The 57,125-nt window shown below is 44.5% G+C and overlaps 2 protein-coding genes and 1 long non-coding RNA gene across 4 annotated transcripts; 2 read left to right on the forward strand and 1 right to left on the reverse strand.

Moving 5' to 3' along the window:
- The first annotated feature begins 5,167 nt into the window (after window positions 1-5,167).
- Window positions 5,168-19,874, forward strand: LOC132387532 (NACHT, LRR and PYD domains-containing protein 3-like). The gene is made up of 9 exons (XM_059959903.1): window positions 5,168-5,302; window positions 6,883-7,037; window positions 8,342-8,503; window positions 8,602-8,667; window positions 14,386-16,123; window positions 17,962-18,048; window positions 18,208-18,378; window positions 18,532-18,699; window positions 18,864-19,874. Exons 3-9 carry the CDS (start codon window positions 8,398-8,400, stop codon window positions 18,949-18,951), a joined length of 2,424 nt encoding a protein of 807 aa, XP_059815886.1. The 5' UTR covers window positions 5,168-5,302; window positions 6,883-7,037; window positions 8,342-8,397; the 3' UTR covers window positions 18,952-19,874.
- Window positions 19,875-28,794: 8,920 nt separating this feature from the next.
- Window positions 28,795-35,130, forward strand: LOC132387530 (uncharacterized). Its single transcript, XR_009509922.1, has 3 exons — window positions 28,795-29,190; window positions 31,125-31,287; window positions 34,497-35,130. It is a non-coding gene; the product is annotated as an uncharacterized LOC132387530 (long non-coding RNA).
- A 7,603-nt stretch (window positions 35,131-42,733) lies between these two features.
- LOC132387531 (zinc finger protein 850-like) lies at window positions 42,734-52,904 on the reverse strand. Of its 2 annotated transcripts, none has more exons than XM_059959901.1 (3): window positions 52,750-52,904; window positions 51,206-51,357; window positions 42,734-45,366 (listed from the first exon to the last, which is right to left on the reverse strand). In XM_059959901.1, exon 3 carries the CDS (start codon window positions 44,965-44,967, stop codon window positions 43,090-43,092), a length of 1,878 nt encoding a protein of 625 aa, XP_059815884.1. In that variant the 5' UTR covers window positions 44,968-45,366; window positions 51,206-51,357; window positions 52,750-52,904; the 3' UTR covers window positions 42,734-43,089. The 2 variants fall into 2 exon arrangements, with proteins under 2 accessions (XP_059815884.1, XP_059815885.1); XM_059959902.1 differs by lacking the exon at window positions 52,750-52,904 and adding an exon at window positions 52,376-52,486.
- Between the last annotated feature and the right edge of the window lie 4,221 nt (window positions 52,905-57,125).

Consider the following 57,125-nt stretch of genomic DNA (forward strand, 5'->3'; position numbering starts at 1 on the left):
TTTACCGGCTGAGGTAACAATTAAATGACTCACCCACCCCACCCCACAGTCAATAGAGGAGTTACACTCTTCCCATTTGTGAAAAACAATGACAATCACTGGTTACACAAATAGCTGAGATGGGCCATACGAGGGGGCATTACCCCTGCTGATCACTTCTGACGCTCCCGTCTTGAACTCCAAATCAAAGCAGAACAAACCTCAAAGAAATTGTCCCACCTTTTGAATTATTTCCATTTCTCTCCGAGGAAAGTTGGAAGTGTTTCTGAAGCATCTTCTCCTCCCGTCAGTTGATGCTGATTCCCTGGAGAAGGAGGGATCCCGGCCAAAGGAGGAGTGAGAGGGAATTAACAGGGAGGATAAATATGGTGTGACGGGTTGGATAGAATGGAGTCTGAGTGGTTGTTTATCCTGGTAGTGGATCAAGGAGCAGGATGGGGAAAGGAGCCCATTGACATTGGGGAAGGGACATGAGGGACACGTGTGGTGGAGAGCACAGATATTCACCTTATTGGTAGACAAACATTGGTAGACTGTATTTTCATATTGCTTGTGACACAGGATTGCATAATATATGTTCCATCTGTTATCTGAATGTACTTGCCTGTGATGCTGCTGAACGTCAGTGTTTCTCTGTACCTGTACCTTCCCGTACTTGTGCACTTGCAATAAATTCAACAGGACCTGAGAAATCTCAGTGAGATTTGATTAGTGATGATCACCTTGGCAGCTCGGTAGAACAAGTGTAAAGAACATAAAACATAGAAATATAAAGCACGTAACAGGCCCTTCAGCCCACAATGTTGTGCTGGCCATATAACCTGATCTAGAAATTTACTAGAATTTACTTGCTGCGCGGCCCTTTATTTTTATAAGCACCATGTAGCTATTTAATGAGTCTCTTAAAATGCTCTATTGTATCTGCCTCTACCACCATCACTGCCAGAGCATTCCACGCACCCACCGCTCACTGTGTGAGGATCTTACCCCTGACGTCCCACTTGTACCTGCTTCCAAACACCTTAATTCTAGGCTCCTTCTTGTTCGTCATTTCAAGCCTGGGGAAAAGCCTCTGGCTATCGATACAACCAATGCCACCCATCTTTTACACCTCTGTCAGGTCACCTCTCATCGTCCATCGCTTCAAGGAGAAAAAGCCAAGTTCACTCAACCTATTCTCATCAGCAATGCTCCCCAATCCAGACAACATCTTTGTAAATCTCCTCTGCACACTCTCTATAGCATCCATATTGTTTCCTGTAGTGAGGTGACCAGAACTGAACACAGTACTCCCAGGTGGAGTCTAATCATGGTCTTATATACAGTCGGCCCTCCTCTAAAAAGACCCCATTGGATGCACCTCTACCACCGTTGGTGCCAGTGCATTCCACGCACCCACCGCTCACTGTGTGGAAAACTTACCCCAGACGTCCCCCTTGTACCTACTTCCAAGCACCTTAATACTATGCTCCCTCTTGTTAGCCATTTCAAACCTCGGAAAAAGCCTCGGCTATAGATGCAACAAATCCCTTTCATCTTTTACACCTCTGTCAGGTCACCTCTCATCGTCCATCGCTTCAAAGAGAAAAGGCCAAGGTCACTCAACCTATTCTCATCAGGCAAGCTCCCCAATCCAGATGACATCCTTGTAAATCTCCTCTGCGCTCTCTCTATAACATCTATATATTCTCCTGTAGTGGGGTAACCAGAACTGAACACTGTACTCCCAAGCGGAGTCTAATCGAGTTCTTGTATAGCTGTAACATTACCTCACGCTATTGAACTCAATTCCATAGTTGATGAATGTCAACACACCATATACTTTCTTACCAACACTGTCAACGTGTGCAGCACCTTTGAGTATTCTATCGACACGGACCCCAAGATCTCACTGATCCTCCACATTGCCAAGAGTCTTACCATTGATGTTATATTCTGTCTTTGAATTTCATTTACCAAAAAGAACCACTTCACGCTTATTAGTATTGAACTCCATCTGCCACTTCTCCACCCAGTTCTGTATCCTAGCGATGTTGCACTGTAACATCTGACAATCCTGCAGATGATCCGCAACACTCCCAACTTTTGTGTCATCAGCAAACCTACTAACCCATCCTTCACCTTCCTCATCCAGGTCATTTGTAAAAATCACAAAGATAAGAAATCCCAGAACAGATCCCAACGGAACACTATTAGTCACTATCATCAATGCAGAATACGAACCATCTATAATCTGCCTTCTCTGGGAATGCCAGTTCTGGATCCACAAAGCAAGGTCTCCTTGGATCCAATACCTCATTATGTTCTGTATGAGCTTTCCATGCGGAACCTTAGCTAACCCTGAAATCCATATACAGTACTTCCACTGCTCTACCTTCATCAATGTGTTTTGTTACATCTTCAAAGAATTCGATCAGGTTCTTAAGGCATGACCTGCCCTTGGCAAAGCCATGCTGACTATCCCTAATCAGACCCTACCTCTCAGGAACTTCTCCAAAACTTGCCCACAACTGAAGTAAGGCTCACTGGTCTATAATTTCCTGGGATATCTCTACTCCCTTTTTTGAACAAAGGAACAATATTTGCAACCTTCCAATCCTCTGGTACTTCTCCCGTCCCTATTGATGATGCAAAGATCATCGACAGAGGCTCAGCAATCTCCTCCCTCGTTTTTCCGAGTAGCCTGGGGTATATCTCATCCAGTCCAGGCAACTTATCGAACTTAATGACGTTAAAAAGCTCCAGCACATCCTCTTTCTTAAAGTCTATTTACTCAAGCGTTTTAGACCGCTGTAAGTCATCCCCACAACTTCCAAGCTCCTTTTCACTTATGAATACTGAAGCAAAGTCATCATTAAGTACCTCAGAATATTTTAACTGATCAGCAGATTGAGAAACGTCTATTGAGAATGTAGTGGTGAAATTTAACCAAACCAAGTTGCAGTTGCTGGCGACCCCACGGATTTGTTATATTGGCATGGCGTCCCCTCAGCTCCAATGATGGTTGTTACAAATGTCGGTGGTATGTATTCGATCCGTTATTAGCAATCAGCAAACATACAATCTTGAAGGGATAAAACTGAAGTGTACCCAAGTGTAAGTTTAGCGTATTTAAGAGGATAATAACAAAATATATGACATCGGTCAGTCCCCAGCTGTGTACTGCACGGAACAAATCAAAACTATGTAACTGATTCCCTTTGCGTTTACCACACCACAACGGATCCATATACGTTCTGGACATTGGGGTGAAAGAGAAGGTTTTCACGGTGGACCGGCTCAAACCAGCCCATGTGGTCTTGGCGCAGCCGGTCAATGTTCAGGCACCGCGGCGTAGAGGCAGACCGCCCAAACCGAGACTGGTCCTGACTGTAGAATTTGGGGGATGTATCGCCGGATCTGGGGTGGGGAGTTATGTAGCGACCCACTATCTGCACAGGCGAACCAGCTCACAAATAGCCCACGCGCGGGAAGAGTCTTTTGTAATGCATCTCTGACGTCATATCCGCCCGGAGAGGGCGGGAACAGTACTGAGTAAAAGCCATCGCCGCGAAGTTTGAATAAACTAGTTCTGAGTGCAGCTTACTGATTGAGTGTCATTATTCCCAGCTCTGTGAGTAGCACATCGCTACAATGCAAAGCTCATCTTCAGAGGCTCAGCAATCTCCTTACTCGATTTCTACAGTAGCATGGAGTATATCTGGTTCAGTCCCGGCGACTTATCTCACTTAATACCTCTCAAAAGATCCAGCGCATGCTCTTTCTTATAGTCCATACACTAGTGCGTTTCAGTCTGCGGTTAGTCATCCCCACACTTCCCAAGATCCTTTTCACTGTGAATACTGATGCAAAATACTCGGTATCTCAGAATATTTCAATGATCGGCACGTTGCGAAACATCTGTTGAGAATGTAGCGGTGAGATTTACCCAAGCTAATTTGCCATTGCCGGCGACTCCCCCCCCCCCCCCCCGCAGATCTGTTATACTTGCATGACATACCCTCAGCTCTCATGCTGATTGTTACAAAAGTCGGTGATATGTATTGGGTCCTTTATTAGCAATCAGCAAACATACAAACGTGTGGCCATGAAACTGAACTGTACCCAAGTGTAAGTTTATCGTATTTGAGTAGATAATAACAAGATATATTGCATCCGTCTGTCCCCAGCTGTGTACTGCAGTGAACAAAGCACAAATGTGTAACTGATTCCCTTTGCATTTACCACACCGTCACTGATGCGACTCGTTACCACAAAAAAGCATCATAAATACATAACACAGAATACAGTGCTGATAGAGAACAGATACATGGCTCCTACACTCAGGCTCAGCTCCGATACAGGGTCTTCCACCTGAAATATTAACATACTCTCTGTCTTGTTGAATAATTCCAGCATTTGGTTTTACTTATTTTGACCATTTTTCTCAACTGGCTGTTTTGGATGTATGGCATGTCGACATTGGGTTTAACAAGGTGTCATATAACTAACTATCTGATAATAGTCAAGTGATATGCTCAAAGAAATCTTAACCGAAATCTAGTGCTAATAATGTTCTTAATGTCCTGCCGGAAAAAAAAAAAAAAACAACAACCAACTATAATGCTGTAGGACAATGCTATGGGTGAGATTTCATTGTTTAAGATGTCAGAGTGTTTCTCTATAGACTCAAATCATATATTGCCATAGGTGTCAATGGCAGGCGACGTTCACTTGAAAGGAAACGATGAGAATCAGGTGTGACTGAGAAATCTGTATAATCCAGTGACGAAAGGAATAGAAGTGTCATCGTCAGCAGAAATGTTTCAACCCACACTGGCGTAACAGTTGTCCATTACTCAACGCAGCGCCACCAGTGGTAGGAGGACCAAAACAATGGGCACTGTCTGCTCAACCTGTCTTCCCATTCCATTGACACATCACTCCCGGTCCAGGGCACAAGATTGGCTCCTAAAAGGGAATTGCCTGCAATATCGGAAGTAGATACCCTGGAGAATCCCGACCCAGTGTACAATCCATGGAGAGTGTGGAAATGGACATTGTGTGACTGTGGGTGGATGGGCACATGTGGACTAGGCCATGTCAAGGTTTCAGTGGACAGGCCCAAGATGTTTGGAAGTGTTTGCCTCCGTTTAGAAACAAAACAGTCTTTTCCTTTAAACCTCAATTAATGTTTGACCCTCCTGTTATTTTTCTTTTTTTGTGACAGAGCAGTAAAAATTGATCACACCTGTCCACAAAATGGATCAATGTGCGAGCAGGAGAGGAGTTCCAGTAACGTCAACATCGGGAAAGGACACGGGTATGTTGGCGAATTATTTTAATTTATAAATACTCTGCTGATTCTGCATCTGGCTTTAATTCAACATCGGCAATTCACAAAGTGTTTGTGAGAACTGAGCAGAGAGATGAGAGACAGAGATAACATCTCTGGGAAAAACACAGTCACCCGTGGAAGGAGTACAGTTACCGTCTGCTCCATCTCCTCGAGCAGATTGTGATGCACAGTAAAATAGCGAGTTACTCCAGAAGACAAGACATTCTACAGATGCTGAAAGTTTTGGGCAACACAAAGACACAAAATATTGGTGGAACTCAGCAGGTCAGGCAGCATCCATGGAGAGGAATAAACATTTGACGTTTTGGGTCAGGATCATAAGGAATAGAAAGTAATGTGTTACGCAGAGAGGTTAGAGAGACAGGGATTGGACACGCTGGAATTAAGGAGATTGAGAGGGGATCTGATTGAAACATATAAGATTATTAAGGGATTGGACAAGATAGAGGCAGGAAATATGTTCCAGATGCTGGGAGAGTCCCGTACCAGAGGGCATGGTTTGAGAATAATGGGTAGGTCATTTAGTACAGAGTTAAGGAAAACCTTCTTCTCCCAGAGAGTTGTGGGGGTCTGGAATGCACTGCCTCGGAAGGTAGGGGAGGCCAATGCTCTGGATGCTTTCAAGAAGGAGCTAGATAGGTATCTTATGGATAGGGGAATCAAGGGATATGGGGACAAGGCAGGAACCGGGTATTGATAGGAATTGATCTCAAAATTGATCTCATAGCCATGATCTCAAAATGGTGGTGCAGGCTCGAAGGGCCGAATGGTCTACTTCTGCACCTATTGTCTATTGTCTATAATATCTAAAATTTCTGTCCCCTCATTTCCAGTCTGATGAAGGGCCTTGGCCCGAAACGATTACTGTTCATTCTCCTCCACAGATGCTGCCTGACATGCTGAGTATCTCCAGTATTTTGTGAGATATTCCAGAGATTTGCTGAGGAAGGGGTTGACTAGGCAGGCAGACAGTAACCCAGAGCAAAGCGGTGTTGATAGGCAGTACCAGGAGAGTATTCTTTATTCTCAGGAATTAGCAGAGTTCTTTCCAAGGACAGGTCCCAGATAAAGACGGTATATTCCTGGGGACAGGAAAGAGCAGCCTTCAGCCGCAGGAGCTATACCCTCGCTCCACACTGCACCCTCCATCCCCATCCCACATCCCCTTCCAACCCCTCCCACCCATTCCTGCTATCCCTCCTGCCCCTTTTCCCTCGACCCCCCTTCTCTTAAACACTTTCCTCCCTACCACTCCCCTTCCCTGTCCCCGTTACCCTACCACACACCTCCACTTTCCCCTACTCCTTGTTGTTTCCCCCACGCGCTCTCTGATTCCTTCTCCCCACCCCTCCCTCTCTCACCTGCCCCTCACTCTCCTCCTCCATCTCCCCCTCCAGTACCTTCCTTCTATCCCCGCCTCCCCCCCCCCTTATATATTTCGTACTGTGCTTGGTGACCTGGAACCCCATCTTTAGGTTCCAGATAAATTTGCTGACCCATAGGAGGTCGGTAATGCCTTTCATGTTCCTAATTTTCCTTCACAGTGATCACCGAGCTCCTGGCAAGCTGGGATGATTCCCAGCTGCTGCAGTTGACGGACTCCTACCGGGACAGGGTGGAGCAGGCGATGGAAGGAGGGGTGCACGGAGTGAGCCTGGCATTAACGGCCGAGAATCAGTTCAGCGGAGAGGAACATCGGGTGAGTGGGAGGGAGAATGGGTTTGAATTTTCACACATCACAGGACTGATGCAGGTTGGAGCTCTGATTAATCGAATAATAAAGCATCAAGACAAATCAGAAATATGTGTGTGTGTGTGTGTGTGTGTGTGTGTGTGTGTGTGTGTGTGAGTGAGTGTGTGTGTGTGTGTGTGTGTGTGTGTGTGTGTGTGTGTGTGTGTGTGTGTGTGTGTGTGTGTATATTTTTTTCTTAAAACTGTGAATCTGAAGCAATGATTGAAAGAAGTGTAAGAAGTGTAAATACACCGGCGGCGGCTGAATGTTCAGAGCGAGGGGAGCAGGGAACAATTGTATGAGGTTGCAATAAAGGAGTTTAAATGGAAATACGGCTGAGAATCAGTCCAGTGGAGAGGAAAGTCGGATGAGTGGGAAGTAGAATGGGTTTGAATATTCGCACATCAAAGCACCGATGGGTGTCGGAATTCTGACTTATTGGATTTTAAATTAGGTGAAGGAATAACTGGGAAATAAATACTGTACATACAATTTCCAGTGATAGAAAGGGGTGAAAAGACCCCGCGGACTGGTGGGTAGCTGCTCAGTATTCAGATTGAGTTGAGCACGTAACAGTTGTGTGGTTGAGGTTGCAATATTGAATAGGAATATGATGGGAAGTTTTGGTTTGTGAAGACTGCACAGCGTGACTGCAGAATGACAGTGAGAACCGGGACATCATCAGTGGATGCCACAGGAGGTCGAGCGTGTTCTGTTCTGGGTGGAGATGATGGTGTAATAATCTGTAACTGAAAACAGTGTGAATCGGGGAATACTGCCATGTTGTAATGTGTAATCACTGAATAAACCTCCACTGGAAAAAGCAAAGGGAAGGCATCAGGTGTCAGCCGGTAATCCGCTGTCATGTTGGACACTGGCGGACTGAGGAGATGAATCACATCATCTTTTCTGCAAATTCCCTGTGAATGCTTACTGTATTATAAAATCCCGCCTGACTTCTTTCTTCATCTGTGATCGTTATTTTATTATTTCTGTTTTACACCGTCAAATCCGGTGAGGAATTATTTATGGATTTGAAGCAACAATGAAGGGGTCACAGACCAACAGGGATCTCATTGACTGGTGGACCAGGTTCCCGGTGAATGTCCGTCCGCGTGCTCTGCACATAGAATGTACAGTCCATGTCCCGACAGGATCAGCACCCGTCCGGGTGATTGCTCAGTGTGATCACGTTAAAGAGCAAATCATTTACTTCTCATTCTCTGTGTGAATCTGTCAGTCCCCAATATGTTCACCGTTACTCTTCACAGAAAATCTCTGATCTCGCTGATAAGGGAGAGCGGGCGGACTCCTCCTGAGCCTGGTGATGGAGAAAGGCTCCCGCGCCCGGAGGGTGATGTGGGAAACCTTTGTGAAAATGCGGATTGGTGTCCCAAAGTTGGAGAAAATACTGAAAGAAATACAGGAACATGGTGAGATAGTATCAGCGATTAATTCAAATTTCGATTGAATACGGTACATGTAACAATTTGACAAAAATGATTTCCTCAATTTGTTTAAATTCAAACAGGTTGTGATTCTTCCCATCGACCAATTCCCGCTCAACATTTACTAAAGATTCTCAGTGAGCTGAAAGGTAAGTGACTGTGCATTGAACATTGAAGAGTATAACACAGGAACAGGCCATTAGGCAAATAATATTGTGCCAAAACAGCCAAGAAGTAAATCAAACAAACCCAAACTATAATCTCTCCTTCCTACACCATGTCCATATCCCTCCATTCTCCTTACAACCATGTAAGTATCCAAAAGTATAGGCAGCATGGAGTAAATGAGCTGCTCGAGGAATATAAAGAATGTGAAATGAATCTTAAGAAAGAAATTAGAAAAGCTAAAAGAAGATATGAGGTTGCTGTGGCAAATAAGGTGAAAATAAATCCAAATAGTTTCTACATTTATATTAACAGCAAAAAGATAGTGAGGGATAAAATTGGTCCCTTAGAGAATCAGAGTGGACAACTATGTGTGGAGCCAAAAGAGATGAGGGAGATTTTGAACAAGTTATTTTCTTCAGTATTCACTAAGGAGAAGGCTATTGAAGAGTGTAAGGTAAGGAATACAATTAAGGTATTTATGGAAGCTATGATGATTGAAGAAGTACTGGCACTTTTAAAGAATATATAAGTGGATAAGTCTCTGGATCCTGACAGGGTATTCCCTAGGACCTTGAGTAAAGTTAGTGTAGAAATAGTAGGGGCTCTGACAGAAATATTTCAAATGTCATTAGAATTGGGGATGGTGCCCGAGGATTGGCATCTTGCTCATGTGATTCCATTTTTAAAAAGTTTTCTAAGAGTAAACCTAGCAATTATTGGCCTGTAAGTTTGAAGTCAGTGGTGGGTAAATTAATGGAAAGTATTCTTAGAGGTGGTATATATAATAATCTGGATAGACAGGGTCTGATTCGGAACAGTCAACATGGATCTGTGCGTGGAAGGTCATGTTAGACAAATATTATTAAATGTTTCGAAGAGGTTACCAGGAAAGTTGACGAGGGTAAAGCAGTGGATGTTGTCTATTTCTACTTCAGTAAGACCTTTTTGACAAGGTTCCACGTGGAAGGTTAGGATGTTTCAGTCGTTTGGTATTAATGTTGAAGTAGTAAAATTGATTATACAGAGGCTGGATGGGAGATGCCGAAGAGTATTGGTGGATAACTGTTTGTCAGGTTGGAGGCCTGTGACTCGTCGAGTGCCTCAGGGATCTGTACTGGGTTCAATGTTGTTTGTCATTTACATTAATGATCTTGATGATGGGGTGGTAAATTGGATTAGAAAGTATGCAGATGATACTAAGTTAGGTGGCGTTGTGGATAATGAAGTAGGTTTTCAAAGCTTGCGACAAAATTTAGGCCAGTTAGACGAGTGGGCTGAGCGATGGCAGTTGGAGTTTAATGCTGATAAGTGCGAGGCGCTACATTTTGGTAGGAATAATCAAAATAGGGCATACATGGTAAATAGAAGGGCGTTGAGGAATGCAGGAGAACAGACTGATCTTGGTATAATTGTGCATAGTTCCCTGAAAGAGGAATATAATGTGGATAGGGTGGTGAAGAAAATTTTTGGTATGCTGGCCTTTATAAATCAGAGCATTGAGTATTGGAGTTGGGATGTAATGTTAAAATTGTATAAGGCATTGGTAAGGCCAAATTTGGAGTATTGTGTACAGTTCTGGTCACAGAATTATAGGAAAGATGTCAACAAAATAGAGAGTGTATAGAGGAGATTTACTAGAATGTTACCTGAGTTTCAGAACCTAAGTTACAGAGTTAGGTGTTTATTCTTTGGAGCATATAAAGTTGAGGGGTACTTGACAGCGGTATTTAAAATTATGAGGGGGATGGATAGAGTTGACGTGGATAGGCTTTTTCCATTGAGAGTTGGGGAGATTCAAACAAGAGGACATGAGTTGAGAGTTAGGAGGCAAAAGTTTAGGGGTAACATGAGGGGGAACTTCTTTACTCAGAGAGTAGTAACTGTGTGAAATGAGCATCCAGTAAAAGTGGTAGAGGCAGGATCGATATTATCATTTAAAAATAAGAAAATTGGATAGGTATATGAACAGGAAAGTAATGGAGGGTTTTGGACTGAATGCAGTTCTGTGGGACTAGATGACAGGAAGCATTCGGCACAGACCAGAAGGGCCGAGACGACTTGCGTCCGTACTATAATTGTTATATGGCTATGTGGTTACTATTCCTCATGTTGCTTTCCGAGGGAACAGGCATGACAGTGAAATTCCCACACCCATTTCTGATTATGACACAGATACACTTCCTGATTTTTGAAGAATATCATTTCTACCATTGTCACATTCTCTAAAGTAAATATGTCCACAATCAATGTTTTCCTACGCTCCCTATCACAGCCGAATACATTGATTGGAGACGCCCCACACGCCTGACAGAGTCATAGATACATAGAAAACTTACAGCAGTGTACAGGCCCTTCGGCCCACAATGCTGATCCGAACTGTCCTTACTTTAGAAATTATTTATGGTTACCCATAGCCCTCTATTTCTCTAAGCCCCATGTAACCATAATACAGAACATTATGAACTCATAACTTGGCTGGAGAAGTCTGAACACAGAATCTAAGGTACTAAGTTACATTTGTTTTCCAAATCAGTCACGATTGATTTTCATAGATACAACTATATCTGACTCAATACTATCAAAATGTGATACTGAAGTTATCAATACTTTTCTCATGTGGAAGGCAATTCAACTATGCACCATTATACCTAGATCACTCTGTTCTACTGCATTCCTCAACGCCCTACTATTTACCATGTATGTCCTATTTTGATTAGTCCTACCAAAATGTAGCACCTCAGACTTATCGACATTAAACTCCATCTGCCATCGCTCAGCCCACTCTTCTAACTGGCCTAAATCTCTCTGCAAGCTTTGAGAACCTTCTTCATTCTCCACAACGCTACCTATCTTAGTATCATCTGCATACTTTCTAATCCAATTTACCACCCCATCATCCAGATCATTAATGTATATGACAAACAACATTGGACCCAGTACAGATCCCTGAGGCACACCACGAGTCACCGGCCTCCAACCTGACAAACAGTTATCCACCAATACTCTCTGGCATCTCCCATCCAGGCGATATGAGAAACTTACAGGGGGAGTGGTGAGCAGAGCTAGGAAGTTGGTTAGTGAAAGAAGGCCATGGAAGAAAGGAGAAAGGGGCTGGAGAGAGCACCAGAGGGAAGCGTAGATGATCTTAGTGTGGCCATTTGTATTTCGGTTAGACCCGACGTAGATTGAGAGACCGTTTCACTGAGCATTTACGCTCTGTCCGCCAGAACAAGCGGGATCTCCCTGTGGCCACCCATTTTATTTCCACTTTCCATTCCCATTCCGGTACATCAGTCCAAGGCTTCCTCCAATGTCGGGATAAGGGCACACTCAGGTTGTGGAACAACACCTTATGTTCCGTTTGAGTAGCCTCCAACCTGATGGCATCAATATTGATTTCTCAAACTTCCAGTAAAGGTCCCTCTCCCCCTTCACCGTTCCCCATGCCCTCGTACGTCTCACGTTATCTCCTTGCCGGTCATCGCCTGCCTCTGGTGCACACCCCCCCCCCCCCACCCTTTTTCTTTCTTCCAGGGCCGTCTGTCTGTCAAGAATCAACTTCCTAGCTCTTTGTTTCATCCCTTCCCCTCCAAGCTTCACCTATCGCCTGGTATTTGTCTCTCTCCTCCACCCTCCCCCACCTTTCAAATCTACTCCTCAGCTTTTCTTCTCTGGTCTTGCTGAAGGGTCTCGGCTCGAAACGTCAACTGTTCCAAAGATGCTGCCTGGCCTGCTGAATTCCTCCGGCATTTTGTGTGCGTTGCTTGGATTTCCAGCATCTGCAGATTTCCTCTTGTTTGTGAAATTGTAGGCCAGTTAGCCTAACCTAAGTGATTGGTAAACAGTGCATTATTTTAAATTACTATGATTGCACATTGCACATTCAGATGGAGACGTAATGTAAAGGTTTTTACTCCTCATGTATGTGAAGGATGTAAGAAATAAAGTCAATTCAATTCAATTATTAATGTTCAGGTTTCGAGGTATTTGGAGGTACTTTTCATATTGTTTGTCAATGATTTAGATAATGGAATTGATGGCTTTGTGGCAAAATTTGTTGATGATACTAAGATAGGTGAAGGGGTAGTTAGTGCTGAGGAAGCAATGCGATTGCAGCAAGACTTAAAGAAATTGGAAGAATGGGCAAAATGTGGCCCATGGAAAGCTGTGTTGGAAAATGTATGACAATACATTTTGGAAAAAAGAATAATAGTGCAGACTATTAACTAAATCAGGAGAATGTTTAAACATCACGGTTTAATGTGGCATCATGCTGGCACCAACGTTGTGGGCCGAAGGGCTTATTCCTGTGCTGTTCTGTGATCTATGCAGGTCCTGTGACAGCTGAAATCCTGAACCGCCTGCTACCGAAATTCCTCGCTCTCTGCTCTCTTCTTCAGCACCCGGCCTGTAATCGGCATAAGTTTCAAACTTGTATTAAAATCACAGACCAGTAGCATCTCCCCTTTCTCCCCTTTCCACAGACGTTGTCTGACCTGCACTCACATCCACACTCCCGTCCTTGTACAGCTGTGCTGCAGAGGTCAGGTCGACATGCTGCATAACAGTGGCGGACTGGAAGGGTCTACAACGGGTAGTCAAAATTGCCCAACGCATCACCGGCATCCCCAGCCTACCTTCCATCAGGGCGTATATACAGAAAGGCTCCGGAAAAGGGACAGGAACTTCAGGAAGGATCCCACCTATCCTGCCTGTGGGCTGTTTGCCCCTCTCTCATGAGGGAGGAAGCTACGTAGCATCCACAGCAGGACCACCAGACTTAAAATCGGTTATTTTCCTCAAGCAGTAAGACTGATCAACACCTCCAATGACTAAGCTAAACCTCCACAACCAACAACACCCACCCCACCACCAGCACGGTTTGAAAATTGTCTGTAGAAACCACCTGATTTCAGAGTGACTCCTGTATCGAGCGCTTTTATATTTATTGTGTTTTTCATTGCGTTCTTTATCTGAGTTTTTGTTCTGCATCAGATTCGGAATAACAATTATTTCCTTCTCCTTTACAATTGCGTATCTTGAAACTTGAATCTGTTGAGTATTTGCAACACATACTCTTTCAGAGACACGAGACTGAAGATCTGCCGTCTCAAACCATTTTCTGAAAGAACAGTGAGCTGAGCAGCGTCTGTAATGATGGAAGGGGTGAATTGTTTGTGTTTTGTGTCAAAATGTTGACTGTCTCAATCTTGACATTTTCTCCCCCAATCACCCACCCACAGTGCACGTGCTGATCAACAAATACACTTTGTACGCTGGATAAAGTAATGGTGGGAGGGGGAGCTGTGATTCTCCTTTGACAGAATGCCCATTACCCTTATCTCCATCTCCTCACGCACCATATCAGCACTGGGGATTAAAAGTTTCTTCCAGAGGAACAGTGATATCTCTGGCTGTAGTGAGAGGTTGTCCAGTACGGGACAGTCGGGGTAAGTAAACTACGAGGGAAATAATCAACTTCACAACACAATTAATGTGGAAATGTGATGATCTGGTGTTTATTTAGACCAGGCCTCTCTGTCCAGTCAGGGGTCTGTTAATTAAATTTACTGTACTGTATGAACATCCATTGGTGAATCCAATTAATGCAACAGCTTTGGGCTAACTCCTGTCTGCTTAAATACTGAGTTCTGAGTTGAGGCATCTAATAGTTTGTCCACTGTCTGTTCACATGGAAGATGTTCAACAGAAACACAAGGAGACTCTGCGGGCACAAACTGAAACACTGAGAGTGAACACGATCCTGATGACGGAGAAGGTGAAGGTTTTCCAGCTGGTTGATCAATACACTGAGCTCACGGTCATTTCTACTGTTCGAGATCGGAGACTGGTGGAACATGAGCTGCTGGAAAGAGGCAGAGACCACGAGGAGTGGAGAGAAAAACATCTCCGTGGTAAGCTGGAAAAAATCCGGACTGATCAGCTGTTCCAGAGCAGCTTTTCCCGGAGTAACTCTGAATCTGGGAATTCGGCAGCAGTTGCTGGAGACCCAGGGATCGGGAAAACCACAATGGTACAAAAGATTGTTTATGACTGGGTCACGGGGAAAATATATCAACAATTCCAGTTTGTCTTCAGTTTCAAATTCCGGGGTTTAAACTTCATTAACCACAGAATAAACCTGACAGAACTCATTCTGGATCAGTATCCTTACTTTGCAAATATCCTGAGAGAGGTCTGGAAGAACCCAGAGGGATTGCTGTTTATATTCGATGGTTTGGATGAATTCAATGACGCAATTGATTTTGCTGACAGTCGGAGAGATACAGAAACTTGGTCCACATGCACAGATCCTGAATTCAAGTGCAAGGTGTCTGATATTGTGTACAGTTTAATCCAGGGCAAGCTGCTCCCAGGGTGTTCAGTGCTGGTGACCACCCGCCCCACTGCGTTACATTTATTGAAAAAGACTGAGATCAGTGTCAGGGCTGAAATCCTGGGATTTTCTGGTGAGGAACGGAAGAAATATTTCTTCAGGTATTTTGAAGATCAGACGGTGGCAGCAGCTGTTTTCAGACATGTGAAGGAGAACGAGATCCTGTACAGCATGAGCTACAACCCCTCCTACTGCTCGATCCTTGCTCTGGCACTGGGCCCCTTCTTCACACCAAATGTCAGGGACCCGCAGCGAGTGCCCAAGACCATCACCCAACTGTACTCCTACTATATTTACAACATCCTGAAAAACCACAGCCGTGAGATTGAGAACCCCCGTGATATGTTACTCAGGGTTGGTCAGATGGCCTTCAGAGGAGTGTCCGAGAAGAAGATTGTGTTTACAGATGGGGATTTGATCAACTACAATCTGCAGCCTTCCCAGTTCCTGTCCGGGTTCCTGATGGAGCTTTTGGAGAGAGAGGATTCTGCCCGGAATGTGGTGTACACATTCCCACACCTCACCATCCAAGAGTTTGTAGCTGCAGTCGCACAATTCCTGAATCCACATCCCGGGGATATCTTGAAATTCCTCACTGGAGCCCACAATACCACAGATGGGCGATTTGAAGTATTTCTCCGTTTTGTTGCTGGACTCTCCAACCCAAAGACAGCTCGGGGCCTGGAGGAGTTTCTGGGTCCATTTCCTCATCAAACAACCTGCCGGGTGATTGACTGGGTGAAGGAGGAGGTTATACGCCAGATAAATATCTCTGCTGGTGAAGATGATACAAGGAACCTCCTGAACACATTGCACTACCTGTTTGAGTCTCAGAATACTGGACTGGCTCGAGGCACACTGGGATCTGTGGAAAAACTTTCATTCAGTGAAATGCCACTGTCCCCGATTGACTGCGGGATCCTGTCTCATGTCATTGGACTCTGTGATACAATAAAACACCTCTGTTTTTGGAACTGCCGTATTCAGTTTGAAGGAATACAGCGGCTGGGATCCGGGCTACACAAGTGCCAGGAGTTGAGGTAACCAGATTTCTCTCTCACTCTGAAATGTGAAACTGTTCCATTGTGTTGTTTCAATGCGAAGGAAATTGGGTAAAATCGGAGTAAATCAGATTGCGAAAAATTGTGACAAATGACCAGGGGACCGGTCAGTAATTCCACAGGGACGAGGGTTCTGTGGTTCTTTCTGATGGGATTTGGAGACTCCATCAGATCATGAACAACAGCCATTCGTTTAGTTGTAGTAAATCACAGGATTGGCCATGTTTCTCGCTCCCTGTGACACGTCCATTGACATTATTCCTTCTCAATGTTAATGACAACTAGACCAACACAAACTGTAAGCGGGTGTGTAGGAACTTCCCACCATTTTCCCATTGACATGAGAGTGTAAGCTGTCTTTCCCAGTGAGAGCTTTAGAAATGCGGCTGTGAGATTGGCCTCCTCTGCCCTTCCCTGTGACAGACTATCTCCATCTCTCCACCTGTGTGACTTTTCTCAATCGCCAGTACCCAGGCACTATGTGGGCATCTTTTCTCCCGATTGTGGACCTCAGTTTAGACCAACCTCTCCCATGGATCTATGTCTGCATCAGCTCCTCTTGTAGGAGCATCTTTTCTCAACACTATACTCCTGTGGGATCTCTGTGCACACTTCCATTCCCACTGTTGGACCTCTCTGCGGAAGTCTCATTCCTACTGTGTGTTCATTTCTCCCCATCCTTCTGTCGGGTCTCTCTTCCCCACTCCATTTCCCCCATGGGGGCTTCTCTTCCCACAGCCTGTGGAATCTCTCTTCCACATCCCCATTCCTGCTGTGGGTTCTCTCTTCCCAGTCCTCCTTCCCCCTATGAGATCTCTCTTCCCCACCCCTTTCCTGTTGTCAGCTCTCTTCCCCGTCCTCCTCCCCTTGTGATATCTCTAATCTCCACCCCCATTACCCTTGTGGGAACTCTTCTCGAATCCCCTTCCTCCGGTGGGATCTCAATTCCCTCTCGCCATTCGTTCTTTTGGATCTGTCTTCCCCATCTCGTTCCTCCAGTGGGATCTTTATTCCCTAACTCCTTCTTCCTGTCGGGATCACTTCCCCACCCCCTTTCCTCTGTCGGCTTCTCCCTTGCTCATTCCATTCATCCTGTGGGGATCACTTCCCCATCCCCCTTCCTCTGTCGGGTTCTCCCTTGCTCATTCCATTTCTCCTGTCGGGATCACTTCCCCATCCCCTGTCGGGTTCTCCCTTGCTCATTCCCTTCCTCCTGTGAGGTTCTCTCTTGCCCATCCCCATCTCTCCAAAAGGAATCTCTCTTCCGCATTCCGCTTTCTCCTCTGGAGTCCTTCTACCCCATTTCCATTCCTGCTATGTGGAATCACTCTTCCCCACACCCTTCATCCTGTGGGATCTCTCTTCCCCATCTCCCTTCTTCCTCTCAGAATCACTTTTCCTCATTCCCCATCGCCCTGTGGGGATCCCTGTTCCTTGTTCCCCTTCCTCCTGTGGGGATCATTTTTCCCATCACTTTTCCTGTGTTGCGGGTCTCTGCGCGCATCTCCCATGGAGATTTTCCCACCCACAATTCTTCCTTTCAGTGGGACGATCTCTCACCCTTCAACCCTGCCCCTTCCGACATTCTCACATCAGGAACACTATTCTAACTGTTGGGGAACGAGACAGAATATGGGAAATTACAGTCACATTGACAGTAAATTACTGACATTCAGTAGTGAAATTTGACAGTGGTGGGAATCCCAATCAGTGATATACTGAAGCATTTCATTTTTCCAGAAATATCCGAATGACAGATATTCCCTCATACCCATGGTTTCAATCTATTTGTTCATTAGTTTTCTCTTTGTGTTTAGACTTGGGAGTAATGACCTGGGAGATTCAGGAGTGAAACTGGTGTCTGCGGCTCTGAGGAACCCAGAGTGTAAAATACAGAAACTGCGGTAAGTACCAGACTGTTGGAGATTGTGTTTACAGTTACTGGGTGTCAGAAATTGAACATCAAGCTGATAAGTAATTGTGTTACTGATAAACACTTGGAATTTCTGATGTCTCCTGTCTGTGTGTCCTTCACTCTCACTCTCTCTCTCTCTCAACCCCAGGCTGAACGATGTTGGCCTCACAGGTTCTGGTGCCGAGGATCTCGCCTCCACTCTCAGTGCAAACCGTACACTTACAGAGCTGAACCTGAGTGTTAATAAACTGGAAGATTCAGGAGTGAAACTGGTGTCTGCGGCTCTGAGGAACCCGGAGTGTAAAATACAGAAACTGTGGTAAGTACCAGACTGTGAGAGTTTGTTTACAGTCACTGCGTGTCTGACCTTTTACATTGATATGATCAATAATTTTGTTACAGATAAACACTAGGGATTTGTATTGTCTCCTGTCTCTCTGTGTCCTTCACCCTCACTCTCTCTCATCTCCAGGCTGTGGAAAGTTGGTCTCACGGATTCTGGTGCCGAGGATCTTGTCTCGGCTCTCAGTACAAACCAATCACTGACGGAGCTGGACCTGAGATTAAACTCGCTAACGGACCGATCTGTCCCTGCTCTCCGTCGCCTGATACTGTCCGTCCAAAGTCTGGCCTATATTGAGTGAGTATTCTTGTCAATGCTCAGTGTGATAAAATATCAGTGGATCCGCGGGTTCACCGGTGATATTTGTTCGTCAGCGTTGTTGAAATATTAACCCCAATCCCCTGTTACACTCACTGTTGTATCATTTGTTTATTTCCTCTGTATTCTTCCCTCTGTTTCAGGCTGTGGAGAAATCACTTCAGTGAGACTGGGGAGATGGAACTGAGATCTCTGCAGGAAGTCAGACCCGGACTGACAGTGAACCTGTGAACATCTGAATGAGTGAACATCCCCGCTCAAGGGATGGGGACATTTTGGTCGATTCCTCACCATCCCCTTTAATGACAACACTCCGGGTTTAATTCCCAATGGTTCTAACGGGTCACGTTTCCAACCAAGCACTCTGTGATGTCGGAGGTGTTTCCGCAGGCATGTAATTTCCCTTTGTGACCAGCGGCGCTATTTCTGCTGGATGTCCCGGTCTGAGAGTTCATTTAAGTGAGACCTTGGGGAAATACACAGATAGAAGAGGCGGGGCTCAGTCTGGGACACCGGTGTCTGGGGTGGGATTATCCTGAGAGAGAACACTATTGCTCACTATGCTGAGGAAAATACATTTAGGAGTCTGTCCGAAATTACGATGTTAAATGAGTAAGTACCTTGGTAGCGACCCTGGAACTGCAGCGATCTCGGACACTGTCCTGAAATGTGATTTTATAACCATCGGTTTCCTGAAGCAGAGTGATAGTGAGAAACGGGACTGATGATTCAATCTGTTTACTCGTTGTTACTGGTGTGTGACTCTGAGTGAATCAGGAATAGCTTATTTATTTCCGCAAGTTAGCAGGTTACACGTTGTTTAATTTACATTTACATTTGTCATGTGTGTTGGCGCGTGGCCTAGTGGACAAGGCATCGGACTAGCAACCTGAAGGTCACTGTTTCGAGCCTGAGCTGAGGCAGCGAGTTGGTGTCCTTGAGCAACGCACTAAACACATTGCTCTGTGGCACCGGGGCCTAGTGCTCGTCCCTTGGACAACATCGGTGGCGTGGAGAGGGGACAGCTTGCAGCCTGGGCAACTGCTGGTCTCCCATCAAAAAACCCTGGAAATGAAACCTTCCAAGGCGCAAATCCATGGTCTCATGAGACTAATGGATGACTATTATTATGATGAAATCAATAAACTGCTGTAACTTGATTTGTGTTGGACTTGATTTGAGTTTGTTCGGGAACCCTATCACACACAGCGAACCAGAGCTTCTCGCAGAGGCACAGCTGAGGGAGAGGAAAGTTTGTTACCCTGGATCCCGTAACCCCCACAGCACCCACGCTGATCCCGCGCTTTTCTCGCTCCTGCCCCCCACACTTTCATTGTTCCCGCCCCCACTCTTTCCTCGCTCTCGCTACCGACCTTTCTTCCCGTCCGCCCCGCGCTCCCAAACTCTGTCCACGTCTGAACCAAAACACAGCCTAAAACCCTGTTTTTTTCTGCCATCCCTTTGCCTATCTGATAGTCCCTTAAATGTCTTGAATGTATCTGCCTCAATCACCACGCTCCGCAGTGCTTCCAGACATATGCCTCTTTTTGTATAAATAAAATAAACCCCGAAACCTTTTCCAACACCGTAACCTTGCCTATCTTAACATTTCTTAAAGGTTTCCAATGAATCTGCCTCTATCACCACCCCACGCAATATAGCCCACACACCAGCAGTCTGTAAAAAAAGTAAACCCTGCACCTCATATATCCTTTGGAATTACCCCCATCTCACCTTTAAAATGAGTCCTCTGTGATTTGACATTTCAACCTCAGGGAAAATACTGTCTGTCTGGTATATCTATGTCTCTCATAAATTGTATAAAATTCAGCAGATCTACTCTTAGCCTCTCCCGCTCCTGAAACGACAACCCCAGTTTGTCAAAACTCTCAGTATAGTGCATGCTTTCTAATCCAGGAGGCATCCTGGTTAGCGCCGGCTGTATCCTCCGCAAAGCCTCAATGTCTTTCCGCTGATGGGGCCACCAGAGTTCATTACAGACTATCCAGAGTTTTGTAAACTCTCCATGGTAGCATCTTCCTTGAAAATCAACTAGCCCTTATCTCATTAAGTAGCCTCATGTGCAGCACCTTGTCAAACACCCTCTGGAAAAACAAGTAAACCATATCCACTGACTCTCCTTTGTTGATGCTGATTGTTATATTCTCAAAAATTTGCAACAGGTTTCCCATTAAGGAACCTATGCAGACTTTGCCCTAATTTTTCATGTATCCGGACATCTCATCCTCCAACAGTTTCCTAACCATGAAGTAAGACTAATTGGCCTACAATTTCCTATTGTTGCCTCCCTCCTTTCTCAAGAAGTGGCGTGACATGTGCAATTTCCAATCCACAGGAACCATTTCAGATTCAAGCAGTTCACCAAGGACACCAATAATGCCTCTGCGATCTCTTTAGCTACTTTTTCAGAAATCTGGTGTGTAGTAGAGACTGTGTTGACTGGCTGCGTCACGGCTTGCTACGGAAACAGCAAAGGAATTGAAACGAAAATCCTACAAGAAGTAATGGATTCGGCACAGTGGTTCATGGGTAAAATACGCCAAACTATTGAGTACCCCTGAGAGATTGGGGCTGAGAGAAACAGGCCAGTTTATAGATATAGCTCTGAGAGAGTGAAAGTGAGAGACACAGGCCAGTGTGTGAATATGAACCTGAGAGAGTAGACAGAGAGCCCTCCTTCTCCCTTCCCCATCCCACTTTCACTCTGCCTCCTCTTCTAGCTGCCTATCACCTCTCTCATGATTCTGCCTTCTTCTACTACCCATAGTGCTTTCCCCTTACATTCCTTCTTCACCTCTTCTGCCTATCACCTTCCTGCTTCCCCTCCCCCACCTCTTGATCTTTCCTCTGATTGGCTTTTCACCTGGCACCTTCCACCCTCCCCGGCATTCTTTATAGGGCCCCTGCCCCCTTGTTCTTCAGTCTTGATGAATGGTCTCGGCCCGAAACGTTGACTGTTCATTTCAACGGATGCTGCCCAACCTGCTGAGTTCATCCAGCTTGTTTGTACGTGTTGAGTGTAAAATATGTCCCTGGGAGAGCAGGACTGAGAGACACTGGCCAGTTTATTTATATACTCCTCAGAGAGTGAGTCGGAGAGATACTGGTCGCTGGATGTATATACAGCGATAGTGAATAATAGTGAATGATCAGCCATGATCTCAGAATGGCGGTGCAGACTCGAGGGGCCGAATGGTCTACTTCTGCACCTATTGTCTATTGTCTATTGTATATATCACTGTGACAGAGGGAATGACTGAACAGAGACTGAGGACGAGCTTGCTCCCAGTGAGGTAAGGCTGGGTAAAGTCCTTTAATTAATCTAATTAGCTTAGAAGAAGGTAATGGAGGCAGCAGTTAGGGCAGTCGAGAGCTCCGTTTGCAGTATTTAGGAAGTCAGGGCGAGCTCAATTGTCCCTGATGACTACACATGTAAAAGGTGCATCCAGCTGCAGCTCCTGACAAACCACGTTAGGGAACTGGAGCTGGACCTGGATGAACTTCTGATCATTTGCCAGGCAGAGACAGTAATAGACAAGAGTTTCAGAGAGCTAGTCACCTCTAAAAGTCAGGAGGCAGGTAGCTGGATGACTCAGGACAGGGAAGGGGAATAGACAGGAAGAGCAGATCTCACCTGTGGCCGTTCCCATCAACAATAAGTGTACCGTTTTAGGATACTGTTGGTGGTGCCGACCTACCAGGGACAAGTTGTAGTGGCCGCGTTTCTGGCACCGAGACTAGACACTCAGCTCAGAAAGGAAGGAGGGAAAAGAGGAGAGCAGTAGTGATAGGGGATACGATAGTTAGGGGGACAGATAAGAGGTTCTGTGGGAGAGATCGAGAATCTCGGATGGTCTGTTGCCTCCCTGGTGTCAGGGTCCACGGTATCTCGGATCGAATTCTCAGTATTTTCAAGAGGGAGGGTGAGCAGCCGGATATTGTCCATGTAGGGACCAATGACGTGGATAGGAAGAAGGAGGAGGTCCTACAAAGAGAGTTTAGGGAGTTAGGTACAAATTTGAAGGACAGGACCTCCAGGGTTGCAATCTCAGGATTGCTCCCCGTGCCACGTGCTAGTGAGGCTAGAAATAGGAAGATAATGCAGCTAAATACGTGGCTAAGGAGATGGAGCAGGAGGGAGGGCTTAATGATTCTGGCCAATTGGGCTTCCTTCCAGGGAAGGTGGGACCTGTTCCGACGGGACGGTTTACACCTGAACTGGAAGGGGAATAACCTACCTGAACGGGTAGGTTAGCTAGTGCTGCTCTGGCGGTTTTTAAACTAGATTTGCAGGGGGAGGGGAACCAGAGTGTTAGAACAGATGGTGAGGTGGAGGAGGATAAAGTTTCTTGCGATAACTGCTTGTGTAGACAGAAATCAAAGGTTTGTATGTGATAAAAATGTTCTCAGGTGCCCAACTGGGGAAGAGGCGTCTGGCTTTCAAATAGAGAAAGATAGGAGACAGAGTGTGAGGGAGGATAGGTAGGTGATAGAGAAGGGACCGAAGGTTTGAGATGTATATTTTAACGCAAGGAGCGTTATGTACAAAGCGGATGAGCTCACAGCGTGGATCAGTACTTGGAGATATGATGTGGTGGCCATTACAGAGACTTGGATGGCTCAGGGACAGGAATAGTTATTTCAAGTTTTTACATGCTTCAGGAAGGACAGGGAGGGAGGCAAAAGAGGTGGGGGTGTGGTACTGTTCATCAGAGATAGTGTCACGGCTGCAGGAAAGGTAGAAGTCATGAAGGGATTGTCTACGGAGTCTCTGTGGGTGGCGATTAGGAACAGGATGGGGTCAATAACTTTACTGGGTGTCCTGACAGGCCGCTCAATAGTAACAGGTATATAGAGGAGTAGATAGGGAAACACATCCTGGAAAGGTGTAATAATAACAGAGTTGTCGTGTTGGGAGATTTTAATTTCACAAATATTAATTGGTATCTCCCTGCAGCAAAGGATATAGATGGGGTAGAGTTTATTAGGTGTGCTCAGGAAGGTTTCTTGACACAATATGTAGATAAGCCGACAAGAGGGGAGGCTGTACTTGATCTGCTATTGGGAAATAAACCTGGTCAACTGTCAGATCTCTCAGTGGGAGAGAATTTTGGAGATAGTGACCACAATTCTATCTCTTTTACCATCGCATTCGAGACGGATAGGAACAGGCAATTTAGGGAAACCTTTAATTGGAGTAAGGGGAACTATGAGGCTATCAGGCTGGAACTTGGAAGCATAAATTGGAAACAGATGTCCTCAGGGAAACATACCGAAGAAATGTAGAAAATGTTCAGGGGATATTTGCGTGGGGTTCTGAGTAGGTACGTTCCAATGAGACATGGAAAGGATGGGAGGGTACAAGATCCGTGGTGCACAAAGGCTGCTGTAAATCTAGTCAAGAAGAAAAGAAGAGCTTACGAAAGATTCAAAAAACGAGGTAATGATATGAATCTGGAAGATTATAAGACTGGCAGGAAGGAGCTTAAGAATGAAATCAGGAGAGCTAGAAGGGGCCATGAGAAGGCCTTGGCGGACAGGATTAAGGAAAACTCGAAAGCATTCTGCAAGTATGTGAAGAGCAAGAGGATAAGACGTGAGAGAATAGGACCAAACAAGTGTGACAATCGAAAAGTGCGTATGGAACCGGAGGAAATAGAGGAAGTATTTAATGAATCATTCACTTCAGTATTCGTGGCGGAAAAAGATCTTGGCGATTGTAGGGATGACTTGTAGTGGACTGAAAAGCTTGAGAATGTAGATATTAATAAAGAGCATGCGCTGGATCTTTTGGAAAGCATCAAGTTGGATAAGTCTCCGGAACATGATGGGATGTACCCCAGGCTACTGTTGGAAGCGAGGGAGGAGATTGCAGAGCCTCTGGCAATGATCTTTGCATCATCAATGAGGATGTGAGAGGTTTCGGAGGATTGGAGGGTTGCGAATGTTATTCAATTATTCAAGAAAGGGAGTAGTGATAGCCCAGGAAATTATAGGACGTCATGGGGTGGGTTGTCTACGGCGTCACTGTGGGTGGAAGTTAGGAACAGGAAGGGGATCAATAACTACTGGGTGTTTTTATATAGACCACCCAACGTTAACAGGGACATCAAGGAGCAGATAGGAAGACAGATTCTGGAAAGGAGTTTTGATAACAGGGTTGTTGAGGTGTCGGATTTTAATTTCCCAAATATTGATTGGCATCTCCCTAGAGTGAGGGGTTTAATGGGGTGGAATTTGTTAAGTGTGTTCAGGAAGGTTTCTTGACAAAATACGTAGATAAGCCTACAAGAGGAGAGGCTGTACTTGATTTGGTCTTGGGAAATAAACCTGGTCAACTGTCAGATCTCTCAGTGGGAGAGAATTTTGAAGATAGTGATCATAATTCTATCTCTTTTACCATAGCTTTGGAGAGAGATTGGAACAGACAAGTCAGAAAAGCGTTCAATTGGACTAAGGGGAATTATGAGGCTATCAGGCAGGAAAATTGGAAACAGATGTTCTCAAGGAAAAGTACGGAAGAAATGTGGCAAATGTTCAGGGAATATTTGTGGGAAGTTCTGCATAGGAACGTTACAATGAGACAGGGAAGTTATGGAACCGTGGAGCACAAAGAATGTAATAAACCTTGTCAAGATGAAAAGAAGAGCTCATGAAAGGTTCAGAGAGTTAGATAATGTTAGAGCTCTAGAAGATTATAAGGCTAACAGTACGCAGCTTAAGAAGGAAATTAGGAGAGCCAGAAGGGGTCATGAGAAGGCCTTGGCGGGCAGGATTAAGGAAAACCCCAAGGCATTCTACAAGTATGTGAAGAGCACGAGGATAAGACGTGAAAGAATAGGACCTATCAAATGTGACAGTGGGGAAGTGCTTATGGAACCGGAGGAGATAGCAGAGGTTCTAAATGAATACTTTACTTCAGTATTCAATATGGAAAAGGCTCTTCGTGATCATTCTGACGAGCTGCAGCAGACTGAACAGCTCGAGCATGTAGATATTAAGAAAGAGGATTTGCTGGAGCTTTTGGAAAACATCAACTTGGATAAGTCGCCGGGCCCGGATGGAAAGTACCCCAGGATGCTGTAAGAGGCGAGAGAGGAGATTGCTGAGCCTCTGGAGATGATCTTTGTATCATCAATGGGGACGGGAGAGGTTCCTGAGGATTGGAGAGTTGCGAATGTTGTTCCTTTATTAAAGACAGGGAGTAAAGATAGACCTGGAAATTATAGACCAGTGAGTCTTACCTCCGTGGTTGGTAAATTGATGGAGATGATCTTGAGAGACAGGATTTTTGAGCATTTGGAGAGGTATAATATGATCGGGAATAGTCAGCACGGCTTTGTCAAAAGCAGGTCGTGCCTTAGAAGCCTGATTGAATTTTTATGAGGATATGACTAAACATATTGATGAAAGAAGAGCAGTAGAAGTAGTGTATATGGATTTCAGCAAAGCATTTTATAAGGTACCCCATGCAAGACTTATCTAGAAAGTAAGGAGACATGGGATCCAGGGGGATATTGCTTTGTGGATCAAGAACTGGCTTGCCCATAAAAGGCAAAGTGTGGTTGTAGACGGGTCATATTTTGCATGGAAGTCGTTCATCAGTGGTGTGCCTCAGGGATCTGTTCTGGGACCCTTACTCATCGTGGTTTTTATAAATGACCTGGATGAGGAAGTGGAGGGATGGGTTAGTAAGTTTACTGATATCACTAAGGTTGTTGTTGTGGACAGTGTGGAGGGATGCCAGAGGTTATAGCAGGACATTGATAAGATGCAAAACTGGGCTGAGAAGTGGCAGATGGAATTAAATCCAGATAAATGTGAAGTGGTTCACTTTGGTCGGTCAAATATGATGGCAGAATATAGTATTAATGGTAAGACTTCTGGCAGTGTGGAAGATCACAGGGATCTTGGGGTCCGAGTCCGAGTCCATAGGACGCTCAAAGCTGCACAGTTTGACTCAGTGGTTAAGAAGGTGTAAGATGTATTAGCCTTAATCAGTCGTGGTATTGAATTTAGCAGCCGACAGGTAACATTGCAGCCATATAGGACCCTGTTCAGACCCCACTTGGAGTTCTGTAAACACGAGGAAATCTGCCGATGCTGCAAATTCAAGCAACACACACAATAAGCAGGTAGAACGCAGCAGGCCGCGCAGCATCGACAGGAAGAAGCACAGTCGACGTTTCAGGCCGAGACCCTTCGTAAGGGCAATCTGAAAGAAGCAATAGTAAGATTTGAAAGTAGGAGGGGCAGGGGGAAATCCGAAATGCTAGAAGACAGGGGGGGAGGGGTGAAGCTAAGAACTGGAAAGGTGAGTGGGAAAAGGGATGCCGAGCTGGAGAAGGGAAAGGATCATGAGTCGAGGCCTAGGGAGAAAGAAAGGGGCAGCGGAGCACCAGAGGGAGATGGAGAACAAGCAGGGAGTGATTGTGAGAGGGGCAGAGAGCGAGAAGAAAAAGGGGCTGGAATAAATAAATAAATTTGGGATGGGGTAAGAAGGGGAGAAGGTGCATTAACGGAAGTTAGAGAAATCAATGTTAATGCCATCAGGTTGGAGGGTACCCAGACGGAATATAAGACTGTTTTTCCTCCAATCTGAGTGTGGCTTCATTTTAACAGTAGAGAAGGCCATGGACAGGCATATCAGAATGGGAATGGGACGTGGAATTAAAATGTGTGGTCACTGGGAAATCCTGCCTTCTCTGGCGGACAGACCGTAGGTGTTCCACGAAACGGTCTTCGAGTCTGCGTCAGGTCTCACCAATATATAAAAGGCCACACCGGGAGCACCGGACGCAGTAGACCACACCAGCCGACTCACAGGTGAAGGGCCGCCTCACCTGGAAGGACTGTCTGGGGCCCTAAATGGAGGCGAGGGAGGATGAGTAAGGGGAGGTGTAGCAGTTGTTCCGTTTACAAGGATAAGTGCCAGGAGGGAGATTGGTGGGAAGGGATGGAGGGGGGGGGGGTCGACGAGTGGACCAGGGAGTCACGCAGGGAGCGATCCCTGCGAAAAGCGGAAATGGTGGGGGAGGAGGGAAGAATGTGCTTGGTAGTGGCTTCCCGTTGGAGGTGGCGGAAGTCACGGAGAACTATATGTTGGAACTGGAGGCTTGTGGGGTGGTAGGTAAGGACCGGGGGAACCCAATCCCGAGTGGGATGGCGGGTGGATGGCGTGAGGGCAGATGTGCCGGAAATGGGAGAGATGCGTTTGAGAGCAGAGTTGATGTTGGACGAAGGGAAGCCCCTTTATTTAAAAAAGGAAGACATCGTCCTGGAATGAAAAGCCTCATCCTGAGAGCAGATGCGGCGGAGACAGAGGAATTGTGAGAAGGGATAGCATTTTTGCAAGAGACAGGGTGGGAAGAGGAATAGTCCAGATAGCTGTGAGAGTCTGTAGGCTTATAGTAGATATCAGTAGATAGGCCGTCTCCAGAGATGGAGACAGAAAGATCATGAAAGGGACGGGAGGTGTCGGAAATGGACCAGGTAAATTTGAGGGCTGGGTGAAAGTTGGAGGCAATGTTAATGAAGTCAACGAGCTCAGCATGCGTGCAGTTTGTCAACAGGGGGTTCTCCCTCACACAACATTTATTAGCTAAGTTTGTCTTACATTTCAGAAATTCTGCTGACAATTTTTCAATCCATTTCATGTCATTCACATATTCTGTGCGCTCCTGTATATCAGCTCCCCGCTTTCATTATGAATGGAAGGGAGAGGCAGGCAGAACAGAAGAAAACTGCAAAAGCAGTGTGTCAAAATGCGTCACACGCCTACGTTGGCAATCTTTTTAGTATTGACTGATCTTTGTCGGCATGCATAGTCTTTCGATCCCAGTTCCGAAAACCTCGCTATATCTCTAACGTCAGGTTTTGTTTTCAATGTGTACGGGCTGTTTCTAACGATCTGCCTCTCAGAGAACGCGGTGTCAATGCAATTCAATTAAAAGCAGGTTTTAGTCAAAATGTCCCTTGTTCACGAGTGGCAGACAATTGAAAACATTCAACATATTTTCTGCTCAATTCAAAGCTACGTTTTGAAAACTATCGCCCTGACTCTTCAAAGCCCAATAAAATACGAATATAAAGGGATTATCCTTGAACAGGAAGAACTTATAGACTGCGGTATCAATTAAATTGAGAGAAGTGCAGTGAATACTGAACTGGAGGCTGACCAACCTTTAATTGCTGCTTTTCAGGTCGGGGTGGAAGAAGCTGTTGGAATAACTGCGTTCCAGATTGAGATGGTCGGGATGCGTGAGTCAGAACTGCTGAGCCTGTGGAGAGAGTTGCAGGGGCCAGAGAAGAAACTGATATCTCGATTGCAGGAGGCTGAAGAGGCTGCAGGAGCAGTGCAGGCCACGTGTTTCCGTTTGGAGAAGATCAAACAGCAGCTACCGATCGCAGAAATGAGGAAGAATAAGGATTCTATGTGCTGGATGTGTGGTACATGCTGCCTTTTGCTGACTTTCCTTCGATTCAGTAAGAGACCTTTGGTCCCTCTCCCACTGAGTCAGGTGTAGCGGGGAGGGTTAGCAGTGTGCAGTGGGGGGCATGAGTGAGAGGTTGAGAGAGGAGTTGGTAGCGGGCCCGAGATATCCCCAGTTGTGACCGAGCCTGAAGGGTTTAGATAAGTGGACACGGAGGTCTTAGAGGGTTAGGAAACTCCCAGAGAAGTTGGCCTATGTAGCGCCTGAGGAACAGCGCGTGAGGTTTACTGTTTGGGAAGCAATGTCACTGTTTGTGCCTGGGCTAGGGTTTGTGTTGGCAGGAAGAGTGGGCGAGTTATTTAATAGTTATGAGTACATGACTTTTATTTGCTGGGGGGAGAGTGTAAAGGTTTTTTTTTCTTTTTCTTTGTTACTGCGTATGTTAATCAAAATGGTTTCTTTGTTTTGTTAAAAGTAGGAATGCTTCTTTATTGCGAGAGATTGCTGGAAGCTTGTTTGGGTTAAAATTTACTGATAACGAGAATTGTATTCCTTTGTAAACTAATTGGGATTAATGCTGCTCTTTCTTCTGAGTCTGTAAGCTATTGTTGACGGGCTTTTAGGTAGTCGGCGCGAGGGGGCGAGATAGAGAGGACGCGATGCTGTAAACGGGGCGAGGAACGGACCCCAAGCAGGGGTCCAAGGCCAGGGGGTACCCCGAGGAGAGGAGATGAAGCTAGATGTGCTTGGTTGACCACTTCGGATGGTCCTGAGCTGCGAGTCGAGGAGTTCGGAGGGGAGCGAATGGTGGCAAGACGACTTCAGTAATTGAGCTCCAAAGGTTGTGCACAAAGTGGTTTGGACTTTGTTAATTTTGGCGCCTTTTCGTTATTTTCTTTTCCTTCATATATACTGCATGGTTATTAATCAGTTATAGTAATCTTTATAAATTGTAATCATTTAATCGCATATGGTGTCCTGTTTGTTCTTTCGTGAAGCGGGGACATCAAACAGCATTCACACAAGCTGATTACCCAGTTTGGTGGGGCCGAAGGCTGCTACCCCTAGACGAGAACGAGCAGAGCGAGCCTAAGTCGACCCAGGGGGTTACAATTACATTTCCTGGCCTATATTTCCTGAAATGTAACTGATTTAACCTGGAAATGAAAATTAGTCGTCTGTGATAGTAGAACAGTAAATAAAGCACAACTATTCCCTGGTCATTATCCAGTTATCAATTTGTCTGTTATTCCTGGAAATGTGTTCAGTACAGTTGTTGCTAATGAAGTTCACAAGAATAATCTCCGGAATGATCAGCTTTATGTTTGAGGAGCATTTGGTGTTTCTGGACCTGTGCTCAATGGAATTCAGAGGGATGGTGGGGTGGTGGAGGGATGTATGCTTAAGTAAACCTACCGAATGCTGAAAAGCCTGGATACAGTGGACATGGAGAGGATGTTTCCATTAGACAGTGAGTCTATCATCTGACAGAACAGTCTCAGGATAAAGATGTTTCCCTATAAAACTGGTATGAGAAAGATTTTTTGGCCAAACTTTGTCTGATCTGTGGATTGTTTTGCCGCAGAGGTTGGTTGAGGATGCCATTTGGGTATATTTATGACAGAAATTAATATATTCATGATTGGCGAGTAGCTCAGGATTACAGGAGGAAGGCAGGAATATGGTGTTGGAATGTAAATCAGCCATGGTTAAATGGTGGGGCAGACCAGATGGATCAAATCACCTAATTCTGTTCCTGTCTGAATGATGGCTCCTCCTTATCCCATATCGTTTTCTGATGTGTGAGGGACAATAAAAGATTGTTTACTGCGATCATTATATCGACTTCAACTTTTAATTTTCAGTGAGTTTCGTTCTTAGTAACATTAAGCAGAAATGTTTGGTTCTCGTTTTTATTGTTAATGTGCTTTATTGTCTCTCTGGTTAAAGTTAGACCTGTGGTGAGAGGTTAATTGGAAGAAAAAAACCTAACTGGAAGCCAACCACGCCTGAAGACGAGGGAACAGCAACAAGTGAACCAGCCCGAGGACTGAAAGCATAAACTGGAGAGAACAACTCTGAATCAACTGACTCGGAGTTCTCATTGATTCAGGTAGGAGAAAGTTTGGTGAGTCTCATTTACTCAAACACTGGTCCTTTAGACATTACACACTTGTACAAGGGAAGGTAGGATTTAGTTGGAGTGGGACTGAATGTGCGGAGAAGAACCAGCTATGCCTCTGTCAGACCCAGTTGCAATCACTCCAGGTCTGGTAATGAGATTCCAGCAGTACAGCCCTTTAAAACCACTCCTATTCTGCGGAAGTCGAATCAGGATAAAGTCTCTCAGAGACCGTACGGTACAAACTCCTTATTCCAAGTACCCGGGGATACTTTATTCCAAGTACAGTCGATGACTGTTCCCGCCCAATCCACTAACTGACTAACAATTCAATAATTCCCCTTACACCACAGATATATCCGTTGAGATACTCCCCACACAAGACAGGCTGGAGCCAAAGATATTTACTACATGACAGCCCCTGAAGACAAATTACAAAATAGTCATAATGGCTTACACACACAGAACAGACTGACACTATCCTATCTCTGTGCATAAACACACAAGGAGATAATCATCCTGAAACCCTAGCCAGCCACCCTCAAGAAGAAATATGGCGCAGCATGGCTTAGTTTATCTGTTGATCATCAGCAGTTTCTTTCAGAAAAACAGGCTGTTATAGTTTAACGAAGTGTTAACCTTTTACATACTTTATCATTCCCTCCTTTAGATCATTACATGATCAACAAAGCAGTAATGTTTTACAGAGAAAGCAACCAAGTGCAGCATTGACTTCTCAGTGGGCAAAAACAGTGTACAACAGTAATTATAACAATGATATGTACAACTATTAGGCCATAATGCAATATCATGCCCCACATATTACCAAACAGGCCTTCGAAGTTCACCATTTCGGCCCTTCGGTGAAACCGTGAAAATCCTGCCCTACTTTCTTGATGCTGTCAATCTCCTCGGCATTGTGCATGGGGAGGGATGTAACGTTAGTAGACTCATCAGGGATACAGGTGCAGCATTCTGTGTCAATAATAGCACAGGTTCCCTCTTTCTCAGCTGGGATAGACTCTACAGCCGTACGATTCTGTACAACTGTTTGCCGGATTGCAATCATTTCAGTGGATATTTCTGTTACTTGGGCCTATGATTCTGTCAGGGCCCCTGCAATATTGTGGCCAGCTCCTCAAGTGCTTGTAGCCAAATTGATTCTCTCTCATGAATTCCTGGCTACTCCATAGGAGAGAAAAGCGATCATCCAAAATCGCTCAGTCTCAGTTATTCCTCTCAGCTTCTGGGCAACTGTGGTTCTGGCCAGGATGCATGTTTCCCAGTACAGGAAGCTCAGTTTGGTGGGGGCCTGAGATACCATACCTCAAAACACCGACAGCCACAGTCATCTCTGACTGGACCACAGTTTCTCACTCTCTTCCCCAGCTGTTATTTAAGGAAGCCCAGGCTGAGAGTTCCTCACTCTGGTTGAGCAGGATTACTGACATTGGAATCATAGTTTTACCATGCTGTGGAATTTCGACACAAACCCAGCAGGCACCTGGTTCTACCTGTTTGGCATAGGTGTGACAGAGAGACAGAAAGGTGTTAACATGGGGCCCCCCAGAAAGACATAAACACGAAGACATCTGTTACATTTTCGTAACGGTTTAAATGAACCAGCAACAATAGACCACACCTGGAGTGTGGTTTTGATGTTAAAACCACTGTCTTTATTCGTATCTACTTATAATATAAAAAAATAAGCAAAATAATCAAAAGCTAGAAGTGTAATGAGTACACATATGTGTAAATATAATTCCCAAACCACTGAGCTCAGGGAATACCAAGCTTAAAGTCTTGAGATGGTAAAGTATGAAAGTTCAGTTCATCCACGGAATCAATGACGAGGGAGAGATATTTTTAATCCAAGGTGAATGTCAAGAGAAGGCAATTACGTTGAATTCCACAAATTCCACAGTGGCAAAACAGGATAACAGTCGCTGTAGGTCTTTCCGTCGTTGTTCTAAATCCACATACGAATTATCTCCAAAAGAAGCTTATCACAGGAGTACTGTCTTCAGAAGGAACTACCACCCAAGCAAGGGTTAACACACAGGTAGATTCCGCAAGGTACTCCCAATCCAGATCCAACACACAAAGTATTACCGACAGTGATTACCACAGAATATCCCTTCTCACAAGTGTTTACCACATAACACACTCGAATCCAGCTAAGGGTTAACAAAAGTGGTAGCCACGGGATACTCCAACAAAATCCCCAGATGGATTATACGAATTAACACCAACAGTGATTTGTCACAGGGGTACCTCTTCAAGTGAATTACCACACCAAGGCAAGGGTTAGCACAAGTGGTCCTCACAGGATACTCCCAAACCAACAGATCCACTCCATTGGATCAAACCAAATGACAATCACGCATTCGGTATACGCTGGATCAATAATCAACCCACCTTGTGGGCACAGGAGAGTGCAATCAATGACCCTTGGCCACTAGGCCATTTGTTTCAAAGCTTCCATCTTCTTTCTTTCTCTCTGGCTGACTGTGACTGTCCTTGCTTAAATAAAACAAACTGTGAGCTATGTAAACACAAGCTGCGAGCAAGTGTAAACACGCTGCACAGTCAAATAGTTCCGCCCCTCTCTCTCTCTCTCTCTCTCTCTCTCTCTCAGTAAGAATCAAACAGGAGCCGGGAAAGCCAGGCATGTATACAAAGGAATTTAGAAGGAGAATTTAGAATTTAGTATTTTCTCCCCTTCTTGCCATTTTAGTTATCTTCTGTTGCACTTTAAAAGTATCCCAATCCTCTCACCTCTCCTATCTTTGCTATGTTATACATCTTCTCTTTCATTTTTATACTGTCCTTGACATTTCTTGTCATCCACGGTCGGCCCCTACTCCCCTTAGCTGGCTTTTACCACTGAGATGGGTGGGACTAAAACCAGAGGCCATGGGTTAAGGGTGAAAGGTGAAATGTTAAGGGAAACATGAGGGGAAACTTCTTCACACCGACAGTCATCCGGGTGTGGGATGAGCAGCCAGCACAAGTGGTGCATGCGAGCATGTTTTCAACATTTAAGCGGTTCGTGTAGGTACCTGGATGGTAGGGGTGTGGGAAAGGGCAGTTTAATTAGTTCAGCACAAACCAGATGGCCCAAATGGCCTGTCTCTGTATTGTAATTTTCCACAAGAACCTGAAGTAACACTAATATTCACTGTAAGTCCTTTTAACAGCTGTGCAGTCCAACCATTCACCTCAGAAGGATTTTTTTATATGGCGTTAAAATTGTGGAACGTTAAGTTAATAATACGTAAAAGAAAATCCCAGATGCACGTCAAGAAAGACTATTTGTGTGAGACTGTTTCAGTTACTGTGGGGCCAGTCACCCATGCAGCTCAGCAGGAACAGGGAATCATACCAATGGAGAGAGTCAAACTGAGCCAAGGCACAGATTGGAGACGGCAGAAATGCCCCAGTCTTATTTAAGACAGGAAGATCATCAGGGAATTAATGGTCATTCCAGACACCAGCACTCTGCCCAGTCAGGAGATGATTTCTCTGTCCAACTCGGGTTCAACCTCATTGTAACAGTGAGGAACAGCCAGATCAAAAATTGGCGACTCAAGTAATCTCATCTGAAATGTTGTCCTACAGCCATTGATGGACGTTGTAAATCATTTTACAGGTTAAAAACGAGAAGGAATTTGTCTCCAGGAATCTCAAACACAGCCCGCCAGTTTTGCTGTCTCTGTCCAGATATTTAAGAAGTGGAGCGAGGGATTCAATCGACCATCCTTCCTGCTCAGACTGTGGGGAGGGATTTATTCGGTCATCCTTCCTGCTCAGAATGAGGGAAGAGATTCACTCGGTGATCCGACCTACAGAAACACCATCGAGTTCACACTGGGGAGAAGCCGTTCACCTGCTCAGTCTGTCGGAAGAGATACACTGATTCATCCAGTCTACAGAGACATCAGCGAGTTCACACTGGGGAGAAGCCATTCACTTGTTCAGAATGTGGGAAGCGATTCACTCAATCTTTCACCCTACGGATACATCAGCGTGTTCACAACGGGGAGAAGCCATTCACTTGCTCAGTCTGTGGGAAGGGATTCACTCAGTCATCCCACTTACAGAGTCACTTGCGAGTTCACACTGGGGAGAAGCCATTCACTTGCTCAGTCTGTGGGAAGAGATTCACTCAGTCATCCCACTCACAGAGTCACTTGCGAGTTCACACTGGGGAGAAGCCGTTCACCTGCTCAGAACGTGTTAAGCGGTTCACTCAATCATCACACCTACAGAGACAACAGCGAGTTCACAGTGGGGAGAAGCCGTTCACCTGCTCAGAATGTGGGAAGGGATTCACTCAGTCATCCCACCTCTTGGCACACCAGTCAGTTCACAGTAGGGAGAGGCCATTGTAATGATTCCTTCGGTTTTGTTTGCTGTAGACTGTCATTTTAAGAGAGAGAGAGAGATTAAGAAGGAGAATCAGTCTGACTTGCAGCTTGTTTACATCGCGTGCAGCTTGTTTAGTTTTAACCGAGGACACAGACACTCAGAGTCAGACAGAGACGAAGGAGAAAAAATGGAAGGATCAAAACTAGGGAACTACTGACCAAGGGTCACTGATTGCAACTTTCCTATGCCCACAAGGATGGGTTAATTATCGATTCATCGTACATCGAATGTGAGGTTGTTACCTCTTTTGATCCGTAGGAGTAGATCTGATTTGGGGTATCATGTGAAGACCACTGATGTGTTAACCCTTGCTTGGGTGTGGTGTGGTTATTCACTTGAAGACGATACCCCTTGTGACAAGACACTTTCGGTGATAATTCGTATGTGGTTTTGGAACGACGACGGATAAAACCTACAGCAAATGTTGTCTTGTTTTACCAGCATGGAACCTGTGGAATTCGACATAATTGCCTTCCCTTGACATTTATCCTGGATTTCAAATATCTCTCTCATCACCTATTCCGTGGATGAACTGAACTTTCATACTTTACCATCGCAAGACTCCAATGCTTGTTTCCCCCGAGCTCAATAGATTGGGAGTTTTATTTACACACATATATACACATAACACTGTTAGCTTTTGCTTGTCTTGTTTAAATTACTATTTTACGAGTAGATTCTAATAAAGATAGTTTTAACATCAAAATAGACTCCAGGTGTAGCCTATTGCTGCTGGTTCGTTTCTAAAGCATTACGATTCATAACAAAATTTGGGCCTGCGTCCGGGATATGAACAGATTTGGGGGTGTAGTCATTAATTATCGATTTCATCGGGGAAATTCCTTTTGATTTATTTGTGTGTGGAAAATCAGTAGCAATGGATGTTGATAGATGTCTGGAAGCGCTAGCCTCTGAGGCATGGGAGGACGCCAAAAGGATTGAGTTGTTGAGTACTGCTAAAAGGTTAAAACTTGCTAAGGTGAAATCAACAATGAGGAGGGCACAGAAGCAGAGGATAATAGCTGAAGATTATGTATCTGAGGGTTTGTTTAAAGTGGAGGAGTTGGAGGCGTTTCCTGGAAGTAAACCTCGTGAGCTTGTGCTCCAGTACAAGTGAGAAAAATTAAATGCGGAGGCTGCGGAAAGGCAGAGGCAGTTTGAGGCTAGAGAGGCAGAAAAACAGGGAGGAAGCAGAAAGGCAGAGGCTGTTCCAGCTGGAAAATATAGAGAGATTGCAGCAAAGGGGTCTTGCGTTAGGCTCTAGTGATAAGTTTAAGGCCAGTGGGGAAGTTAAATTGGTATCTGCATTTGACAAAGCAGAGGTTGATAAATACTTTCAGCATTTTGAGAAGGTTGTTCAAAGTTTAAAGTGGCCAAAAGAGGGTTGGCCTATTCTCTTACATAGTGTAATTAAGGGGAAGGCTCAGCAAGCCTATTGTGCTTTGACAGTTGAAGAAACAGCTGATTATGACATCGTGAAACAGGCTGTGCTCAAAGCTTATGTAACGTTCTCCTTCGGGTGTAACGAAACGCCGAATTTAACGTCCGGATAAACCACAGTTAATAAGAACCAGATCGCAGTAAGATTAACCATTTACTGTTCACTCTTCACATTAACATATGGTGAAAACTGTTGATAAAACAATACAAGATTGATACAGTATTTGTTCCTTCCTTAATATCACATTTCAAGTGTAAATACTTGCAAAGGTGACTATAACTACATTACACTAAGGTGCAGTATACAGGGAGAGTTTACCTGCTCCATTGACTACTTTAAATACACTTCCATGCAAACTATCCGCGACTCTTTAACTAACGAAAGCATAAACATTATCTACCGACGTTACCTCTAACAGGATCGGCATTAACATCTTAGTTCAATATATCGATTATCTATTAACTTACAGCGTTGCTCTCACTGTGATTTCTCATGCCTGCAAAACTGCTTGTGCTCAGGTGAGCCTCGTGGAAAGCCCCCACCCTCGCGCTAATTTCAAACCGGTGTTTTCCCACAAGACGCGGCGAAACCGGATGTGACGTCATCGCATGCCGATATATTTTACATGCAATGAATATACTTTAAACACTTCTAATTCTAACTAGAAAATACTATTGAATGAATTACTAAGCGAAAATATTATAAACTAAATAACTGTCGTAAAGACAGCACAGCTTACAAGTTGGTCTCAGAATCATACAGGCAAATGTTTAGAAATTTAAGGAAGTCTGTGAATCAGACTTGTACGGAATGTGCTTATGGGAAGTATTTGTGTTATCATCGTTCATATTTTTATATGCGGTCAACGCTGGTGCACATATAAAAATATGAATGGTGATTTTGACAGCTTGAAAGAGTTGGTTTTAATTGAAGAATTTAGAGGGTGCGTGCCTGATGACATAAAGAGATATTTAGATGAATGGGATGCTGCCACTTTGCAGGAGTCTGCTAGATTAGCAGATCAGTTTGCTTTAACTCATAAGGTTAAGTTTAACTTGAATAAGAGTTTCCAAAAGAGTAGCAGGGATCTCCAGGGTAAACCCGAAATTAAAGCTGGGACTAGTAACAAGAGTAATGATGAAGGGATGCAGTTGAAGGAGAAATATTCCTGTCTTACTTGTTACTATTGTAAGAAAGCTGGTCATATGATGGCGAATTGTTGCCTCCTGGGGAAGAAAAAGGAAAAGGAGGCAGTCCCGAATGCCTGTGTTCAGTATGTTGAAGCACCAGTGAACCCACAGAGTTCTGAACATTCTATTGAGTCTTAGTTAAGGATTTGAGAGGTCTGAGCCAGTTAAGAAGAGATTTGATTATTTTATGTCAGATGGAATTGTATTATTAAAGGAAGGGTCAACCCCGGTACCACTGAAAATTGTTTAAGATACAGGGGCTTCTCAGTCACTTATATTTGACAGCATTCTAAAGTTTGGTGATGAGACAGAAAATGGTGAGGTAAATCTTATTAAAGGCATTGGGGGCGGTGTGGTTTCTGTACCATTGTACAAGGTAACTTTACAGTCAGGGTCGGTTTTGGGACCTGTTAAAATTGGATTGTGCTGCAGTTTACTGGTGGGAGATGTTACTTTGCTGTTAGGGAATGCCCTGGCAGATGGTAAAATTGTTCCTGCAGTGCTGTTGACAACTAAGCCAACCACTGACGACCCACAGATGGATTTTAACATTTATCCCTCCTGCGCAGTAACTCGAAGTATGGCTTAAAAGTCTGCCGACGCAGACGGTTCTGTGCTGCATGATTCTGATACCCATGATAGCCAAAATCGGCATTCAGTTTATGATGACTTGTCAGGGACTTTTCTGCCTTCATTGTTACAATAGGATTCAGGTAGTAAGTCTGATGAGAAAGATTTATCCCTGTCTAGGAAGGAGATTATAGCAGAAGAGAACCGAGACCTTGAGAATGAAGCTTTAAAAGAAACAGTTCTCTCAGATGATGAGATTAAGAAAGTGCCAGTAGGGTATTATCTCAAGGATGGAGTGTTAATGAGGAAGTGAGGGCCTCCTGCTATACCAGCGAGTGAGGAATGGACAATTGTTCACCGTTGTAGTTCCTAAAGTTTATAGTACTGAATTTTTAACTTTGGACCAAAGTATGCCCTTAGGTGGCCATTTTGGAGTGAAAATAACTGTAAACAGGTTTATGAAATAATTTTACTGGCCTAATTTGAGGAAAGATGTGACCTTTTGCAAACCTGTCACACTTGTCCAGTTGTGGGTAAACCCTACCAGGTCACCACAGTGGACCCACTGCATACCTGCATTCTGTGAACCCTTCTCTAAAGTTATAGTGGATTGTGTTGGCCCATTGCCAAAGCCTAAAGCTGGCCATCAGGATCTGCTAACTATTATGTGTATTTCATCCAGATTCCCAGAGGCAATACCTCTCAGAAATATTGAAGCTAAAACTGTAGCGAAAGTTCTTACCAAGTTGTTTTTTCACTTTTTCTGGATTGCCTAAAGAAATCCAGTCTGATCAAGAAAGTAATTTTACACCTGGATTATTTCAGTAGGTAGTTTATGAATGGGAACTGAACAAATAACATCATCTGCGTACCATCTGGAATCACAAGGGCTGTAGAAAGTTTTCATTCTACACTCAAAACAATGATTAAGACATACTGTGTTGAAAATGGAAAGACTGGGATGAAGGAATATATTTGCTTTTGTTCTCAGGAAGACCGTCAGCACAGGATCACTGGGCTTTAGTTCACTTGAACTTGTATTTGGTTGTAGACTGAGGGGACCTTTGACCTTGTTAAAGGAAGAGTGGATTGATGAGGATGTACATGTTAACTTGTTAGACTATGTTTCGAAGTTCAAAAAAAAACTACACCAAGCGTGTAGTCTAGTGAGACCAAACTTAAAGATTCTCAAAACAAAATGAAGTGCTTGTTTGACAAGCGGGCTTGCGAAAGAAAATACCAGGTGGGGAATATCTTATCTTATGTTATTTTATCTCAAATGTTGACGAATCCACTCCAGGTGAAACTCAATGGACCGTATGAAATAGACTCTCAAATTAATGTTGTGAATTATGTTATTAAAACACCCTACTGACGTAAACTAACACAGGTTGTACACATAAATATGATAAAGCCTTATTTTGACAAACAGGCACCATCTGTGAGTGTTGTCAAAATATATGAAGCTAGTAACCCTGAGAATGAAACAATTTACTCGTCTGAGACTTTTCACAAGCCAAACGTGGTCCCAGTTAGGCTAATGAACTCGGTTGTTCTAGAAAACATTGATAACAAGTTGGCTCATCTGCAGCCAAAGCAACAACAATAGCTGAAGGAATTAATTCTGAAGTTTAAAGATTTATTTCCTGATGTTCCCAAGGAAACTACGATCCTAGTACATGATGTAGATATTGGTCAAGCTAAACCTATCAAACAACACCAATATCGTATGAAAGTAGATTGGCTGAGCAAGAATTTGAAAATATGCTGGAAAATGGTATTATTAGTCCTTCAGCATCAGATTGGAGTCACCCCCCCCCCCCCCGTTATTGTGCCCAGACCTGATGGTAGTGTTAGATTTTGCACTGATTATAGGAAGGTAAATGCAGCAACAAACCCGATGCCTATCCTGCACCTAGGGTGGATGATTGCATCGATAAAGTTGGAAAAGCTGAATTTCTTACAAAGAATGATCTGTTGAAAGAGTATTTGTGTGTTCCATTGATGGACAGAGGTAGAGAAATTTCTGCTTTTGTGACACCTTCTGGGTTGTATGAATACAACGTTTTGCTGTTTGGAATGAAAAGTGATCCAGGATCATTCCAGAGAACGTTTGAATCTGTAATTCGAGGGTTAGAACACACAGATGCCTATATTGATGACTTAGTCACATTTAAGAAAAACTTGGACAGATATATGGATGAGAGGGTCTTGGAGGGATAAGTCGCAGGTGCAGGTCAGTGGGACTAGGCAGAAAAATGTTTCGGCACAGCCAAGAAGGGCCAAAAGGCCTGTTTCTGTGCTGTAATCTTCTATGGTTCTTAGAGAAAGAGTTGTTGTCACTCATCTTGGCTTTGCGGCATTTCGATGTTGATGTTTGTCCTGAGAGGAAACCTCTTGTAGTTTATACAGATCATAATTTCTTGGTGTTTTTGAATAAGGTAAAGGACAAAAACAGAAGAATGTTATACTAGCATCTGATTTTGCAAGAATATGATATTGTGATAACGCATATAAAATTCACGGATAATATTATTGCCGATTGTCTTTCCAGATGCTAAGCTTACAGTTTTAATAGTGAAGCAGAATCTGGTATCTGTAAACGCTGCTGCAATGTGTTACATGATAACCGTATGTGTATTGTTTTATATACTGTAGTTCGCAGTAAAAATTTTGCTCTTTGAGATCAAAAAAAAAAATTTTGGTGAGAGGGGAAGTGTTATGAATCCCTCGGTTTCATTTGCTGTGGACTGTCACTTTAAGAGAGTGCCTGAGTGAGGTGGGGACTAACAATGACGTCAGCCGCTGACTTTCTCAGCTCACTTTTGATTTTTACAGAGAGAGAGCTCAAGGAGGCGGGACAGTCTGACTTGCAGCTTGTTTACATGACTTCCAGTTTGTTTCATTTTTAGCGAGGACACAGACACTCACAGTCAGAAGGACGCAAAGAAAGAGAACAAAAAGATTTAGACAAGGAAGCTAGTGGCCAAGGGTCACTGTTTGGAACTCTCCTGAGCCCACAAGGGTGGTTTGATTATCGATCCAGTGCACTTCGAATGTGCGCCTGTCACCTCGAATAATCCACAGGAGTGGATTTTGTTTTGGGGAGTCCTGTGGAGACCACTTATGTGTTAACCCTTGCCTGGGTATGTGCTGTGGCGATTCACTTGAAGACGATATCCCCGTGACAATTCACTTTTGGTAATAATTTGTATGTGGATTTGGAACGACGATGGATAAAATCTATGGTGACTGTTAACTCATTTTAACCACCGTGGAACCTGTGGAATTCAACATCATTGCCTTCTCTCTGCATTTACCCTGGATTACAAATCTCTCTCTCACATCCCTTATTCCAGGAATGAACTAAACATTCATACTTAACCATCTCAAAACTCTAAGCCCAGTTCTCCACCTCCATCCCCCCTCCCCCCCCCCCCCCCCAACACCGAGCTCAATAGTTTGGGAGTTATAGCTATACATAACACTGTTAACTTTGGTTTATCTTGCTTAAGTTACTAGATTATAAGAAGATACTAATAAAGATAGTGGTTTTAACATCAAAACCAGACTCCAGGTGCAGTCTATTGCTGCTGGTTCGTTTCTGAAGTGTTACGGTTTGGAACAAAATGCTAGAATCTTTCCTGTCAAACCCTATGATCATAACTTATAACTGTTACCCCACCAGGTGCTGCATTCAATTAAACCTCTTGTCGTTCTAGCGAACAAAAACTGATTATTGGAGAACTCAGTGAGATAGAAGGTGCAAGATAATACTTCATAATGAAGTCAATTGTTACAGGAAACTTTATTGATATACTGTACATCATTGCCTCAGTCAAAGTAAGAATTATAAATCTCAATTGTTTAATCACATATTGTGCACCATTTGTTATTTTGGGGTACAGTACTGACTTATAACAGGGGGCACATCATGCAGCATCCACCCAAATGAGATTTCTTTTCTAGGCTGGGGTGCTATGACCCCCTATATTAAGTTGCTAGCGGAAGCAATATTTACATAAGGTTAGATGACTCAGTGAATCGCTTCCCACCTTCACAGCAGGAGAACAGCCTCTCCCCAATGTGAACGCAATGATGAACATTTAGTTGATTTGGCTGAGAGAATCTCTTCCCAACGTCTGAGCAGGTGATCAGCCTCTACCCAGTGTGAATTCGCTGGTGTCTCTGTAGTTGAGATGACCAAGTAAATCCCTTCCCACAGCCTGAGCAGGTGAACGGCCGCTCCCCAGTGTGAACTCGTTGGTGTGCCAGAAGGTCGTATGACCGACTGAATCCCTTCCCACATTCTGAGCAGGTGAACGGCCTCTCCCCGGTGTGAACTCTCTGATGTTCCTTCAGTTGAGATGACCAAGTGAATCCCTTCCCGCACACGGAGCAGGTGAATGGCCTCTCCCCGGTGTGAACTGACCTGTGTACCAGTAGGTGGGATGACCGAGTAAACCCCTTCCCACAGTCTGAGCAGATGAATGGCCTCTCTCCAGTGTGAACTCGCTGATGTACCTGCAATTTAGATGAGCAAGTGAATCCCTTCCCACAGTCTGAGCAAGTGAATGCCCTCTCTCCATTGTGAACACTCTGATGTTCCTTCAGTTGAGATGACCAAGAGAATCCCTTCCCACAGTCTGAGCAGGAGAATGGCCGCTCCCCAGTGTGAACTCGCTGATGTACCTTCAGATTAGATGAGCAAGTGAATCCCTTCCCACAGTCCGAGCAGGTGAACGGCCTCTCACCAGTGTGAACTCTCTGGTGAGCCATTAGGTTGGATGACAGAGTGAATCCTTTCCCACACACTGAGCAGATGTACGGCCTCTCTCCAGTGTGAACTCGCTTATGTACCTTCAGTTTAGATGACCGAGTGAATCCCTTCCCACAGTCTGAACAGGTGAACGGGCTCTTCCCAGTGTGAACTGACTTGTGTACCAGCAGGTCGGATGACCGAGTGAATCCCTTCCCACAGTCTGAGCAGGAGTACGGCCTCTCTCCAGTGTGAACTAACTTGTGTACCAGTAGGTCGGATGACTGAATGAACCCCTTCCCACAGTCTGAGCAGGTGAACGGTCTCTCCCCAGTGTGAACTCGCTGATGTAGCTTCAGTTGAGATGATAAAGTGAATCCCTTCCCACAGTCTGAGCAGGTGAATGGCTTCTCCCCGATGTGAAATCGCTGATGTACCTTCAGTTGAGATGATGAAGTGAATCCTTTCCCACATTCTGAGCAGGTGAATGGCCTTTCTCCTGTGTGAACTCTCTGATGTACCTTCAGTTGAGATGAGCAAGTGAATCCCTTCCCACATTCCAAGCATGTGAATGGCTGCTTCCCGGTGTGAACTGACTTGTGTACCAGTAGCTGGGATGACCGAGTGAATCCCTTCCCACATTCTGAGCAGATGAATGGCCTCTCTCCAGTGTGAACTCTTTGATGTTCCTTCAGTTTAGATGACTGAGTGAATCCCTTCCCACACACTGAGCAGGTGAACGGCCTCTCCCCAGTGTGAATTGACTTGTGTACCAGTAGGTGGGATGACCGAGTGAATCCCTTCCCACAGTCTGAGCAGGTGTACGGCCTCTCCCCAGTGTGAATTCGCTGATGTACCATCAGTTTAGATGAGCAAGTGAATCCCTTCCCACAGACTGAGCAGGTGAATGGCCGCTCTCCACTGTGAACTCTCTGATGTTCCTTCAGTTGAGATGACCAAGTAAATCCCTTCCCACACACTGAGCAGGTGAACGGCCTCTCCCCAGTGTGAACTTGGTGATGCTCCCTCAGTTGGGATGGGTAAGTGAATCCCTTCCCACAGTCTGAGCAGTTGAACGGCCTCTCACCAGTGTGAACTCGCTGGTGTGCAGCTAGGGTCCATGACTGAGTGAATCCTTTCCCGCAGTCTGAGCAGGTGAAAGGCCTCTCCCCAGTGTGAACTCGCTGATGTACCTTTAGTTTAGATGACCGAGTGAATCCCTTCCCACAGTCTGAACAGGTGAACGGCCACTCCTCAGAGTGAACTCGCTGGTGAGCCATTAGGTCAGATGACCGAGTGAATCCTTCCCCACAAATTCAGCAAATGATCAGCCCCTGCCCAGTGAACTGACTGGTGTGCCCACAGGTGGGAAGACCGACTGAATCCCTTCTCACACACAGAACAGGTGAATGGTCTTGCCCAGTGGGAACTTGCTGATGTAACTTCAGTTGAAATAACAGACTGAATCCATTCCCACCATCTGAGCAGATGATCGGGTCCCTCCTGTGTAGGATGACGGATATGCCAGTCACACAGATGATCAACTGAATCCCTCCCACAGTCTGAGCAGGAAAGATGATCGAGTGAATCCCTTGTTCCACTTCGTAAGTATCTGGACAGCGACAACAAAACTGGTGTGTTGTGTTCAAGATTCCCGCAAATTCCTCGTCGTTTGTAACCTGTAAACAGATTTACAAAATCCATCAATGGGTGTAGGACAACCTTTCAGATGAGATTACTTGAGATGTCAAGATGTGATCTGTCATCACACTATTACAGTGAAGTTCAACACAAGTTGGAGAAGGAAATCACCTTCTAACTGGGCTCAGTGCTGGTATCTGGAATGACCATCAAACTCTTTGATGGTCTTCCTGTCTCTATAAGAATGGGGCATTTCTGCCATCTCCAGTCTGTGACCTGGCTCAGTTTGACTCTCTCCATTGGTATTATTCCATGTTCCCACTGAGCTGCATGGGTTCCTGGCCACAAAGTAACTGAAACATTCTCACACAAATAGCTGACAGTGCATTCCACTCTCTGTGTAGAAAACTTACCCCTGACATCCCCACAGTATCTATTTCAAATAACCTTAAACTGTGCCCCCTTATGTGAGCCATTTCAGCCCTGGGAAAAAACCTCCGGCTATCCACAAGGTCAATGCCCCTCATCATCTTAAACACCTAAAAAAATGCTCGAAACATAAAGAATGAAATTATGCGTTACTTTGAGGATTTGTCAGAAGTATACCAAATTATGAGGGTACAGATAGGGTAAATGCAAGCAGCTTTTTCCTCTGAGGTTGGGTGGGATGACAACTAGAGGGCATGGATAAGTGAGGAAGGTGAAAATTTAACAGGAAAATTTGGAAAAGCTCTTTACTGAAATGGTAGTGTGAGCATGGAATGAGATGCCAACACAAGTGGCAAATATGAGCTTGGTTTCATCATTGAAAGGAAGTTTGGATGGGAGCATGGTTGGGAGGGGTATGGAGGGTGATGGTCTCGGTGCAGGTAGATGCATTAGACAGTTTAAATGGTTTTTTTTCGGCATTGACCAGATGAGTCAATAGCCTGTTTCTGTACTGAACTGCTCCACGTTTCTATAACAAAGAAGCTGGCCAAACTTGTTTGGAAGGGAAAAGGTAGGAGTGACAATGGAGCAGCAATGGCTGGAATTTCTTGGAGCAATTCGGGAGATGAGTGATCGATACATCCCAAAGAAGTGGAAGCTTTGGAAAGGCAGGAGGACACAACTGTGGCTGGAATGAGAAGCCAAAGCCAACATAAAAGCCAAGGAGAGGGTAAAGAAAAGAGCAAAAGCTATTGGGAAGCTAGAAACCAACAGAAGACAATTAAAAAAAGTCAGATGAGCTCAGGGCGTGGAATGATGATTAATGAGTCAGTCATTAATGAGTCTTGGTCGCACCTAACAGTCTGAGGCATATAGAGGAACAAAATATCCAGGGCCTCAATATCTCCTGAAAGCCAAGTTTCCCTGAACCAGTTACTTTTCAACTTTCATTTTGTAAGGCATGTACAAATTCTATACCCTGAAAATTTCATTTCTCATGGCCTCCCACTTACAAAGTACTCCTTTGTCAGAAAACAGCCTGTCCCAATCCACACTTGTCAGATCCTTTCTGATACCATCAAAATTGACCTTTCTCCAATTTAGAATCTCAACCCATGGTCCAGACCTCTCTTTTTCCATCTTTATTTTGAATCTCATGGCATTATGATCACTAATTTCTGTCACCAGCCCTGATCATTGCCTAACAGCTTATAGCACACTTCTTCGTCAGGAATTCTACGTACCGATTAAGGGCACATTTGAGAAACTCTACCCCATCTAGTCCTTTTACAGTATGGGAGTCCCAGTCAAAATATGGAAAATTAAAATTACTTACTGAATAACTTTTGTTCCTTGGCATGGTCTGCGAACTCTCTCCAAATTTGTTCCTCTAACTGCCTCAGACTATTGGGTGCAACCACGTCCCAATAATGGCTACAATATCATAATTCCCTGTCCTGAGCTCATCCGCCTTTCCTACAATGCTTCTTGCATTGTGCTATACACAGCTCAGCACATTCATCGCACCATGCTCAACCATTTGATTGCTGATTCTATCTGAGGACTGTACAACATCTGACTGGTGTCAAGAAAACAAACTCTCCCTCACTGTCACAAAAACAAAGGAGCTGATTGTGGAGGACAGGAGGAGTGGAGACACAGGCAAGGGTGTCACCCTGGGGCTAGTGAACAACCGACAGCTTCCCCAGTTTCTAAACCCCCCCAGTGGTGGGCACTTAATCTGGACTCCACTGAGTTTGAACACCTTCCGCCAGCGGCTGACCCTCATGTGACTCTGTGCTATGACCCTACGGGGTGCGTCACTGAGGAAAGCCAATATTATGCACCCCTTGAGGGACAGAAGTTCCCAGTCACGGTAATTGGAGAGGTTAAAGGAATAGAGGGCAGTGTATTACTGGCTGAAGTTTCGGATTTCCTTTGGCGACAGACAGGACTGGTGTTTCCCCATACCAGCGTCAGTCAGGGTTTGCCCTGGGTTCAAGCCAAGGAGCCGATGGTTCCTTGCCCACACCCTGAGGAAACAAGCCTCCATCACCAAGGGAGACTGGCAAGACTTGGCTGCGGTCCGACTTCAATACTGAAAGGAATCTGAGGTGAAGACACTCTTTTAATATTGACCGAACGCAAGACGTTGTACCACAGCTCTGGGCAATTTCAGGCCATGGTTGTCTGCACCGACTGCCCCCGTCTGGATCAGAGTGAAAGAAGGACAGACTCTCCCATCCATTCTGCATTACCCCCTCTAGCCTGAGACAGCGTTTCTTGAGGATGGAAGTTCTTTTGTGGATGCAGCAGGAAAACGATATTCTGACTATGCGATAATGACGGACAGTGAAGTAATTGAGCAGGCCTTTTTTGAAGCAGCTGTCTCTGCCCAGAAGGCTGAGCTGTTTGCTCTGACTCGTGCCTGTATCCCAGCAACAGACTAAAGTGGGAACGTTCACACAGACTCCCGTTATGCATTTGGGATTGTACGTGACTACGGGGCTCTCTGGGAACATGGGGATTCCTGACATCCTCTGGCCGCCCCCATTAGTAATGCCACCTTTGTAAACAACTTACTCACCGTTCTGCAGCTTCCTCGAGTTTTGGCTATTATTAAATGTGCAGACCACACCCGCATGTCTAACCTGGTCACTAAAGACAATGCTTTAGCAGATTAGACTGCGAAAACTGTGGCAAAATCCTCAGTAGTTGTAGTCTGCTCGGGTTCCCGTCAAACCAACCTTCCTTGACTAAAGCAGAGCGGGTTTGCCGGACATGAGGGAGGTACATAGTTTTCAGGGGGTTGCCTCTGACGAGGAGTGCAAACTGTGGTCCCATATGAGGTGCCAGAAAGTCCCCGGCCTAGGTTTTTGGATCACCCAGCGGGACAGGTTTGTGTTCCTACACAGTTTTTACCAATATTGGTCGATCAGAAACATGATTGTACACACCTGGGAAAGGAGGGAATGGTTGGTAACCTGTACACTGCACACCGGGTACGACTCACTTGCCAGGTGGATCTTTTTCGTGTCTACTAGTTGATTTTATTGAATTGCCTAGAGTACATTGCTATAGATACTGCTTAGATATTATAGATGTACTTAGTAGATGGATTGAAGCTATTCCAACTACCATTAATACTGCTGTGACTGTTGTGAATGTCTTATTATGGGGAATAATTCCCAGGTACAGCCTGCCAGAGATGCTGAGCTCTGACAATGGCCCACAATTTGTGGTGAAAGTATACAAATGGATATGTAACAAACTAGCTATCAAGCAACAATTCCACTGTGTACACCACCCACGGGCCGCTGGCAGAGTGGAAAGAGCCAATGGCACTCTGAAGATTAAATTGGCCAAACTAACAACGGAGACTGGACTCACTTGGTTGAAGGTCCGACCATTAGCCCGATTCCACATGAGGGTTACCCCACAGGGGAAAACAGGGTTGTCACCAGCTGAAATCATTTCTAGACGCCCCATGAGGACCCCCTGGGACCAAAGTCTCAGGATTAAAGGCAAAGTGAATAAGAATAAGGAACCTTGGTTCTCGATGGATATTGGAACTCTGATAAAGAGGAGAGAGATGTATGACATGTGTAAGAAACGGAGCAAATAAGGTACTTGAGGAGTATAAAAAGTGCAAAAAAATACTTAAGAAAGAAATCAGGAGGGCTGAAAGAAGACATGATGTAGCGTTGGCATTCAAGCTGAAGGATAGTAAGAGCTTCCACAGGTATATTAATAGCAAAAGGATAGTGAAGGGATAAAATTGGTCCTCTTGAAGATCAGAGTGGTCGACTATGCATGGAACCAAAAGAAATTGGGGAGATGTTAAATGTTTTTTTTGTGTCTGAATTTACTAAGGAAACTGGCATGGAGTCAATGGAAATAAGGCAAACAAGTATTGAGGTCATGGAAACTATACAGATAGAAGAGGAAGAGGTGCTTGCTACCTTGAGGCAAATAGATAAATCTCCAGGACCTGACAGGGTATTCCCTCGGACCATGAAGGAGACTAGTGTAGAAATTTCAGGGGCCCTGGCAGATATATTTAAATATTGTTATCTACGGGTGAGGTGCCAGAGGATTGAAGGATAGCTCATGTTGTTCCGTTGTTTAAAGAAGGCTCAAAAAGTAATCCAGGAAATTATAGGCTGGTAAGTTTGATGTCAGTCATGGGTAAATTATTGGAAGGAGTACTAAGAGATAGGATTGACAATTGTTTAGACAGACAGGGACTTATTAGGGAGAGTCAACATGGCTTTGTGCATGGTAGGTCAGGTTTAACAATTATATTGGAGATTTTCGAGGAGGTTACAAGGAAAGTGGATGAAGGGAAGTCAGTGGATGTAGTGGACTTCAGTAAGGCCTTTGACAAGGTCCCGCATGGGAGGTTAGTTAAGAAGATTCAGTCACTAGGTATACATGGTGAGGTAGTAAATTTGATTGGGAATTGAGAACGGGAGAAGTCAGAGAGTGGTAGTGGAGGATTGCTACTCTGAGTGGAGGCCTGTGACTACTGGTGTACCACAGGGATCAGTGCTGGGTCCATGGTTATTTGTAATCTATATCAATGATCTGGATGATAATTTGGTAAATTGGATCAGTCAGTTTGTTGATGATACGAAGATTGGAGGTGTCGTGGACAGTGAGGAAGGTTTTCAAAGCTTGCAGAGGGATCTGGACCAAAAATGGGCTGAAAAATGGCAGATGTAGTTTAATACAGACAAGTGTGAGGTATTGCACTTTGGAAGGAAAAACCACGGTAGAACATACAAGATAAATGGCAGGGCACTGAGGAGTGCACTAGAACAGAGGGATCTAGGAATACTGATACAAAATTCCCTAAAAGTGGCATCACAGGTAGATAGGGTAGTAAAGAGAGCTTTTGGTTCATTGGCCTTTATAAATCAAAGCATTGATTATAAGAGTTGGAATGTTATGGTGAGGTTGTATAAGGTATTAATGAGGCCAAATTTGGAGTATTGTGTGCAGTTTTGGTCACCGAATTACAGGAAGGATATTAATAAGGTTGAAAGAGTGTAGTGGTTTACAAGGATGTTGCCAGGACTTGAGAAACTGAGTTGCAAAGAAAGGTTGAATAGGTTAGAACTTCATTCTTAGGAGTGTAGAAGAATGAGGGGAGACTTGATAGAGGTATATAAAATTATGATGGGTATAGATAGAGTGAATGCAAGCAGGCTTTTTCCACTGAGGCTAGGGGAGAGAGAAAAAAACAGAGGACACGGGTTAAGGGTGAAGGGCAAAAAGTTTAAAGGGAATATCGGGGGGTGGGGGCTTCTTCACAACTGGGTCTGACTGAAACTGGCATAACTGGTTCTTTTGGGCACATTCAGTACCACTCCCAACTATTTCCTACCTTCCTTTGTGCAGGTACGTAATGTCTAAAGGACCAGTGTTTGAGTGAATGAGACTCACCAAACTTTCTCCTGACTGAATCACCGGAATCTCCGAGTCAGATTGGTTTCTCTCCAATCAGTGCTCTCAATCCTCGGGCTGGTTCACTTGTTGCTGTTCCCTCGTGTTCAGTCGTGGTTTTTCTTCCAATAAATCTCTCACTGCAGGTCTAACTTTAACATGTAAGATAATGAAGCATGTTAACAATACAAAGGAGAACCAAACATATCTGTTTAATGTTACTAGGAACAAAACTCACTGAAATTTAAACATTGAAGGCAAATATACTGATCTCAGTGAACAATCTTTTATTGTCCCTCACGTGTCACAGGCGATACAGGATAAGAAGGAGCCATCATTCAGTCACGGTAAGACATAAGACCCAGGAACAGAATCAGGTGATTCAATCCATCTGGTCTGTCCCACCATTCAACCACGGCTGATTTTTATTCCAACACCATATTCCTGCCTTCCTCCTGTAACCCTGAAGCTACTCAGTAATCATCAGTATATTAATCTGTCACAAATATACACAAATGGCAGCCTCAAACAAATTCACAAATTCCAAATATCAGACATCTTTTGGCCAAAAAAGTTTTCTCATCTCAGTTTTAAAGGGAAGCAAGTTTATTCTGAGACTGTGCTGTCAGATCACAGACTCTCCGTCTAATGGAAACATCCTCTCCATGTCCACTGTATCCAGACTTTTCAGCATTTGGTAGGTTTACTTAACCATACATCCCTCCACCACCCCCACCGTCCCTCTGAACTCCATCGAGCACAGGTCCAGAACCATCAAATGCTCCTCACACATAAAGCCGATCATTCCTGAGATTATTCACGTGAACCTCCTTGGCAACAATTGCACCGGACACATTTCCAGGAATAACAGACAAAATGGTTCCAGGATAATTTACAAGGAAAAGTTGTGCTTCCTTTACTGTTATACTATCACTCCATTTCCAGACTAAAACAGGACCATTTCAGGAAGTTTGTATTACAGATCCTGTCTTGTCTATACTGGACCGACCGCCGTCGCTGGACTACAAACTTGCAGGAGTAATGTGTGGCTCAGCTCTACTGCGTGCTGAGGCTCGAACCATTCTCCCCCGAGACTTCCCAGTCCCTCGGAAAAGCAGGCAGTGAAATCAAAGATCCCCACAACCTGGGACGTTCTCCTTTCTCACCCACCCCAGTCCGGGAGAAGACACGACAGCCATAAAGCTCCAGGACAAACGCGAGAAGCTTCAGGAAGCGAGACGAGTTCGGGAAGTTAATGGGACTCAGTGGCCAAAATCACACCACGTGATCTGGCGTCACAAAGCGGAGGGCGGGGCGAATCTGCGGCACACAGCCTCACGTGACTTGTCGGTGGGACTTCCATTTCAATTCTGCGGAAACAGACAGCCTGGGCTCCTGGTTTGAATCGTTCAATGCAGATTAAGTGAAGTCGACACATTTCTGACGAGCCCAGATAGTTGGGAAACAATTGAATTCCTGGCCCTCAGTTCGGGGCTCACGGCCAACATCGGATCTCCCCGCTCGGGACCGGTCTCAATACTCACCGATGGGAAAGTGATATCTTCGGCCCGCAGACAGTGATCCCGACGGAAGAGACGAAAGTCTTTCCCGATAACACAGCCGACCAACTTCAGCTCTGAGCGGAGAGGATAACACCGTCCACCCGGAGACTGTGAACATGCGCGAAGAGATTGTTACATCATCGGGAGGCGGGGCCTCGGAAACAGACGATGCCAATCTGCGGTTAAATGGGCGGGACAAACGGGATCACGTGTCGGTATTGAAGGGGACCCCCCCCCCCCCTCCCGCAGGCAGAGACTCCAGCGACTGTGGAAAGAAGCAAACTTGCCGCTCACATCTCCTCTCACCTTAAGTGTATTAGACATTTCAACCCCCATGAAAAATATATCGTCTGTCCACTCTATCTAATCCACTCGTAATCTTATAAACGTCCATCCAGTCTCACCCCAGCCTGCTCCGCTCTGGAGAAAACAACACAAGTTTGTCCAGCCTCTCGTTATAGCTCATGCCCTCTAATCCAGGCAGTGTCCTGGTAAACCTCTTCTGCGCCCTGTCCAAAGCCCCGACATCCTTCCGAGAATGGGGGCGACCAGAACTGTATGAAACACTCCAGATGTGGCCTATCTAGTTCAATAAAACTGTGTTACGAACTGTAACGTTTTAGAAACGAACCAGCAGCAATAGAGTTCACACTGGAGTCTGGTTTTGATGTTAAAGCCATTGTCTTTAGTAGTATCGACTTATAATACAGTAACTTAACGAAATAAAGGAAAGTTAACAGTGTTAAGTGTATATATGTGTAAATATAACACCCTGACTATCGAGCCTGAGGGAACAAAGCTTAGAGTCTTGAGATGGTAAAGTAGGAAAGTTCAGTAATACACGGAATAAATGATGGGAGAGAGAGATTTGTAATCCAGGGTGAAACGTAGAGAAAAGGCCGTTACTACAAAATAACCGTCGTCGAAGTTCTTATCCGCTGAATCCGTCCACAGACGAGTTATCAGCGAAAGTGACCTGTCACAGGAATACCGTCTTCCAGGGGTTACCACACAACACACCCAGGCAAGGGTTAACACAAGATATTCCACAATCCACTCCTATGGATTATACGAAGTGACAGCCACACACTTTCGTTGTGGTTCCGTGTACCGATGATCAACCCACTCTTGCGGGCATAGGAGAGTTCCAAACCTCAGCTGCGACTAACTGAAGCGATCAGCTTTTCCAGTCTCTCTCTCTCTTTAGACTGGCCGACTGCCTGTCTGCAGTTCGCTCTCTCTCTCTCTTATGGTTCAGTCCACAGTCAGCGCTGTCAGCCTGTGACTGACGTCACAGGAAAAGCAGGCCATGTACTCAAAGACCCTCACAACCTGGGCATTCTCGCTGCAAACACGCTCCCCCATCGGGGATGAGATACAAAAGCCTTAAAGCGCGAACCACCCGGCTCAAGGATGGCTTCCTGTCTGTGGTTATAAGCCTCCTCACGCCGGCGCTCTTAAAGAAACAGTCACAGTACGACCGCAGGCTTGTAACAGCCGCAACACAACTTCCCGACTTTTGAACTCAATGTTTCAACTAATAAAGTCAACCATGTCTTTTGCCTTCTTAACCACCCGATCAATCTGTGCAGTTTCTTTCAGGGAGTCTAAGATCCCTCTGATCATCAACACTGTTCAGGGTTTTGCATTTAACAGTGTACTGTCGCATACATTCGACCTACCGAGCTGCCAAGATGATCATCACTAATCAAATCTCACTGAGATTTCTCAGGTCCTGTTGAATTCATTGCCAAGTGCACAAGTACGGGAAGGTACAGGTACAGAGAAACACTGACTTGTGGCAGCATCACAGGCAAGTACATTCAGATTACACACGGAACACAAATTATACGATTTTCCGTCAGTAACAATTTGTAAAAATGTTTCATGTCATTAACGTTATATAAAATACATTGTGTCATGATCAGTAGTAAAATGTACATTTTGTGTCAATAACAGGTTTGGAAATGTTGAATGTGCTATCTGTCTCCATTCCTCCTGTAATCCACAACCAGCTCCTTTGTTTTTGTCACAGTGAGTGAGAGGTTGTTTTCTTGACACCACTGTGTCGGGGTGATGACTTCTTCTCTTTGACTGCCTCGTTATTATTTGAGATTAGGCCAGTCAGTGTCGTGTTGTCAGCAAATTTAATTTAGCAGATTGGAGCTGTGGGCGGCAACACAAGTCATGGGTGCACAGAGAGTAAAGGAGGGGGCCAAAGAGACAACCCTGTGGGTTATGTGTGCTGAGGGTCAGAGAGACAGAGGAGATGGAGCCCACTCTTACCACCTGCCTGCGATCTGACAGGAAGTCCAGGATCCAGCGACACAAGGCAGGGTGAAGGCCGAGGTCTCTGAGCTTCTTGTCGATACTTCACGCCTTCGTATGGCTACTGCTCTGCCCATGACTGCAAGGAACTGCAGAGAACTTTGGAGAGCAGAGAACATCAGAGAAACAAGCCTCCCCTCCATGGACTCTTCCTACACTTCCCCTGCCTCGGAAAAGCAGGCCATGTACTCAAAGACCCTCACAACCTGGGCATTCTCGCTGCAAACACGCTCCCCCATCGGGGATGAGATACAAAAGCCTTAAAGCGCGAACCACCCGGCTCAAGGACGGTTTCCTGTCTGTGGTTATAAGCCGAATGAATGATAAAATGGTCTCGGCCTCACAATGTAACTCGACGTGACTCTGCACCATATGTCTATCTGCACTGCACTTTCACTGCAGCCATAATGCTTTGTTACAGTGGTTGTTTTGTAATTTTCATTTTTTCATTTTTTGTATCTTTTTTATTGGTCCATAATCTTCTGCAGCTGTAAAATGATTCAAAAACTGATCGTAAAATACAAAAATGGAAAAAAAAAAATATATAGAAAAATAAGGGGGAAAAGTACCCCAGCTAACTCGGAAAAAAACCCAGTAACCACAAAAAAAGGGGAAAAATCCATTAGGAATGACCCCTCCGGAGCAATACGTTTGACCATCATCTAAGTTTTTTTAAAAAAAGAATCATCAACCGTCATTTCATATTTATAAAATAATGGAAGGAAACCATATAGCATAATTCAAATTAAATGATATTTGGCAAAAGAACTCCATCTTCTCCCAAATTCGAATCGAGGATCAAAGGTTCTACTATTTTTTTTCCAAACTAAGACATAACATTCCTTGAGAAAACGATTCAATTAATGTAGGGGATGAAATATCTTTCCATTTTACTAAAGTAGCCCTTCTTGTCAGTAGTGTAACAAATGCAATTACATGTTGATCTGAAGATGAAATACCCTGAATATGATGTGGAGCTATTCCAAATAGAACAGTCAATCTATTAGGTTGTAAATTTATCTTCTGAGCTGTAGAACTTGTAGAAAATAAAGATTTCCAGAACTCTTTTAATGAAGAACATGACCAGAACATATGTGACAAAGTAGCTACTTCAGTTCTACATCTGTCTCAGCAATTGTCTATACTAGGAAATATTTTAGATAGTCTCTCCTTTGTTAAATAATAACGATGACCGGTTTTACATTGAATTAAACAATGGTTGGCACAAATAGAAGAAGAATTTACGTTTTTCAAAACTCGAAGCCAATCTTCATTAACAAAGGTCATAATAAGTTCTCTCTCCCAATCTTGTTTAGTCTTTAGTGATAGGTTCTCGTTTTGTAACAAAAATAAATTATAAATTCTGCCAATGGAACCTTTCACGAAGGGATTCACTTTCAAAATTGTATCCAACAAATCAGATTCTTGTAAACATGGAATCTTAGGTAAATATTGTTGTAAAAAAGTCTAAACTGAACATATTGCAAAGAAATGTGTATGAGCGAGAGAAAATTTGTCAATGAACTCTTCAAAGATCATAATGGACCATCACAAAATAAATCTGTAAAAGAATGGATCCCTTTATTTTTCCATAGGAGAAAAATGGGGTCAGTTGTTGAAGGTATAAATAAGAAGTTTCGATGTAAAAAACTAGTCATCTTAATTTGTTTAAATTTGTTAAAGAAACGAAACTGAACCTAAATCCGTACGGATTGTTTAATAACCGGGTAAAGATTTAAATTTGGAATTTTAGAGAGCTGTAAAGCTAATGGAGCTCCTAATATTGAAGTTAAATGAAATTCTTTAACTGCTTTTAATTCCAAATCAACCCATAATGGATTTTGGTTCCTATCAAGACAATATAACCAAAAACATAATTGTCTAATGTTCACAGCCCAATAATACAGTCTTAAATTAGGAAGTGCAAGTCCACCATCTTCTTCAGATTTTTGTAAATGATACTTATTAATTTATTGTTCCAAATAAAGGAAGAAATAAGTGAGTCAATTTGATCGAAATTTTTTTAGTTA

This window comes from Hypanus sabinus, unplaced genomic scaffold (genome assembly GCF_030144855.1).
Source record: "Hypanus sabinus isolate sHypSab1 unplaced genomic scaffold, sHypSab1.hap1 scaffold_1949, whole genome shotgun sequence".
NCBI lineage: Eukaryota > Metazoa > Chordata > Chondrichthyes > Myliobatiformes > Dasyatidae > Hypanus > Hypanus sabinus.

Excerpts from the sequence above, each read along its gene's own strand:
- LOC132387532 (XM_059959903.1), top strand. The coding sequence starts at position 8,398 with ATGGAGAAAGGCTCCCGCGCCCGGAGGGTGATGTGGGAAACCTTTGTG. Across the intron at positions 18,049-18,207 it reads TGTAAAATACAGAAACTGCG|GCTGAACGATGTTGGCCTCA; the intron begins GTAAGTACCAGA and ends TCTCAACCCCAG. Across the intron at positions 18,700-18,863 it reads CAAAGTCTGGCCTATATTGA|GCTGTGGAGAAATCACTTCA; the intron begins GTGAGTATTCTT and ends CCTCTGTTTCAG.
- LOC132387531 (XM_059959901.1), bottom strand. The coding sequence starts at position 44,967 with ATGGCTCACCAGCGAGTTCACTCTGAGGAGTGGCCGTTCACCTGTTCA.